At 46.0% G+C, this 72,089-nt stretch overlaps 1 protein-coding gene across 1 annotated transcript; it reads left to right on the top strand.

The window, feature by feature from the left end:
* The first annotated feature begins 61,261 nt into the window (after positions 1–61,261).
* On the top strand, positions 61,262–71,336 carry Mphosph6 (M-phase phosphoprotein 6). Its single transcript, XM_032887933.1, has 5 exons — positions 61,262–61,378; positions 65,578–65,690; positions 68,462–68,552; positions 70,191–70,288; positions 70,666–71,336. The coding sequence occupies exons 1-5, from the start codon at positions 61,328–61,330 to the stop codon at positions 70,796–70,798; spliced, it is 486 nt and encodes a 161-aa protein (XP_032743824.1). The 5' UTR covers positions 61,262–61,327; the 3' UTR covers positions 70,799–71,336.
* The last annotated feature ends 753 nt before the right edge of the window (positions 71,337–72,089 follow it).

Genomic DNA, 72,089 nt, shown 5'->3' with positions numbered 1-72,089 from the left:
CCTCTTCCTCCTGCTCCTCTTCCTCATCCTCTTCTTCCTCCTCTTCCTTTTCCTCTCCTCCTTCTCTTCCTCCTCCTTGTCTTCCTCCTCTTCCTTTTCCTCTTTTTTTCCTCCTCCTCATCTTCCTCCTCTTCCTTTTCCTCTCTTCTTCCTTCCCCTCTTCTTCCTCCTCCTCTTCCTTTTCCTCTTCCTCATCCTCTTTTTTCCTCCCCCTCTTTCTCTTCTTCCTCCTCCTCTTCTTCCTCCTCCTCTTCCTTTTCCTCTTCTCTTCCTCCTCCTCTTCTTCCTCCTCTTCCTTTTCCCCTCCTCCTCTTCCTCCTCCTCTTTCTCCTGTCTCCTCCTCTTCTTTCTCTTCCTCCTCCTCTTCTCTGCCTCCTTTTCCGTCTCTGTTCCCCCTCTCTCTCATTTTACTTATTATATTTTTGAGATAGGGTTTCTCTGTGTGCCCCCAGCTGTCTTAGAACTGAGACAGGGTTTCTCTGTGTACCCCTAGATGTCTTAGAACTAAGAGATCTGCTTGCCTCTGCCCCCCAGTGCTGGGACTAAAGGCATGCTCCGCCACCACAAGGTCCCTGGTGTTCTCCTTGACAGTTAGTTCTTTTAGGTACCTTCATCTCCACACGAGTATCTGTTCCCCAGGAAAGGAGTCTGCATGTTTTCTTCACCCCTAGTCTCCAGCGAGTGATTCACAGTAGATGCCCTTTAATATGTGTCAAATAAAGAATGAATTAGTTAGTAACTGATTCTTTACATTATGGATTTTGTGTCTTTTGTGTTCTACTTAATCTAGTTTAGCAACAATTTTGCATTCCATCCTGAGAGGATATGGAAACAGCCATGAGAGATTTATATTTTAACCAAAGTGTAATTTACAAAAATATAAACCACACACACACACACACACACACACACACACACACACACACACACACACAGAGGACTGTACTGTGTTTACTATTACTGTGATTGACAGAATACTTATGTTCTCCACTTCATTAGCTGGTCTTCTACTTGAGGGCAAAGACTCGGTCCAATAGAGTTCTAAGGAATTGGTCCCTTCTTTTAACAACACAGCCCCGGTGGCACAAACTCGTCCCCAAAATTGAACGGGACAAGTAATTGTTACACATTTGTGTTGCCGAGCGTATGCTGAGAGGTAACATTTCTCATATGTTGCAGTTAGGCATAACAGCATAAAGTATAATTGACTTCTGAATATATCTTAGAAACAAGCAGACTTCTGTGCTGCTAATAAGATTATACACTTATTCCCATAGCCCTGGCCTGCTCTCAACCCTACCCAAAGAAATTCCTTTACCCGGTGGGCATCAGTCAGTGGAGAAATGTGTACCCTGTCCGAATAAGTCTGAATAGTAAAAGAGTGAGGAGTGCTTGGCCCTATGTAGGATGCCTACATCAACCCTACCACTGCCAGGCTCAAGGAGAATTATGGGAAAGAAGGTGGAAGGAGTGTACAAGCCAGGGGAGGGACGGAGGTGTGAAAAGCTGTCTCCATATAAGGCAATCCTACTGCACCCATGAACCCACCCACGGCAACTGTGGTCACTTACACAAGACTAAGCCAGCCAAAATTCAAGCACACATGGAGTAGACAGCCTCCAGGTCCCATCCAAACTGAGGGCTACTGATAGCGGGTATTTGCTGTGGGGAAGGAGAATCTCTGTGGGGGATGTAGCCATCGCTGAATGCCCCACACTCCAGAGGAGAGACACACAGCTGTGTACATACAGGCAACAACCAACTGGATTTGGCAGGTCATCAAACAAGACATGAAGTGGGGAGGGCGTGTGTTAAAGGAAACGGTGAAGGGTGAAACGGAGGGTAGGTAAGAATTCGTTTCACTGTGTCCATCCATGAAATTCTCAGAAATCAAGAAAGTTTTAAAATTAAATGCATTAATGAGAAACAGGGGGTTGGGGTGGTATTTCACCATGACTCCGTTTCAGCATTGCCTTCAGGAGCCTTAGCAAATTACATGTTCTCTGATTCTTGACTGGAATGGCTCGCTGTCCTGCCCTCAGCCACCACCACTGCCTCCATCATCATCATCATCATCACCACTACCATCATCACCATCACCATCATCACCATCACATCACCACCACCACCACCACCATCATCATCACCATCACCACCACCACCACCACCACCATCATCATCACCATGATCACCACCATCACCACCATCATATCACCATCATTGTTGTCACCACCACCACCATCATCATCACCATCATCATATCATCACTATTGTCACCGCCACCATCATCACCATCACCATCATCACCATCATCACCATCACCATCATCACCACCATCACCATCATCATCATCACCATCACATCACCACCACCATCACCATCACCACTATCATCATCACCACCATCACCACCACCACTATCATCATCATCACCATCACCATCATCACCACCATCATCACCACCATCATCATCACCATCATCACCATCACCACCACCACCACCATCATCATCATCACCATCACCACCACCATCATCATCACCACTGTCACCACCCCGCCCTCATGGATCAGTAGTCCTGCAGCAGAAGAGCGCAGTTCACAGGAGTGAAGGTACAGATCCCTGTGCTCACCTGCGTCTCGCATCCTCCCTGTTAATAACCACTGCTGCCCCCTCTCCTTCCCAGTTAGCTGACAGGCTTGACTGGCTGTCCCCACCAGCCCTGGGGTCTCATCCTTCCTGACAGGGGTCTGCTTTCGTCTCTTTAATGTTGAGGTGGAACCCCTGCCCGCATAATGAGGGACCACAATCAAAAGCCAGGGTCAGGACCCATGAATCTAACAGTAACTTCCGCTCCGCAGTTGGTCGCTAGGGAAGGCACCTGGGGAGCTCAGAGCAGGAGAGTAGCTTTGCTAATTAAGCCAGATTGAGGCAGCCTGCAGTCTAGCATTAGCTGCTCTGGCTAAATGTCAAGGCTGAGGGGCTAGTTCCTCAAGTGACAACCTTCCTGTCACCTGACAGGCCAGGGAGGCAGTGGCTGGGCGGGCGTCTGAATGGCTTGACTATGTTACAACATCCGTGTGGGACACTAATGACCAGAGCCTGCACTGAGGAAAGCAGGTTCCTAGGAAAGTGGCCTTCCCTGACACCGCTTATTAGACATGATTAAAAGCAGTGACAGGAGTGGCAGTGTCTGAAAAGTGTTGTCACCAGCCCAGAGCGAGGACTTCAGCCAAGTGCCCTATTAGTCAAATAAGGTTGATCCAAAGACTCTGAAATTAGATGTTAATTATTATCTATATTACATTATTTATAGATATTAATTAATCATATTAATTACCAAAAGGGATCTGGTTCTGGATTGGAGAGACTTTATTTTAAAAGACTCTGCTTCGTTTTTCAATACAGCAAAACGTTTTGGTGCAGAACCTGTAAGGTGAGTGTTAACTCTGGCTTTGAGCGCATGGCTCCCTTTCTGTGTAAAGCCTGTAGGCTCTGTTCAAGAGAAGCATTTGCCTGTTTTTGTTAGGAAGGCATCTGATGTAGCCCAGTGACGCTCCAACCGAAACAGAGCAGAAGACGACCTTGAAAGTCTGATCCTCCTGCCTCTGGGATTAGACTTGCATCATCATGATACACTTTATGCGGTGCTGTGAGTCTAACTCAGGACTCCTGCACATTAGGCAAGCATTGTGCCCTTGGCTCTTTGACTGGTGTTGTTTGTTTTCTCTGGGGTTTTTCGATCTTCGAATTCTTACAGTAATCTCGAAAGTAGTAAGAAAAACATTGTTAATTATCACTGATTTGTTTTAAGGTTAAAAACCCTCAGATTCAGCCAGGCAAAGTGATAAACCGGTGAAGCAAGTGCTGGTGCCGAGGACCCTGTGTGCTGATGTGGGGGCTGCTGGGAGTTTGGGAAGCAAACCTCTGCCAGGGAGCCCAGCATCTGACCACCAACATGGCGGTGGCCTGCCCTCGCCCACCATTTCTTCCACCGGCTTCATTTTTGACCGGTGAGCCTGAACCTCTTCCTGCTTCTACACAATTTCCTCTGAGATGCTACAACTCATTATCTTAATGTTCCGCTACCAAAAGAAAATGACCTTTCTTCAGACCTGATGGTACTGGTAACCTTAGCTCGTACTGAAGTTTGATTTTTGCATCCTCGACAAAGTTTTTGTGGTTTACATCGAAAAACAACAATCCAGGTCTTAACTGAAGAGCCCCAGTGCTCCGAGTGCTTCTGTTTGTTATCACGTGGTCTTGAGCTTCTCTCCAAGCTCCATCCCACACCCACTCCTCCTTTTAGGGTGTAGCACTGACAAAGCTTGGCCAGCAACAGAAGGAAAATTCATGTAAATAACTCACTGAGAGAGGAGAGAAAAGGACCATTAGGAGCATTGAAGACAGTGGCTATGGCTCAATCCCCAAGTGTTCATTCCTTAATAATAGACCAGCTCCTCATTACTTGCTAACCATCAACCCAGAACCAGGGACGACTACCAGCCTGTGAACATCAATGGTCTCTCTTTATGAAACTCCCAGACTTAGGGACTCTGGCGATAAGGACTATGGTGCTTTGTTTCTCTGTCAGCTTAGCTGGGTTGAGGAGATGCCCAGTAGCTGCTAAAACATGTGTGGTAGCTGTGTCCATAAGGTGTTTAGAGAAGAGGTTAACGCCAAAGTCAATGCAATGAATGAAGCAGATCGCCTTCATCAGTGTGGGCAAACATCTCACCCATTGAAAGCTGGAGGAGAGCAAACCCATGAGGAAGGGGCACATCAGGTCTCGTGTCTTCTCCTGGCACTGAACAGTGGAGTTCCTTGGGGCCCTGGACATCAGGACTTAAGACCAGTACCTGGTCCACCCCTGGTCCTCGGGTCCTAAAAGAGTGTGTCACTGGCTTTCCTGGTTTTCCAGTTCCCATGCGGCAGATCATGAGGCTTCTCGGCCTCCATGGTCATGAACCAACTCCTGCGATAAGTCATCTCTCCTATGTCTGTGTGTCCTGCTGGGTTTGTGATTCCTGAGGACCCTGGCCTGTAAATGACCGTGGATGCTCACAACTTTTAAATGAGTTTCTTAGTCTATCAGAAAACTTTCAAAAGATATGCCGAGTCTTCTCTGAGATGGCGGCTACAGGTCACGGCCATGGTCACACACTCCAGAGAGCAACAAATGCGGAGACACACTTAGCCTGCTTTGTCATGTGACTGGGCACATGCTTAACCTGCTTTGTCACATGACTGGGTCCCATGCTGTGCTGGCTCACCAGGCTTTATTGAGTCTTTTGCTAAATTTCATTTTTTCACAAACAGTGCAAGAGTCATATCCAAGTAAACTTAGAGTTCAATGCTCAACTGAGTCCAAACACGTATTGAGGATAGAGAAAGGGCTCAGGGGTTAAGAGCACTGACTGTTCTTCCACAGGACTGGGGTTCAATCCTAAGCACCCCGTGTTAGCTCATAACTGTAACTCCAGGTTGGGGCAGGGGTGGAAATGATGCTGTCTTCTGGCTTCCATAGGCATCAGGCTTCCATAGGCACAGACATACATGCAGGAAGAACCCTCAGAGGCATAAATATTTTTTTTTAATTTTTAAATAAAAAATTCAGATGTTTATTGAAAAAATGGAGGACATTTTATTAAATGCAACACACCAATGGCATGCACATCATGCACTCACACCTCTTAGGAACATTACTCATGCACAGCACCACCGCCCACATATCACAAAGCCATATTCTTCACACCACCCATCCATGTGCACATGAACGCCACAAACACACTACTCATGTACTGCATACCCATAACCACACACACACACACACACACACACACACACACATACACACACGCGTGCCCACCATGTACATATGACACCGTCATAGAAATCATGTCCCACACATGAGCCATACATGTCAGGCATACTACACACCATGAACATAACATCCCACAGACACATGGATCTCACACATGCATACCAAACAACCACACATGGAAGGAACCATACAAGAGATGTCTCAGCCCCACACACCCAGCAGAACCTGATACCATGATAGCACCCTGATGACTCTTTCCCTTCAGGAACACAAAATGGCCACTGTAGAGCAGTCATTTGCAAATTGTTTACAAAGTACTACAAATGATTCTGCAAGTGGAAACATTTGCAAAAATCATTCCATGCTCAGAATTCTGCTGTAACTTTTTTTTAAACCATGCTTGTGTGACTAGGAGATGCCTAGTAGCTGTTAAAACGTGTGGTAGCTGTGCCCGTAAGGTGTTTAGAGAAGAGGTTAACACCAAAGTCAATGCAATGAATGAAGCAGATCGCCTTCATCAGTGTGGGCAAAAAGAAACCAACCCCTTAACCTGCATGGCCCCTCCCAGAACTTGGTTCTCTGCTCCAGCCCCTTGGGAATGGGTCCTATTATCCCAAAATTGTATCTTTGAAGAATAATTTGATGGTTCACAAAGAGAACACAGAGTTCATTATTTTAAGCTGTGTATACACATACGAATACTTGGTTCTCTGCTCCAGCCCCTTGGGAATGGGTCCTATTATCCCAAAATTGTATCTTTGAAGAATAATTTGATGGTTCACAAAGAGAACACAGAGTTCATTATTTTAAGCTGGGGTTCACACCTGCGTATACACATATGCATATCAGTGTGTGCGCACGACTCATCCCAGCATAGGGAAGTTGTGTCGACAACTCTCCCAGCCATTGGTTCACAAAAGGAGAAATCTGAGGTTTGGCTGAGAGCTCTCACATCCCTGGAGCAAACCATATTGTGCTCCTGGATGAGCTGTCACACAGCCTGAGAACACTGTTTAAAACTCACAGTTGGGCATATGTCTTCCTTTAATCAGAGGAACGGCAAGGCCCGCTCTGACTAGTGATAGCTACTTATCTGCTGTTTCCTTCTTGCTCGACTATGTTTCTGAAACACCAGGGCGACAGGAAAACGCTCTGAGTAGCACACCATCTGCCTTGGGGCAAGCACTGCCTGTGGTCAGAGTGCACAGGGAGGGAGAGGCCCTCTGCTCTGTTGAGTAGCTGCTTGCCTAACTTGCCTGGCAGAAGATGTGGCTACAGAGAGCTGAGCTCCCTCAAGGCAGCCCAGTCTACATGGCAGAATGGGTCAGGATCAAGCAATGCCTTCTATCCATAGGGACGTACTCAGGTACCTCCTTCTTTCGAAACCCTTCATTTTAAATAGAGCAAATTCTTAACAGTAAGAGAATATTTGTATTTGAGTCTTACTTGTTTTGAGCCAGGGTCTCACTACGTAAAGCCCTGACTGACTCCAAACTCGTGATCCTCCTGCCTCAGCCTCCTGAGTGTTAGAATAACAAGCTATCGCCCTCAGGACTGGCTTGCTTTTGTTTTAATAGTTTTTAAAATGTTGTCCCTTGTTTATTTCAATGAGTATCACATAAATAGGAGGACATAGATATATTCATGTTCTATAAGGTTCAAACATCCAAACATACACAATATTTAAAGCACAGTGAGTTCATTTGTGCAATGGCCCTACTGAGTCCAGAAAACAATGTCCCCTGTAGTCACCCACCACCAGAAGTTCTTACAATGTTTCCATTCCCTCTTCTGTGGTGATCCTGAGCATGGGGAGGATACAAATTCGGGGCTGAGGACTGACAGTCTTCTATTCTCTGCACCCGGACCATGACGGGACAAGCTCAAGTCTGACCAAAGCCCAGCATGAGAGGGGAGGTGGGCAGAGAGCCCCATCCACAGCTGAGGAGGGATGGCCAACTGATCGCTCTTAGGAGGGGAGCCATTTTCCTTTACTGGTCACATGGTAGCTCAACCACCTTCCAGGGGAAGGCCGCACATCCTGGGCTGGATGATTGTAAAGTAAATACGTAGGATACAAAGTTGCGTGGGTAGGGAAGGGAAGGGCTGAGGAAGAGGTAGGGGAGGGATAAATAGGATCAAATACATCGCACAGAACTCTTGATGAGTTAAAGACTTACAATACAATTAAAACACAAAGGATCCCTTTCTCCTTTCCCTGGGTGGGCACCCTATATATCATTTTGCCTCCCTTTATTCACAAATATAATTTTTAAAAGCAGAGAGGACCAGACAGTCCTATCAACTGGGGCTGGGCTTGAACTCCTGACTCGAGAGGTGCTGTGAGTCTAGGCCTGCCATTACACCAGCCATCCCCTCTCAGTGCCCTGGCTTCCCTTCTGTTCTTTAGTCACTCACCTTGAGCTCTCGCACTGCAACAAGACAGGCAAATCCATACACCTTCCCTGTGTGTGATATTATCCAGTTTTTCCCTCTTTAGTGCTAGGGATTGAACGAAAGGCCTTGTGCATATGAGGCGAGAGCCCTACCACTAAGCTACGCCCATAGCCCCAAGTTTATTGATTTTTTTACATTCTAATAGACGAATACTGTTACTTTATTTTCGTTTTTATTTTTCTAAATACAACCTTGCCTAGGTTCATTTCCCCCAAGTGCTTTGAACATAATTTTTCCTCCTTTTCTAAACTGTCCGGCCTTTCCTTTCCTGCATACTTTTGTTGTTTGCCAATTTATACTTCTGACTTATAGGCACTCGTTACTAGATATGATTAATGCACTTCCTGTTGTGTATGCTGAAAATATTTATCACAGTCTGTCCAGAGCGAGTAACCCCGAAGCTCAACATATGTTCTGTTAATTTGTTTTTTACATAATCTGTGAGGTAGGAGTGTGAGTGTGGCAGGGGAAGGGGGGTGTTCACTGTGGGTGGTCAAACTTCCATTCCTTGGTGTTAAACAAGTGTTACTAACTTCGGGAGGTCTTTGCAACTTTTATATAAGTCAAAAGCCATGAGTACAGGTGCCTGCCTTTAACATCTTGGGCAGGGATTCACTGATGGGGGATGATAAAATGTAACTTTGTTTCCTGTTTCTAGGTTCTCACGGTCGTGGCACCTTCTCACGTAGTTTATTAACATCTTGAGTGTGTTTTTCTGCATAGGACATGATGCTCCAACTATGATGCCAAGAATTCTATCTAGATTCTCTGCCAAAGGAAGACCCCTTGACCCCAGGATCACCTTTAACATGCCTGGTATTATTGCCCTGACTAAAACCCTTTGCTTTCCCATTAACTGAACCCCCAAGTTTAACTAATCTACTTTTGAATTCTGTCTGGGACATGCCTCCAATTTAGCGCACTGCACTTGGTTATAGTAAAAGGAATGGAGTAGGTAGAAAGTTAATCTTCCAGATACATCTCAGACCTCTGTAGCCCATAAGAGGAAGGAGTTAGTTGCCAAAGCTACTAATCATCCCCCAGCCTCCGCTTGATGACAAATTCTACCACTGAATGCTGCCACCTACAAGGCCACTCTCAGAGCCCAGGGATGACTCAGATGCTCTGCTTCTGGGACTGAAGGATCTCAAAGGCTGATCCTCCATTGTCAAAATCTCTACCTGCGAGCCTTTGGCTATCGCCCTCCATCAATGTAAGTGCCTCTGTGCTTTTAAAACACGGCAGTTCATACTCATCCGTTACTAACGGGTTTATAAATTTAACCCATACCGTAGTTCCTCCACCTTTTGAAGAACCATTTTGATCTTTATAGAATCCTGCCGCTCTGGCCTTTGTCCACCTCTATAGAGTCATGCTGGAAATCATTAATGGCTACTCAGAAATGCTACATTCTTATTCTCCATTTAGTATACCTTAAACATTTTCCCATCTCATCTTCATAGTTACTGCTCTGGCGGCTGCATCACAGGACATTAAGGTGATCTGGTATCATTTGCCTAATTACTTCTCAATTTTTCACTATTAGTGTTAAGTGGGAATGAGGACTTTCGAGCATTCGCCTCCTCTTTGAATGGACTGTGTCCTTGGGAAGTAAGGGATAGGGTTGCAGTGAGGATTCGGGGGCCATTTAAACCTCCAGAGCCATTGTGTCGTGTCGCATTTCTAAAGGATTCTACAGGATAATTTTTCAGCATTATCATGACAGCTTCATTAATAAGTATAAAACGTTACCTTGACTTAACAACGGTTTGGTTTGAGTTCATTTAACAAATAGAGAGACGGAACATTTTCTTCACTATTTGCTTTCCCTGTTAAATATCTCAGACTCAAAGAAGGCATGAATTTTAGTTCTGTACGTGAATGAGTTTCTTAATATTGTGTAGATATTCATTAAAATACGTGAACAGAGGCCAATATCTTCCCCAATCTTCCCGGTGTCCCTTTTGGTGATAATTCTAGCTTTCTTTTTACCACCCAGAAGGTTTTATTTTATAGTGCTAAATCTTGGTTTGGTTTTTTTTTTTCCCTTTGTGGTTTCTTCTTCAAAACTGAGAAAACTATTTATCCAAATTCTCCTAGTAAATATTTTAACTGTTAAAATAATAATGACTCGATTTTAGATGTCATTTGGTAACGAACAAATGTTCTTTTTCCCCTGCTGCAGACACTCTAGGAATTCATGCCTTCAAAACAAATGAAACTTAAGCGGTGTCGTGGGGGTGGAGATTACATGCTATCAAAAACTGTCACCACCAGCTACATGTGACTATGACACCGGAAACATGAACAGTATACACTGAGATGGGCTTTAAAAAAAAAAAACCTTACATCTGATTTCCGAAAACAGGTGCTAGGGAAGAATGTAAAATACCCCATTGGTGATCTTATGTTGGGTTAAACAAAACAGTAAAATTGGTCAAACCACTGCCCCTTTTCATTTGGTACATGTGTTCTGAAATACCAGAAATGAGTTCTGTGGTTGACGCTGTGTCCGTCGGACAGTGCTGTTCCCACAGGTGGCCTTTTCTGTCTCAGCTTCTGATATAGAGCAGCTCTGAGCCAGGAGATGCTGGGAGGGGCTCAGCTCTCTTAACAAGGAGAAAACTTACTTGATCAAGTTTAGTGATATCAAGAGCAGAGGGAAACTTCCTCATTACCCCACTGGCCCCGCTGGGTGCTCTTACTGAAGAGCTGACCACCCCTTCCTTACCTTAGAACACAATATTTTGATGGATTTTGAATTCACAGGCAAACGTTTTGGAAAGAGGGCAAGACTTGAAACTCCCTGAGAAATGTCTGTCGGTGGATCTAACCAAGCTCAGTTTGATTCCATAGCAACATGACACTGACGGCTGGAGTCTCTGTGCTTATTTTTGAGCAAGTCCCCTGTAACGCTTACTGCTGTCAACTTGACAGAGTCTAAATTCACAACAGAGATAAGCCTCTGGATATATCTATGAGGATTTGTCTACCCTGGGGTAACAGATGAGGCAAGGTATATAGTGAGTTTGAAGGTCTACCCAGGGGTAACAGAAGAGGCAAGGCACACATAGTGAATTTGAAGGTCTACCCTTGGGTAACAGAAGAGGCAAGGCACACATAGTGAATTTGAAGGTCTATCCTGGGGTAACAGAAGAGGCAAGGCACATACTAAATTTGAGGGTCTACCCTGGGGTAACAGAAGAGGCAAGGCATATAGTAAATTTGAAGGTCTAGCCTGGGGTAATAGAGAAGGCAAGGCACAACTGAATTTGAGCTGCAGCATTTCCTTGGCTCACAGCCTGGACTGAATAAAGAGAAGAAAGTAAATGGAGCCTCATCTCCTCATCTCCTCATCTCCTCATCTCCTCAGCTCCTCAGCTCCTCAGCTCCTCAGCTCCTCAGCTCCTCAGCTCCTCAGCTCCTCAGCTCCTCAGCTCCTACTGCCATTGCACCCCACCATGATGGACCGCACCTGGAAACCGTGAGTCAAAACTAAACCCTCCCTTCCTGAAACTGATACTGCCAGACGTTTGATCAAGGAAAAGGAACTAGGGCAGTCCCAGCCAGAGTCACTGTTGACAACTCCTAGAAGTCCAAGAAGGGCCAGATATACCCCTCAGACCAAGTCAACAATTTTTAGTACATTCAGAGTATATGGACACATGTATGGGGGCACAGGACTGCCACAGCATGTATGTGGAGGTCAGAGACATTCCTGGGGAGTCGGATCTTTCCTTCCATCACATAGAATCTGAGGATCCAAGTCAGGTAGTCAGGCTTCGGTGGTAAGAGCTTTACCTACAGACCCAGTTTGCTGGTCCCACACCTTCTTTTACAACCTTACCCTGCTAGCCCAATCCTTGACCTGCTTGATGGAACATTAACAGGCCCCGAGTCCATTCCTGCCCCCACCCTGCCAGCCTCCTGTAGGACCAAGCATCTACAATACAAGTTGACAACTACAGTCTTTTCTGACATTTTTCAGCTAAGATCAGACTCCACATGGGCCATTTTTATTCCTGTTCTATGCCCATGATTACTTTTTCTGATAGATAGGTATATTATATGTAGCTGATCATGCTCATTTTTTCCTTGGCTTAAATTATCTAAAATTTTAATGTAGGGTGATATTAACTTTGCATTCTAGCATTCTCTAAGAGCGTGTTTTTTTTTTTTCTCCCCAGTCTAACGATCTCTTTTAAGCCCAAACAGGATCCAAATTCGACTCACCAATTTCATACCTGGGTCTCATAATGAGTAATAATCTAAGGACAAAGAGAAGCATTCCAAGTCCTCCATCCTGCAAAGCTCGCACCGTAAGGCACACCGGCTCTACCACAGAGCCGTCTGGAACAAACCCTCCCCTCATAGAATTTGCTAGGCCGCTATCTGCAATTCACACCATTGGTAACTTCCCGCTGGTTTGCAAGGGACCACGTATTTATATGACAGGGATAGTGATTAAATAACAACGCGGACCTTGTAGCAGATGAGTTACTGCCTTGCTGCCGTTATGTCTGATTCCCCATAGATTATCTGGGCTGAAGGCTCCTTGGGATCATAAGTAGCCAAGATCATTTCTCATCTCATCATCCCATTATCTGTAATGAGAAAATACTTCTCAATGTGAAGATTACTCCTTCCAAACATCCCTGGTGAACACCCCCTGTCAACGTTAGCGCAATTTATTAACTGTCCTTTCCGTAGCTGTGGAAGGGAAGTGAGGTTAGGGGCACCCACATAACACCGCAGGCAACCTCTGGGAGTCAAGCTCTCTCCGGACCCTTCCATGGTCCTATAGGAGGCTCGTACTAAGAGGGTAACTCATCACCTCACCCCCCTTACTTTACAGTGCATACATGGGGGGCAAAAACTGACCTACTATGACCTACTGGGGTTGGGAGATGGCTCAGTTTGTAGAGGGCATGCTGCACAGGTCCGAGGACCTTGCTTAGATTCTGAGTTTGTATGCTCAGCACCCACGGGGGTGGGGGGTGGGGGGGACAGATATACACCTGTAATCTCAGTGCTGGAGAAGCAGAGACAGGGGTGTAGAGAAAATGTCTTATGTCTGTATGGATATGGCACCTGTCAGTAATAGATTTAGCAGCCTATAGCTTAGGCAGGAAATAGGAGGTGGGACATCCTATAGGCAGAAAGGATTCTGGGATATGCTAGGCAGGAGATTGGCCCCGGAAAATGTGACAGTGCTGACTTTTGGGACTTGAACACAGGTAACCAGCCACATGGCAGAAGGGAGATTAGAATAAACAGGTTGTTTTAAGTTATGATCTAGTCAAGGAAGAGGTCTAGCTATATGGCCAAGGTATTTGTGAATATATTTTTGAGTCTGAGTCTTATTTCTGGGAGCATGGGGCTGGGAAGAAGAACCCGGTCTAACTTCTACACCGGCACACTTGGGACTCACTGATTGGCTGGATGAGTAAGATCAGGGTTTAGTTAGAGCCCTTGTCCCAATACCTGAGGTGGAACCTGAAGGACAGAGATATCGGAGGTCAACTTCTGGCCTCTGTGAGCCCACACACACACACACACACACACACACACACACACACACACACACACACACACACACACACACACCCATACATACATACATACATACATACATACATACATACATACATACGTGCATGCAGCAAGGAACATACAAAAGTACCTTAGGAGGGCCAGCGGGTCTAACCACACCCAGTGTTGTTTCCACAGCTAAAACCTCTCCCCTGTGTGCTTTACATCTGGAGAGGAGTCTCCACATACATCATCCTGTTCCACTCACATACATTCTGAATCCGCCTGATTTGCCCTTCTCAGATGGGGAAGGCATGGCTCAGTGACAAACCTGTAACCAAGGCCATAGGCACAGCTGACCTCAGAGCCCAGGTCTGCTAAATTCAGATACCAGGGTTAGAGAAACTCAAGACAAAGCACAGAGGAGCATAATCCCAGAATCCACTAATAACCTAATGTTGTATTAAGTCGCTTCTCCAAAATGAGTATGTGGGCCACATACTACTATTCCATCCTACCAGAATATTCTATAGCACTGCTGGTACAACTCTCCACCATTTCTCCTTCCCAGGACCTTGCTGCTTCTGCTCCATGTTCTTCTTATGGAAGCAGGACCTCAGAACCCCCACTTGCCCTGACACTGGGAAGGAACAGGGACTCAGACCCTTTCCTTTGCTGGGGAAGCCCATGATCCCATGGTAAAGAGGCAAACTTTATCTCCTCTTATGAGGAAAATTGTATTTGAAACAGATTCGAAGTACTTCACAATTTTTTATGTATTATTTTGCATCTGTGTGATGTGTGTGTTTGGCACACGAGTGTGTGACAGAACTTGCACTTGGGGGTCAGAAGACAAATTCATGGAGCTGGGTCTCTCCTAGCTCAGTAGAGAGGAAGCATTTTACCTGTAGCCATCTCGCCAGCCTTAAAGTCCTTCCTGTCATGATGTCTACCTTATACATCTTACAAGTAACAGAGCTCTTAAGAAATACCTGGGGGTAGGGGGTTCGTGTCCTCTTGTGGAAAATGATCTCAGGTTCTCAATAGTCAGTCCTCCATCAGGCGATGCAGGCCCAGCACCTGAGTACACTTGCTTATGTTGACAAATGAACACTCAGGTCAAGACAGATGTCTGCCCTTGGTTCATGTGAACGTGACAAATTTATTTTTTATAGAGTTACACGTATCTTTTTTCTTGAATTGTCTCCACTAAACTCTAACCCATAATTCATGGAATTGTTTGGCCACAAAGAGAGACACTAAAGATAGAAAACTGTAGGTGGGAGATAAAAAAGCAATCCCCCCTCTTTCTTCCTTTCCTTCCCTTTTCTCTCCTTCTCTCTTTCCTTCTCTGCTACCGAGCAAGTTCAGTGACCTTATTTATTTCCCGTCTTTTCTTCAGAAGATCTGAGGGGTGAGCAGAAACTCAAATAGGCTCAAGGTTCAGAATCGGGTTCAGGCCTCATCCCATGCACTGAATCCCAGGCATGAATAATCTTCACTGCACACACAGAAATGAGCATGATTCCAAATTTGAAGGGGAAAAAATAAAAAAAGGTCATTTTTTAGCACCATGTGCCTTCAGGAAGAGTGAGATTCAAATTCATCTAATCCCGAAAGAACTAAGTATGCATGATGTCTTGCCATTGCTGTCAACGTCACTGCTTCCAAAATCAACCAAAACCCAAGGTGCTGGGTACGCCCAAGAGGGATTTTCCTAATCAGATTAGTTGAAACAGGAAGACCCACCATAAATCTTGGCCACGCCTCCTGGTGGCAGCCCTCACAGAAAAGGACATGGAAGAAGGAGACTTTGCTCCTGGTTGCTTGCCCTCAGTCCTGCTGACAAGTTTGTCTACCCCGGTTGTCTTAGTTAGGGTTTTACTGCTGTGAACAGACACCATGATCAATGCAAGTTTTATAAAGGACAACATTTAATTGGGGCTGGCTTACATGCTCAGAGGTTCAGTTCATCATCATCAAGGCAGGAACATGGCAGCATCCAGGCAGGCATGGTGCAGGAGGAGCTGAGTTCTTTGGGTGAGTCTTCACCCAAAAGGAAGCCAGGAACAGACTGGGCATCCTCAGGCAGCTAGGAGGAGGGTCTCTAAACCCACCCTCATAGTGACACACTTCCTCCAACTAGTGTCACTCCCTGGGCCAAGCATATGCAAACCCTCACACCAGTGCTGTTTTTTTTTTTTTTTTGTTTTGTTTTTTTTTTTTTTGTTTTTTTTTTTGAGCTGGGGACCGAACCCAGGGCCTTTCGCTTCCTAGGTAAGCGCTCTACCACTGAGCTAAATCCCCAGCCCCACCAGTGCTGGTTTTAAATCCACTTTCCTCAGGATTCCAATGGCAAACTGAATACCAGCAGCTCTCCAGGACCCCAGCTGCACTGGGATGGCTGAGAGCCAGCCTTGTGACCTGAACAGCTATGACACCCTTGGCCTCTCTGTTATCAGCCATTGTCGGGCTACACAAATCACACCCTGTGTAACAGCTTCATAAAGACACGATCCACAGATCACATGAAGCTCAAGAAGGAAGACCAAAGTGTGGATACTTCAGTCCTTCTTAGAAGTGGGAGGAAATACAGAAGACAAAGTGTGGAGCAGAGACTGAAGGAAAGGCCATCCAGAGACTGCCCCGCCTGGGGACCCCTCCCATATACAGTCACCAAACCCAGACACTATTGTGGATGCCAAGAAGTGTGTGCTGACAGGAGCTTGATATAGCTGTCTCCTGAGAGGCTCCACCAGAGTCTGACAAACATAGATGCCGATGTTAGCAGCGAACCATCAGACTGAGCATGAGTTCTCCAATGGTAGAGTTAGAGAAAGGGCTGAGGTAGCTGAGGGGGGTTTGCAACCCCATAGGAAGAACAATATCAACCAACCAGGCACCCCAGAGCTCCCAGAGACTAAACCACCAACCAAAGAGTATACCTGGGCAGACCTATGGCTCCAGCCACATATGTAGCAGAGGATGGCCTTGTTGGGCATAAATGGGAGGGGAAGCCCTGTGAAGGCTTGATGCCCCAGTGTAGGGGAATGCCAGGGCGGGGAGGCAGGAGGGAGAGGGTGGGCAGGTGGGTGGGTGGGAAAGCACCCTCATGGAAGCAGGTATAGGGAGGATGGAATAAGGGGTTTCTGGAGGGAAAACCAGGAAAGGGGATAACATTTGAAATGTAAATAAAGAAAATCTCCAATAAAAGGAAAAATCAATCAATCAATCTCCATTTGATAAATATATTCATTCTATCAGCCTTGCTTCTTTAAAGAGCCCTGACTAGTGCAGTATGCCTCACATTCCTAGGCATGACATTGACGCTCCAAGGTGTACTGCGGTATCTACATGAACAGAGCACCGTGGTATACGTGGTAGACCTGAATCTCAAGGTGGTTCCAGGCCTGATATGGCAGTGTTTACGGACCAGCTGTTGTGTCTTTGGGAAAATTATCTCATTCCCATGAGCCCCATCTTCATCATTCATAGAAGAAACGAGAAAGAAGATCTCACGGTGGAGGTGAACATGAACCATCGATGGCCAATAACATCTACATCACGACTTACTAAAAGAGAAGGAACCTGACTCTCATAAAGCCTGAAGACCTAACTATCAACTCACAGAAAGCTCAGGGAACAGAGGCCCAGATAAACCACGCCACAGGCACCAAAATACCAAGGTCAAACTGTGGGGAACTCTCATAGAGACAACCCTCATGGTTCTGACAACAATAAAAGGGGCGGGGGACGGGGAATGGGTGGGGGAGGCAAAGAGGGAGAAGCCAAAGCAAAGGTCTCAGGTCGTCTCAGCATTCGGTCAAACCTGACTCGGATTCTGACTCAACCATGGGAAAAACAATTATGGAGCCTGTAGTTTCCACTCAGATACAGCGCCGAACAGAGCATTACTCTCTCTCATATACCAACAGTAAAACAGTAAGGCTGTACACTGCAAGTACATTGGAGAACTGACATCTGAGGAAAATGACTGGTTGGACCAAAACACAAGGAGGAAGAAATATTAATGTGGAGAGGAGAGGAGAGGAGGACAGGGGAGGGAAGGGGAAGGGAGGGGAGAGGAAGGGATGGGAAGAGAGAGGGAGGGAGGAGAAGGAAGGGGAAGAGAGGGGAAGAGAGACCAGTAGCCTGGGGTAGACAAAACTGGATAGACACCTGCAAGAAGAGTTTATCTAACATTTGAAAAGAATAATTCTGGAGCTGAAAAAATGTCTCAGCACTTAAGAGCACTGGACCAGGGTTCGATCTCATGTGGTTGTTCACAACAGTCAGTAAGTCCAGTCCCAGGGGAATCTAACGATTTCTTCAGGCTTCCACTGGCCAGGTACTCATGTGATGCACAGACATACATTTAGGCAAAACACCCACGCACATAAAATTTTAAAAATATTTAAGAATAATTCCTCACAACCACGTGGGATCTGTGTTGGGAACGCCAGCTTAACGCATGAAGATTCGCCAACACGGCACAACTTACAATGTGATTGGAGGAAGAAGAAGCACCAGTATATGGACTGGGCAAAAATCTCAGTGTTATCTCATCAAACATAAGCTACAGACGTTCTTCCACGATTTCTATTCAGCGCTGTGCAACTAATTAAATAGCCACATTGAACACATTCTAGCCCTTGGAATGAAGTAAGAAATATAAATCAAGCCTGACAAATCAAAAAGGAAGAAATAAAAAGGTCCCCAATTAATAGATAACATGATTGTCTAGATCAAAATTCCTAAGATATCAATGGAAATGGTTTCTTAGAACTAGCATGTTATTTTGTTAAGTTGGCAGAATACAAAGTCAACTTGTCTACATGCTAGAAATAAAAAAAAGTTTAAATATTGAAAATAACTTTTCTTTATAATAACAACCCCAAATTACACTTTTAGGTGTATATCTAACAGAATATGTATAAAAATATAGTAAAAATTAACAAAATTACAATAATGTTCATCAAGAGGTGGAGAGACATCTCGTGTCGTATGACTTGCTGGAGACAAGAGTTCAGTTCACAGTACCCATGCTGGGCTTTAACTGCAGCTCCAAGGAGCCCACCGCCCTCTTCTGGACTCTGTGGGTACTGCACTCATAGGTGCATAACCCCACACACAGACATACAATTAAAAACAAATCTTAAAAATCACATTAAGATATCAACCCTTTCCATGTGAATCACATACTCAACACATAACAACATTTTGTGTTACTTCTGAAATTCTTCTGTGGGTCTAAAGTTATCTGAAAATAACATTTTCCTAAATCATTAACTGAGACAAAGCCCTTTGGTTTTAAATGGAATGAAGGTATTTGGTTGATGCTTTTAAGTCTTTGTCTCTTAGAGACATATTTAAATTATTTAAATACTTATGAAATCACTAAACTATACCTGCTATAACATTATTTCACTTAGGCGAGAATTGTGGCTACTAGATAAAAGTATCGTGAAGACGCCAGCTCCCTGTCACAAATGACCCCTCTGTCATATACTTAGTAAACACTAAGAGAATGAGGTGACTTCACCGAGCATGGCTTGACCAGATGGGCTCAGAGACAGGTATGGTGGTAACCCCTATGTATTTTTCAAAAACTACATTACTTGACTCTTTTTTTTTTTAAAGATTTATTTATTTAGCATATACAAGTACACCGTAGCTGTCCCCAGACACACCAGAAGAGGGCATCAGTTCCTATTACAGATGGTTATGAGCCGCCACGTTGTTACTGGGATTGGAACTCAGGTCCTCTGGAAGAGCAGTCAATGCTCTTAACCACTGAGCCATCTCTCCAGCCCCATTACCTGAATCTTAATGACACCAAAGCATTACACAAACCCAGACTGGGTGACGGGTGACGTCCTATTAAATGACCCTGTGCTCTTCAAAACAAACATGGGAACTCATGAAAGACAAAGGCAGGCTGCAAAGAGACTAAAAGGAGGAAGAGACTTACAAACCGTAAGATGTAAATGCCACATGCAAACCTGGACCATAAAAAAAAAAATCTCGTTGCTGTTAAACAAACAGCAGAGTGCTTTGAAAATTTAAAACTTGCTGATTTTGATCATTGTATCAGAGGTATGTAGGAAAATGGTTTCTGTCTTCAGGGACACAAAGAAGAGTTTGAATACAAGACACATCACACCTGAGGTTTACTCTCAGACCGTTCAGAGAGCATAAATCATCCGCACACATGAATATGCATGTATGCATATGTGTGTGTATGGAGACAGGGTGATAGAATATTCATCCCATCCACATAGCTTTTGTGTGTAGCATGTGCTAGCTTTACAGACTATATTTATCTGGAGAGAGAAAAACGCTGAGGCAAATGTGTTAAAATGTTAACAGTAAGGGGGCCCGATGTGAGGGCACATGCGTATCCTTTAAAACATTGTTTCTTTTTTGGCAACTTTTCTAGACGTCTGAAACTGTCCCCCCGAACCAAAACACATATCCACCTAGTTTCTGTCTGTTGCAAAAGAAAAGTCCTCAAGGAGCCATCACTCACTGGACCGTCTTGAGCACTGTTTCATTCCTGTTGCTGCTGTACCGGATCACAATAAACTGGGTGTGTTAAAAAATAAATAAATAAATGGATCGTCCTGCAGATTTGATGATCCAGAGTCCAAAATGGGTCTTCTCTAGCTAAAATTAAGGTCTTGACACGGTGGCGGTATGCTCTGTGCAGACTCTGGGGTTTGGAGTTCTCACCTTTGCCAGCTGCAAGCCAGAAGCAGAGAACCTTCAAGTCTCTCTCGGACTCGGTCTCGTTCAATTCCTGTTTCCACTCTGAAGCCTGACTGGACTGGGTCCTCTAACATAAGCCAGGGTGATCCCCCTTGTAAGATCTGTAAATAAGCAAAATCAGTTCCTCCTTCAGCCTGTGTCCTTCCTTTCTGTGTAGCAGAAGACACAATTTCCTGGGTCTGTGATGTCAACCTCCTTGGGGACCACTGTTCTGCCCATCACAGGTATCCTTACCAGGTATTCTAGCAAGTGTGGCCTATAACGAAATCCTTCCAGATAATCAGGTCCCTAAATTAGCTCTTCTGTAAACACCTCTCTAGTTAGTTGCAAACCCTGTGATCAAAACAGATGTGGCTCCCCAGGTTATCCCGATAATCCCTCTGGCTGAATTTATTTCAGGTTCCTGTTTGTTTGTTTCAGGAACAGCCTTTCTTCCTCTGACTGTTGGCTATCATTGTCTAACCGGGCCTATAAATTGGAAGGCTGCTGCAGACAAATAAATTTTACTGATAAGAAAACTCTTCCTAATGTTTACCTTAAATTGCCTTTGTTGAAATGTTATCATATTTCTTCCTGTCATCCGTGTGACCGTAACAGAAAACAACTAGTCAATATCTACTTTATAAAACCCTTTTTTTAGATTTAGAGTCTGTCGTTCTACTCCTCCAGAAGCTAGATAATATGTCAGCTAACCAGCCAATCCAGGACAAACACAAGTCAAGTTGGATTTTTCAGTGATGAAGTGATAGAGTAGAATCCTAAGATAAATAATGCTGGGTGTGGGCTCCGGACCTGTGGGCTTCCTAGCCCTTCCCAGCTTCTAGGGACCCTTCTTCCATCTTCAAAGCCGCAAGCACCCCCTTCATGGCTCCCTCTGATTCTGACTGTCTCTAAAGGATGAGTAAACCCTGTTGAAGGAATCAGAGAAAGAACTGGAAGAGCTTGAAGGGGCTCGAGACCCCATATGTACAACAATCCCAACCAACCAGAGCTTCCAGGGACTAAGCCACTACCCAAGGACTATACATGGACTGACCCTGGGCTCCAACCTCATAGGTAGCAATGAATAGCCTAGTAAGAGCACCAGTGGAAGAGGAAGCCCTTGGTCCTGCCAAGACTGAACCCCGAGTGAATGGGATTGTTGGGGGAGGGTGGTAATGGGAGGAGGATGGGGAGGGGAACACCCATAGAGAAGGGGAGAGGGAGGGTTAGGGGGATGTTGGCCCGGAAACCGGGAAAGGGAATAACAGTCGAAATGTAAATAAGAAATACCCAAGTTAATAAAGATGGAGAAAAAAAAAATAAAGAATGAGTAGACAGGGTCTTCTGGTGTAATCTGGGATGATCATCTCAAAATTGACCTGTGTGGCTCCTGTTAGTCAACATAGCACCTTTCCAGCCTGTCACCTGAAAATTCTCATTGTTTAAATTACCCTCCCTTATATCTGGCATAAAGCACCCCTGAGTAGGCTGTAAGCTCAACCCAGACCCAACCCCTTTTCCTCTACTCATTTTTAAAACCTTCCTCATTTTTAAGGCTGGGGGGGCGGGTCCACATTTGTATGTGTATGTGCATGCATGTGTGCATGCATGCATTCGTGTGTGCAGGTAAGCATTCATGCACAAGTATATGAAGGGCAAAGGACAGCATAAGCTATTCTTCCTCAGAAGCCATGCACTCATTTTGTTTTGGTCTTATTGAGACAGAGATCTCAGCGTCTTGGAATTATTCAATGAGGTGAAGGTTGGTTAGCCAGCCAGCCTCATAGACCCCCTGACTCTGTTTCCTCAGCATTTGGATTAGAAGCTGCAGCAGTTGAGATAGACATGGCCCTCAGAGACTCATGTGTTTGAATGCTTGGCCATAGAGAGTAGCACTATTGGGAGGTATGGCCTTGATAGAGAAAGTGTGTCACTGTGGAGGCGGGTTTTAAGGTCTCCTATGCTCAAGCCACACCCAGTGTGGCACACAGTCTCCTGCTGACTTGGGATCAAGATGCAGAACTCTCAGCCAGTTCTCCAGCACCACATTTTCCTGCACACTGCCATGCTTCCCACCATGATGATAATAGACTAAACCTCTGAAACTGTAAGCCAGCCCCAATCAAATGTTTTCTTCTATAAGAGTTGCTTTGGTCATGGTATCTCTTCACAGCAGTAAACCCTAGCTAAGACAGGGGACCACGGCACCATGCCCAGATTTTATTACATAGGTGCTGGGGCTATCAAACCCCAATCCTTTGCCCCATGAACCGTGTCTCTAGCTCTCAAGTCTTAGTGACTCTTTGTTCTTCCCCAGGAGCAATTATTCACTGTCTTCTCTATGCCCTTCAGGAAATACTAAAAGTTCATCTCTCTCACAGACAATTATCTGTGGCATTAAACTTGTCTACACTGCCACTATTTTTATTTTTATTTAGCTCAAATGGGGTCATCAGACAGTGCTGGTAAGGCAGAAAAGGGTGGATCCCTAGGAATCACTAGCCAACGGGTCTAGCCTACTCCAAGAGCACTAGGCCAGTGAGAAATAGTCTCACACACGAGAAAGGGAGGCAGCTCTTGAGGAATGACAACCTGGGGTTGATCTCAGGCCTCAATAGGTACCAGAAGGAGGGGATTGTTTCTGGAGGAATATCGTTAACTTTTTCTCAACTGTAATCTACTTCTTAAAGCTGCAGTCATGAGACTTTTAGAGCAAATAGAGGTAGGACAGATAGATACCATCTCTCTTTCTTAAGATGTGTAAATGGGAACTAGATCCGCCCCCCCCTCCAAAACAAAAAATAAGAAGACTATGACAAAAAATAAATAAATAAAATTCATCAGCACAGTGAAGAAAATCCCACTGAGCTCTGAGAAGGAGCCGCCCCTCTCCAAAACAAAGGCTCACAGGTATTGACCACAGGAAGAGTAAGATTCATGCATGAAAACAAACTCCTCAGAAACACTCGGAGCCCTCCCTTCTAGCCAGAACCATCAATTATGATGACTAAGTGCCCGCTCCACTGTGGTGCGGTGGAAGAGGCAGGGAGGCACGGTAGCTAGGCAACGGGCTGGAAACTCAAAGGGTAGGAGTTGTGGTTCTGGCTCCTCCGTAAAAGTGATAAGTGGCCTTGGGTGAACTCCCCTGCCTTCATCGGGATGTTTTCTTCATCGGGAAAGGAGAGTCACCGGTCTGCACCTAGGGAGGAAAAGCCGGGGAAAAAAAATGTACAGTGCAATTGCAGAAAAGTGAGCTCACAGCCTTCGGGATGTGAGAGGCTCATGGGGGCCGAACCTTCCAATCACATCCTGGCTCGTTAATGGTTTGAGGCTGGGTACTGTGCTGATGGATAGGCCTGAAGATGCAAATGTAAAAGTGTGGTGTTTGATTCTAGGGAGGCTAAGGGAAACCTCAAGCTATGAAGCCCCTACCCTAAGTACCCTGGGGATGTCCCCCAAGACCCTTGACCACCTGCTTTGTCCCAGCTCCAAACCCACTTGGACTATTGGAGACTGTGAAAAATCCCAAGAGCTGAAATAGAGACAGAAACTGGTAAAGAGGGGGAACCCATGATGCTCCGGGGGACGGAGGGGTGGGAGGAGTGATCTGAGGCTTATATATACCCTGAGGCAGGACAGAAGCAGGTACTAGTGTGTAACCGAGTGAGCCCAGAACCCAGTTCTTCTGCCTCGTCTCCCATAAAGGATAAGGAACTTTCTTTGGGCTAAACTAAGTTAGTGGTGACGAGTGGTCACCAAAGCACAGTTCCCGATCACTGGAAAGGAGAAAGAGCCTAGGTATCTATGCCTCCACCAGGGAGTGAGCAAATAAGATGTCGTCTCTTGGAATCATGCATTATTTAGCCATGAGAAGGGCAATACAGGTTAGATGCATGCTAGCTTATAGGAAGCTCAGAGGCGCCATGCTAAGTGAAGGAATTGAGTCAACGGAGGTTATAGGACAGAAGAGTCCACTGGTCTGAAATATCCAAAACATATAAATCTGTAGACAGGAATCAGACAATCGGTTGACATAGGCTAGGGTGGGTGGGGAAGAACTGCATGATGGACATGGAGATTCCTCCTGAGTGGCAATGTCTGAGAACTAGAGACAGGGTTACTATCCACATTGGGAACGCCCCTCAATTGTAGACTGCAAAATGGTGTTTTATGTAAATGTTGCCCCAGTGGGATGCACGGTCACCTTGATGGAAGCCATGGTAAGCGTGTTGGGAAGACAGGAACTGCAGTTTAGACAAAGCAGGGGCCTCTCCAGCTCGAGAGGGGCAGGGTTCCATGGATACTTCCCTTCCGGATCCTCCACCCCTGAGATAGCTCCTTCCCTTTCACAAATGCAGACGCCAGGAGGGCAGAGATGGACAGGCCTGTGTCCTGCACGATGTACAGTGTCCCAAGCAACAGAACCCCAGCTGTGGCTCGTGGTCTCTGTTGTTGTAAAAATATAAAAATAAATAAAGTACGGTTGTCTTTTACCCACTAGGTCCAGCACCGCGGTGTCCCAAGACATCTGCTAGGTATCTTGGCGGAAACACATCCCAACTCCTCGGCGGCCCAGAGTCTCCTGCTACCACACACTTTCCTACACTCAAACCCTCACATAAAAGAACACACAACACAATAATCTTTGACCCAATTGGTAAGATATAACTGCCCACTTAAACATACAAAGCCCAGTACCATCCATCTCTTAGGAACATTAATAACAACCTGTAAATACACAGAGCAGAATCTTAACATCACCTGCCATGGCTTTTCCCCCTCTCCTCTCTCCTCCTGTCTCCTCCTTTCTCCTAGTCTCCTCCTCTTCCTTCAAACTTCTCTCCCGCCCATCCTTCCTTCTCCTCCAATGACAGGCCTCCTTCTATCCTGTACCTGCCCCTCACCTGTATTTTACAAATTCAATGGGGAGAAATTTCTGGTGAAGTCACCTGATACCTGAGTACTACTAGGCAGCTGTCCTTGGGGCAGTGGAATTAGCATCAAAATACAGATAACTTCAGGGCAAATCACAACAGTCTCTTCTCATCTCTTCAAAGATTGGTCCCCTCCTCAACATCCACCCTGAGTAGCTTCCCATCTCTCTCCTTCCCTGAACTCCAGGCTTCTTACAGCCTGTCTCCTCACTTCTCGCCCACAACTTTCCCCTCAGATTCAGGCCTGTGGCCTTCTCTTTGGTCCTATTGCCTTAGCACATGCAATTTCCCACCTGCATCTCTGTGACAGACAGCCCCCATCTACCTCCCTTTCATTTCATTCCTGTGTACCTTCCCAGCTACTGGCATCTCCATGCCTACCTGGGCTGGGCGTGGCCCAGCTGAGCAACAAGGATGTGCTGCTGACTTTCCAACCCGTCTCCTGAGAGACACCGCCATTTTTCTCCCCACCAGCTCCATGTGGAACCTCAAAGGATCATCTATAGAAGCCAAGGGCTGAGGCTGACACAGCTTCCCGCCAACCTTCAGCTGCTCACCTCCCGACCGTCATGTGGGAAAGCTGGACTGAGGCTGCTGGACTTTAGTACAGTTGTCAAAGGAGCTCAGCTTGTATCCTGGCCACTCTATATCCGATCTTAACTGAATCCTATCAAAGGCTTTCCCCATCCGGCGTGACCAGTCCGAACACTCCTATTTGATGCATTCTCCCCCCACCGACACCTTATGAGTTTATAAAATGTATATATGTGTGAGAGGGGGAAACAATTGTAATCCCTCAGCCTCTTCAGAGATCCTCCAGACAGCAGAGATCACGAGTCTTAACACGCCACGCAAATCCCAGCATACGGCACACCATTGGTACTCAGTAACGTTACCATGCAAATGTACGAATTATTTTCATAACGTCGTCTTCGTAAATGAGATAAAGTTGACACATGAAGTATAACTGTTCTTAAAGAGAAATAAAAAGCAAACAAAAACCCATGTGACCTTTGGGGAAAGTAGCCCAGATCTATGCTCTGTCTCGACAAGTCCGTACAAGGTCAAGAAGAGCGAAGCTTTGATTGATTCTCTTTCATTATTTTTACTATTATTTAAAATGGTTCCAAATAACACAGTTATGGTCCGGCAGCCCATTCCTCCTTCCAAATATAACTGTCATTATTGTAGAGTAAGTTTCAGAAATGTTTATATATTATCAAAATTAAGTTTCAAAATGAGCTACAATATCTGGGAAGGGAGGATAATAATATTTCACAGAAACTAATTGGAAACTTGTTTTGAAATAAAGTAGTTATTATTTCCATCACGGAAAGATGAAAGCGCTGAGGTTTTCTTTTATCTCGCCCGGCCTAGTATCTTACATTATTTATTCAAACTGAAATTAAAACCTGGCCAAATCCTACCCAGGCGCTGCCTATCAGTTAGAGATTATTCTTCTGGAAATGAACTTTTGTTCACAAATTTCATTATGCAGTTACAAATGACTATTATTAAAATGTAACATAGAAAACTAAACTATTTCCCCTCTCCCCCCTCCTCCCTCAGGCTACCGTGCAGGGTTCCCTTTCCTTTCTAGCCTTATTCTCTCTCTAGGGCTTGGAACGCCATGTTGCCCCCCAAACATCTAGAAGACTCTCCCACACTCCTCCCCTGTCCCACTCACCTCCTTATGAGGATGCGCCATGGGCTTCCTCCTAGAGTCCCTGGGGACCTTCAATAACTATTTTTTTAATTGCCTCAGTCTTCTCAGTCTTAAAAACAAGTCGCTCAGGAAAGTTCCCCAGTCTAGTGACATCACCAAGGTCTTTTCTTCTTCTTCTTTTTTTTTTTTTTAAAGATTTATATCTTTAAAGTTCTCTTCAGACACTTCAGAAGAGAGCATCCCATTACAGATGGTTGTGAGCCACCATGTGGTTGCTGGGAATTGAACTCAGGACCTCTGGAAGAGCAGTCAGTGCTCTTAACCACTGAGCCATCTCTCCAGCCCACCAAGGCCTTTTCTTTTCCTTTCAATTTTATTTTCGTTCTTGAAACAGGGTCTTTCTAGAAGCCCAGGCTCTCCTCAAACTCACAATCTGTCTGCCTCTGCCTCCCAGCTGTTGGGATTATAGGCAGTTAACAACCGATTCCTTTTTTCACGACAGACTGGGAGTTATTTTTGTGGATGAGGTGCTGGCCACCTGTAAGTTTCTGACTCGCAGTCTAAGCCCTTTCCTCTGCCCTGTTCCCCGCATCTGGACCCCTGTTTCCTATGTCCCAGCTGTTCCTCCTCCTTTCTTTCTTTCTTTCCTTCTTTCTTTCTTTCTTTTTTTTTTAAATATTTTATTTATGTATTATATATGAGTACATTGTAGCTGTCTTCAGACACACCAGAAGAGGGCATCAGATCCCATTACGGATGGTTGTGAGCCACCATGTGGTTGCTGGGATTTGAACTCAGGACCTCTGGAAGAGCAGTCAGTGCTCTTAACCACTGAGCCATCTCTCCAGCCCCCTCCTCCTTCTTTCTTAAGCGACCACCTGCAGCTTGCACTTCAACTTCCAGCTGAGACATAACTTCTTCCATGAGATTTCCCAACCTTCCTCTCGGTCAGGTACAGCGGGCACCACCACATCATCCCTTATTGCTTAACGCTGTATCTTTCTCTTTTTCCCTTTCCTCCGTCTCCTGTGGGGCCCAGGGCATCTCCAGTAGCAATACAGCGGCAGCACAGAGCAACTGACCAATAAATGTCTCATTTGTCTAGGATTGAGATTTCATTATGGTGTCTGGCCTCTGGAAATACCAGTCTCCCACCGGAATCCTAAAGAATGCTCCACACTCGGGCTTCCTGGTATTAACTTTGCAGCTCACCAGAACTCTCTGTGGTTCCTCTTTTTTGGGCCATTTTATTCTAGTTTTTAAATATTGTCATTTGGGAGGTTCTTCACATCCAAACTCCACCTTCTATGTGACTGTCTTTCATATTCAACTCTACAGAATGCCCTCCAGCTCCCTGCCTCTCAGCAAGCATTGATCTGGTGTGCACAAGTGAGTGGAGAGAAGAAATCGCTGGCCCAGGATGGGTAGCTGTACTAAATTAAGACTAGAGCATTAGCAACCTTAACTTCTGTGCTCTTGACCTAGATCCTTGTCCCTTCCCCCCAGAGCAGCACCATGCCTGTACTTTCTACACTTAAAAAGCCTCACACCAGGAGAGGAAAGAAGACCGGGCAATCAAGAGCTCATAGTGCTCTTGCAGAGGATCAGAGGTTGGTTTCTAGCGCCTCACATCAGGCCTGCAATTCCAGCTCCAGGAGTCCAAAGACCTCTGGACTCTGGAGACCTCTGCGTTCATACACACACACACACACACACAAACACACACACACACACACACTCACCACACACACACACTCACCACACACATACTCACCACACACTCACACACTCACCACACACACACACCACATACACACACTCACACCACATACCACACATACACACACACATATATACCACACATACACATAAACACCACACACACCACACATGCATACACACACATACATACCACACATACATACATATACACACTATACATGCACATACACACATACACACCATACACACACCATAATATATACACACATACATACCATACACACCACATATACACATACACACTATACACATACCACACACACATACCACATATACACACACATACACATACATACCACACATACATACACACATACATACCACACATACACACACATACACACACACCACACATAAACACACACCACACCACATACACACACACCACACATACACACACCACACATACCACACACACACACACACACACACACCTACACACACCACACACACACACACATACACACACCACACACCCACACACACACCAACACACCCACACACATATACACACACACCACACACACAGAACACACAGACACACACACACACACACTCACACATACCACACACACACATACCATACACACACATACACACATATACATACCATACACACATATACATACCACACACACATACACACACACACCACACACACACCACCATACACACACACACACACACACACACACACACACACCACACATACACACACACCACCACATACACACACATACACACCATATATACACACACACACACACACACACATACACACACACACACACACACACACACACACACACACACACACACTTAAAAATAAAACTCTTAAAGACAAAAACAATGTTTTGAGAGCCTTCTGCACCAGTCCGTGAGAGCTGTTTTCCAGTCAGCTCACCTCATCTTGTCTCTGCCTGGCGCTGCCAACAGTTCCTTTTTCATCACAGGCGTCTAGATTTATGTCTTGCCTGGTTGTTTGTCTTTCTGTCTGTTTAACTGTGATGAAAGGTAGAAGAGTAAGCGGATTTTCCCTGGGAGTAAAGTCAACTAGATTATTCCTCTGTTTTCCTAATCAGGATGCTACTTACAGGTAAAGGAAAGAGCTGATCGCTATTTCTGACCTTGGCCCACTCATACCGACCGAAATACATGAGGCGGGAGAGCATCAATAAAAATATACCCCACTTCCCGTCTTAAGCTAAGAGCTACTGAGGAGACCGAGATTAAAACATCAGCTTTGTGATTAGAACCAATAAGGCTGATTAGAGAACTTGACTAGGGAATTAGGTTCAAACCCACTTTCCAACAGTCTTTCCCCATCGGGCAGATTGGCCCGCCAGCCTCAGGCATCATTAGGATAATGTGGGACCCTTCTCACCAAGCAGTGACACTTTTCCAGCATGTCAATATCCTGACAATGAAGAAGGGAGGGCCGTTTGATTCCTTCTCCAATCAGAGAAGCCCAGCTCTGTGATGAATTTCACATCAAAAGAAATCTATCCTGGGCCTCTCCACACAAGTCTGCCAAAGGCTACACCAACCGCCGTACCATGTCTGAGAGGCTGAGAGGCTCATGTCACTCTGTGATTCCACATTCACGTTTCCTTGCTGTGACAGATGAATATTTTACCATGTGCATGACGTGTGACAGATTTGTTTGGCCTTGTCTATGGACCAAGGTAAATTTCTCGCTGACCATTCAACCCAAGCTAGAGAAGAGTGGGATTTTAAAACAAGTGCCCTGATTCTGTGGATTCCTGGTCCTTTTCTACATCTGTTTCCAACCATACTGAGACAAGTGGGACACCCTCATTCAATGCTGCCACGAATGCACTGTCTGTTATTCTGCCTTTGAGAGTCTCATTTCGCTGTCTTTCAAATTAGTTTCTACGTTTGTTACTGGGAGTGTGGAGACAGAAGATACGAAGAATGGGGCTCATGTACCCTAACTATAAGACACACTATGGCTGACCAGGAAGCTCTCAGATGAGCCCAGACTTTTAAAAGATGTGAAAGATGTGAAAGATGACCGGATTGCATTAAAAAGGGATGGTGGGCAGCGGTGGCGGGCAGTGGTGGCAGTGAGCAAAGTGTGAATGTGCCACACACCCAGCCCTTTGTGTGCCCTGAATCACTTACTCTCGAGTCATCGGACTTCCTATCTTACAGGCATAGAGCTCAGGCTGTGAGATGCTAAGTAATTGGCCTGTGGTCTTGCTGATGCAGGAAGTGGGATGGCTACCACCGACCCAGGATGGTTTCTGAGCCCTCCCTCAAGATGGATGCTGAGTTAAATTGAACACACGTGATGGGAAAGATTCCCCCCCCCATAAATTGATATAAAATGAGCTTAAATGTTCATCTAAGGGCTCAGAAGCACATGACACTCATTATCAGCTACAATCAACGTAAAACGATGAATCAAAAGTACACAGATTCAGTGCCTGGGGCAGATGACAAGACATTAGCAATCAACAAAGAGAAAGTCATGCATCTCAACTCCTGTTGTATTTCTGTCTTCTTTATCAAGGAGAGAAATCTTTAAACTCGGGAGGGCTAAATAAATGTGGTTTAGAAGAAATTGAAGTCTAAGATAGGTAAGGCGATAGCGTGAGACCGTCTTGCTGTTTTAAATGAGTTCAAGTCTCCGGGCCTAAACAAATTATATCCCAGAGTACCAGAGAGTTCACAGATTTAATCGAGGCATCGCTGTCAGGAATCTTTGAGGAATCGCGGAGAACGGGAAAAGAGTGCTGGGGAAACGGATCTAGAAACATAGCATTCCGATTTTTATACGTGAGGAGAGAAAGCGTAGCCATGATCGATGACTTACGGGATCGATTTTGAAGCCTGAAAACATTCTAAAATGAATGTTTCAGATATGAGAGTATTTAGGAAAGAGGATCACAACCACTGGGAGCCCAGGTGAGAGCACTGATGAAGCCAGCATGCAAAACTCACAAAGACCCTACACATCTCTTCCTGAGGGTACACTTGGGCTGGTGAGAGCCAAGGTGTCTTGTATTATCATGAGGGATGTGACAGAGACCTCGTGAGTTTCTGTTAATAACAGTGCTGGATAATAAATAGGGCCCCCTTTGTCCTTTAAGCTCCATGAAGCTAAGCATTTCCTCAGAAAAAGGGCATTTTAGGGATGAGGTCAAACAACTCTCACATCTTCCCAGTCTCCCAGACAAGGTCAGATCCATGTGCGACTTTTCTCCGTGAGAGCAAGTGTGACAGCTCATCTTCATTGTCGGCCTAACGGGATTTGGAATCACAGAGCAGACACACCTGATGTCGTGTCTATGTGAGCTTTTGGGGACAGGTTTAAGTAGAGTAAGGAAGACCTGTTCTAAATACAGATAGCATCGTGACATGGACTGGGCTCGTTACCTCAATGAAGTAGGGGAGGCCTAATGAGCACCGGCGCTCACAGCCCTCCACCTGCTTCCAGTCTACCAATACAATGTGACCAGTTTGACCTGCCATGCCTTTGCACCACAGTGTACTGCATCCCCTCTTAAGTCATGAAGTGAAAGAAATCCTTCTGGCCTTAAGCTGGGTCTGCCGGGGTTTGCACAGACATAAGAGTCCTCCAGAGAAGTGGTGCTAAGGAGGTCGGCTGTCAGGCAAAGCCAGACCATGTGCTCCTAGGCTGTGGGAGAAATAATGAAGATTTTGGCACTGTGGTCTATGGGGGCCCTAGAACACTGGAAGGAGAGCCTGAAAGGCCCTTCTGTGGGAGTGCGAAAAGCCAACATGCTGATGGATGAAGATGGTGAAGACTGGGCTCATGTTGGGAAGGGGGAGCGTCCAAGTCCAGAGAGTAACAGGATTCTAGGAGCGAGTGAGAACGGACTGGAAAATAATGAGCTAAGTTGTCTGGTGGAAGAAAGTTCCAGACAGTACAAACATGCAGGATCCAGCCTGGTCACCAAACATACTATGCCATTTACTCAGACACAAGGTGGAAGAAAGCAGAAAATGGAGGGGAATGATGTGGAAATCGGGCAGTTTGACAGGAAAGGAACATGAGCCCAGTTCAAGGTGCAAATAGAAATATACAGTTCAGCTAGGGAAGGGACTTAAGTCTGGTTAAAGGCAAGCTCAGACAAGATGGCTGTGACCGGACCTTGTACCAGCCCTGTCACCAGAAGACCTACAGAGTGTAACAACGTAAATTCATTTGAGAGTGTCTGAAAAGGACAGGGCTTTAGGGTTCTCTGCAAGAAACCAGATGCTCAGGGACTTCCAAACATGGGGCCTTATATAGCTCTGGTTCAAAGAAGCCAGGCTACACCTAGAGCTGGCAGCAGAACTTGGTGCTGTCCACCCGGTCTTCATGTTGTAAACATGAAAACCACAAGATTGGAGGGACCATGAAGGTGTGTGCCAATGTTTCAGAAAGCCATCGCAGCCAGGAAACGTGTATGCAGCGGGTTCGCCATCTCTGCATGGAGCTTGTGTGCGGACTGTGTATGAACCGGAAGGGAAAGCCTAAGGTTCAGTGGAGACTGGAGATACTAAAACACCAGAAGGTAACATGTTATCCAAGGGGAGGCTGTAGACAATGACTCATGCTGGCCTGAAAGAGATCATGTTGCAGGTCAAAGAGCTGGAGGGGCAGGACCACCCAAGCCCTCGGAAGCCCAGGTGATGCTATCACAAACACGAGATGCCGGACATGGAGATGCAGGGGTTACTGTTTGTCCTACTGCCTTCCAGACTGGTCCACTCCCTCCTTTCTATGCTCCATCCCTCCCTTTTAGACTAGGAGTGTTCCCTCTATACCACTGTAATGTCGGAAGTATGTGACATTTTTAGTTTTTCCGGAGATTCAAAATTAACAGATAACTTTGAGTCTTAAACTTGAAATTGGGGGGTGGGGGTGGCTCTGAGAGATAAACTAAAAATACTTTGTGTTATGCCGTCATCGTGAGACTTTGGGGACAGGGTGGAATTGCTAGGATTTACACTGAAGAACGTGTTTGGGGTCAGGTTGAGAAGGGGTGAACTCGTCAGCCTGACTGGGTTTAAAATTACCTTGGAGAAATGCTTTTGAGTGTATCTGTGAGGATCCCATCAGAGAGCCATAGCTAAAAGGGAAAGACCCACGCTACAGGTAAGTGACACCATCCTCCAGCTAGAGTCCCTAAATGAATGAAATGGACATCTCCTTTCGGTCCTCTCCTCCCCTCCCCTCCTCTTCCTCTCACCCTCTTCCTTCCTCCCTCCCTGCTTGCTCACTGCAGACAACCTAACCGGCGGCCACAATGTATCATGCCTGCTATGAGGAGCTACATGTACTCAAGTAAGTGAGCTAAAATATATCCTTGTCCCCTTAAAGTTCTCCTGTGGGGTGTTTTTCACAACAAAAGTAACTAATATAATGAGGCTTTCCAAGTCTCTAAATATTCTTATGGAGATCGGTAGTGAGATACAAGTGTCTGGCTGACGATTCGTAGCAACAACCCTTTGCATTAGATTTGGATGTCCTTCTAACTCGAGCCTTCTCCTTCAGGGATCTGCATCACCTATGCAGACCTTCCATCAGGACCCTGTCCAGTGTCATCTCCTTACAGGGGTCTTTAACCATAGAAGAAAGTATTTTCTTCCTTAAGGATATGTATGGCCCCTGGGAGGTCAGTCACACTCCTATGGTTGGACCCACACTCTTGAGCATCTGAGCGGCACATACTGTGGCTCGCTTAAAGTAAGCAGGTGACACAAAGGTGAAAGGAGGTGTGAGTGGATCTGGGGGGAATTAGAGAAAGGAATAAGGGTGAATATGATCAAAATACATTTTATTAAATTCTCCAAAAATAAAAACACTGTCCTAGTTAGGTGTATAGTCCTGGGACCTAGCACCATGACCAAAAGCAAGTTGGGGAGGAAAGGGTTTATTTGGCTTACACTTCCACATCACTGTTCATCAAAGGAGTCAGGACAGGAACTCAAACAGGGCAGGAACCCGGAGGCAGGAGTTGATGCAGAAGCCATGGAGGAATGCTGCTTACTGGCTTGCTCTTCATGACTAGTTCAGCCTTCCTTCCACCAGTCCAGAAATGGGACCACCCATAATGGGCTGCACCCTCCCCAGTAATCACTAATTAAGAATATGCCCCCACAGGGGCTGGGGATTTAGCTCAGTGGTAGAGCGCTTACCTAGGAAGCACAAGGCCCTGGGTTCGGTCCCCAGCTCCGAAAAAAAAAAGAACCAAAAAAAAAAAAAAAAAAAGAATATGCCCCACAGACAGAGCTTATGAAAACATTTTCTCAATTGAGGTTCCCTCTTGTCAGATAATTCTAGCTTATGTCAAGTTGACATAAAACTAGCCAGCACAAATTCTATACTAAAGAGAATATAACCTCTGCCCTTACCATACTCTTGAAGTTCCTTTATTTTCCTGCATAGCTCCCGTCTATGGTCTATATTTTATCTCTTATCCCTAGCTGTCATTATGATATACAAAATTGATACATTAATATGTGTGTCTATGTAGCTATCACACAAACATCCACACACATGCACACATGGACAAGTGGACACACAGAAACACACACGCACACACACACACACACACACACACACACACACACACACACACACACACAGGCTGCTGCCTTCTTCCTGGAGATGTGACTGGTATTTTCCTTGTATCTTTGCCTTTCAGAACATCAGTGCCATAGGATAAATGCTTGCTTGCTTGCTTTTCTCTCTTCCTCCCTTCCTTCCTTTCTTCCCACTATCCTCCTCATCAATACAACAGTAGAGAACACTGGCTCACCACATGTTTGTTATACCGTAACATGTGTCTAATGGGATGGAGGTCGACCGGAAGAATGTTCTCTAACGGACCAGCTACTTGGTTCTGTCACTGATTAACTCAGATCCAGGTAAGAAGAAAAATAACAAGACCAAGTCCTTGCTGAAGAAAAGTGCCATGGCTGGTGTTTTCACCAGCCCAGCATGTGAACAGCACTGAGGCAGACTCATCTTGCTGCAGATGCTTACAACACGCCCACAGGGAAGACGGTCCTTCCCATTGCCAGATGAGCAGACGGGGCTCCGGGAATTTAAACAGCCTGTCCACTTTCGCACAACAGGCACGAAACAAAGCTAGGATTAAAATCCAAGATATGTCACGCTGCAAAGAATACTCTATCCTTTACAATACTATGATAACACGGAAACATGGGAGTCTTATTTAATTTGCACCTGGCAAGAAAACTGGAACACAGATGAAAAGTCAAGATTTTGTAAGGCTGTGACAGATTTGAATGGCAGGCCAGAAATTTAAAAAATATATATGCAAGTTAGGTATAAAGATAAGATCTAATACAGCAATTTAAAGTCAAATACATGAGTGCACAGTGGATGGGAAATAGTCATTTATTTAACATAGACTAAGAGGCCTCAGTCGACCACGAGCTCGTAATGAGCTAACACTGAAAAATGGCTAACAAATGAACTAAAACAATTTTAACTGTATTGTCAGCGGCTTCGACAAGGCAACAAGTTTCTAGTTGGGTTCTATAGTTGTTAGACCAGGAAATCCAAAGGTAAAATAGAGTATCAGGCTATTGAATGGTAATTCAGTGTGTGTGTGTGTGTGTGTGTGTGTGTGTGTGTGTGTGTGTGTGCGTGTGTGTGCGTGTGTGTGTGTGTGTGTGTGTATGCGAATACATACATATGTGAGTAACTGAAGAGTTAGTTGAACTTTGGTCTAAGAAAGAAGACAAAGAGGTAAGAGACTTACCTTCACCCGGAAGGGCTGTTGAGACAAGAGGACCAAAAGGAATATAAGGGAACAGCTCAGGACACAAAACCCATTGATAACCGGAGCCTTCCAAGGCAAAAGGCATGAGTTTATCTAGGAGACAACCATTCAGAGGCTACATGACCTAGAGATTGAGTCCATCCTAAGATCTAAGCAATTAGGTTGACTCCGTTAAATGTTTCATTCCAAGCTCCATCTATACCTAGAGACCTTATTTTCTGAACTGTAAGCCAACACCTACAAGCCTGTAACAGATTGTTGTGTGGCTCCTGGGTTTAAAAGAAAGTTTAATGGATAAAGCCACCAAAACCTCAGTTTCCAGGAGATATCAATCATCGAGATGTTGGGGGGTGGGGTGTATATGAAATTGGGAAGATGTGAAAACACTGGGATCCCTCTTCTTTCCCCCACATCACCTCATGTTTCGATTAAAGGAGTCGCATAAGATTTCATCCATTTTTCTTAGAGAGTAAGTTTCTGTGAATTTCTCTCTTCAATATATAATTATTAATCTCAATCTATGTGGGTTTAGAAAATCAAGACGCGCCCTGAAGAAGGAAAAAGACTTCCTGGGAAATGATGAAATGGCGACTCTTCTCTCAGGAGCTATGTTCACCTTCATTTTGACATCACTTGCAGCTCTGGACACACTGGAGAATTCCTCCCTAGATCCCAAAATAACATACTCCTCCCACCTGGGCAGGAGTGTCTCCCGAACCCCTCCTCATCCTAGGGTTCCCCAACAGAGGTAGGTGGAGCAAAGACTGCCTTGTGGGCAGATCTGGGCTCACCTCTGTTTCTACCAGAAGCAATCGGACTGATTAAGACGCTGTAATTCCAGATATCATGCATGGGGTTGGTATCAGCTGTTCCCTATTAGACACAATGTTCTGTTCAATAGACTACTTTGTTTCACACTGACAGTCATTTTTCACCCTGCGTGGCAGAATTTCAAAGCCAAGAATCATGTAATACCCAGTAAACAAACAAAATTAGACTCAAAATTGACTTCTTTGATTTTGATATATTAATCAACTCTTTGGGAACGCTTCTAAACATTTTCAATTACATCAAAAACAGGCTGGCAACATTTCCCAACTTCAAAAAAAAAATCAGGCTTAGTTAAAGGTTTGTTTTCTAGTCCACAGAAATTCCCCATTACATAGTTGCGACTGTTTCTCTGTTAGAACAGATTGATTGATAGTATCATTTCTAAAATCTCAGCATGTCCACAGGGGGCTGGAAAGAGTATTTCCATCTGGGATATTCATTAGCCAAGGCAGAACTATTCATCTCTATGCCTGATTCTAGGTTTGGCTGCAGCCTTAGATCTGTGCATATCCCCAAGAGTAAAGGCCCCTTGGTTGCCATTCAGTGATCTCCAAGAGCAGCTATCACTCTAGAGAAAGAGGCCAAAGAGTTGATCCAAGGAGCCAAGAAGCAAGAAGAGAAAGAGGGATCTTGATACCTCAAGGACCTAATCCTAGCCCCTCTGTTTCACATCTTTCTCCAATGAGCTGAAAATCTGAGCATTTAAACTGTTAACTAGAATAGGGGCAGAAAAGAAAACAGGAGGTCGCATGTGATCTAAAAATAAGTAGAAAAGAGCGTGCGCGGACCATTTTATAGATTAAGTCGTGCTGCATGTGGACAGTTCGGCAGCCCAGATGATGACTAACGCTGTGTTGCTTACATTATATCTGTGGTTGGCTTTTATCGAGGGAAAATCATGGGCAGAATTCAACCAAGCCAATGTCCTCCCCTAACAATGCTCTCGAAGGGCTTAGGACTTTCCCTGCTGGTAACTGCTCCTTTTCAAGAACCGTCTTAGAGACTAGTTAAAGCTGGATTGTTGTGAGGGTTTACAGAACCCTTTGGCCTGCACTGAGTGCCAGCTATAAGAACAATAGAGTCAGGATACACGGGAAGACTCTCTCCAGGCCCCACCCCTTCCTTAGAAGCTATTGGCGGATGCCACAGCTGACAGTGTGGCCACAAACCTGTGGTGCGTTCATGTCCCAGTGGATGGCATCAGACCCAAGCCACGAGGGGCATCACTAATTGGAATTAGTGCCTTAATGGTACGGGGCACATGCCTTTAATCTCAGCATCCAAGAAGGGGTGGGGGATGGAGCGCTGTGAATTCAAGGCCAACCTGGTCTACATAGCGAATTCCAGGCCATCCAGGGCTACAGCGTATGATCCTGTGTCAAAAAGAAAAGGTTTGCGAAGGACGGAAGTGGAAGTGTTCAGAGGGACACAGAGGAAGCTGGCAGGGAGAAGCAGGGTTGGGCATAATCGTATTTCATTGTAGACATGTGCGAAAGAACAAAAAAGGATTAGAATGTAGGTGTGTTTGTGAGCAGAGGTTATGTTCACGTACATGCATGCGGCACATGTAAAATGCACTCTTGTATATGTCACCACACTGGAATTTCACACACACACACACACACACACACACACACACACACACACACACTTATTAAAACTGAAAAGAAACGGGATTGTCTCCGACACCTGAAGGAGCTCTCTGAAGAGATAAAGGATGCTGAGGCCTGAAAATGGCTTAAATGTGTCCTAATGATGCATTTGTGGCAACTTGGTCCTCAGGGAGGACGGAGAGAGGTCAGCTGTTTAAGAAGTATGACCTAGTTCTTTAGGTCACTGGGAAGCTGCCCTCCAAAGGACGCAGGGACAGGTCACTGTCATGAGGTCCTGCTCCTGCACTGTGAACTCCTGGTTGGGAGTGTGGCTCTTTCTCTCATTTCCACCACTGTGCCATCTACCATGAGGTTCTCATCAGATGTTGGTGCCAGGCCCTTAGTCAACCGAACTGTGAGCTAAGTGAACCTCTTCGATTACACACGTAGCCTGTGTCTGGTATTTTATTATAGCAATGGAAAATAGACCAATGCAGAGTTGCTGACCAATTAACTACACAGACACACAGAGAGAGAGAGAGAGAGAGAGAGAGAGAGAGAGAGAGAGAGAGAGAGAGAGAGAGAGAGAGAGACTGCCTTTACGCCGTGGAAGACTCATGGGAGCAGATAAGCCAATTTTTTTAGACCAGGTTTCTCTGTACAGCCCTGGCTGTCCTACAACTCACTCTGTAGACCAGGCTCAACTCAAACTCAGAGATCCACTTACCTCCACTTTGAGAGCACTAGAATTAAAGGTGTTTGCCTCCACTGCCTGGCATATCAGCTAGAAGAGACCAAAATAATCACTACATAAACGTCTTGCCTCTCCAAATATCCACATTCTTCTCCACCAAAGGTGTTACTGATTCAAGATAGACAGGCTGTGAGCACCATGAGTGTAGTTAAAGACAGAATTGTAAGGCCTGTTCTAGCACTCTCAGAAATATCTCTCTTCTCCGGCATTAACTCTGAATCACAATGAGTAAATTCCTGGATGCTGGGAGACAGAGGCTCATGAAAGAATTCATATGCTTAGCCTCTATCGAATGTAACGCCAAATGCCATCTCAGTATTACATATTTTCTAGTGCCTTGCCTAGGGTGGGGCTTTAAATGATTCAAGGCTGGTGTTGTTCATGAGGGAGGGAAGCAGAGCTGAGTGGAGTTTCACCCTCCAGGCAGATCCCTATGGAGACTGAGCTGGAGAAGGGCTTCCCAGTAAGCAGACCAAAAGTCCTGAGGAAGGTTTTGCGTTTCTGTAGGCAGAAAGCAAAAACCCATGCTGACATGAGTCACCCCCTTGTCCTGCCTTATCATACGGATTAATGATGTCTCTCCACAGTCCTTCCTCAGAGGCACACCATAAGAAGGGCCAGCAGGCAGGGGGAGCTCAGAATGAGCAGACTTTATAAAGGCCTAGCTTAAGTTTTATGTAAGGCATTTCCTGTTCTCTTCCTCAGTATCAGCATACAAGTGTGTCTACCAGAAGGGGGCACAGGCATTCTGTTGTTGGGCTAAAAAGGATGATCACAGTCTAATTAGTGTATTTGTTACAGGGGAAGAAGAAGTCACTGGGAGCCAATGCCAAGGAGTGAGGCCCCTCTGAGGGATGTTCCTGAGAGAGAGAGAGAGAGAGAGAGAGAGAGAGAGAGAGAGAGGAGAGAGGAAGAAGGAGGAGGAGGAGGAGAGGGAGGGATGGACGGAGGGAGGGAGAGAGAGACAGAAGAGGGAGGGAGAAAGAGAGAGACAGAGAGAGAGAGACACAGAGAGAGAGAGAGGAGGAGGAGGAGGAAGAGGAGGAAGAGGAGGAGAGGGAGAAGGAGAGGGAGGAAGGGAGGGAGGGAGAGGGAGGGAGGGAGAGAGAGAGAAAGGAGGAGGAAGAGGAGGAAGAGGAGGAGAGGGAGAGAGGGAGGAGGAGAGGGAGGGAGGGAGGGAGAGAGAGAGAGAGAAAGAGAGAGAGAGAGAGTCCTGCTGCTCAGCTCACCTCCGGTCTGTTTTGCCTAGATGACTGATAGAAATCCAGAATTGCATGGTGTTGCTCTGAAGGGGAACCTTAGCCCCTACTCCCGTTTCAGGCCCTAGTGAGTCCATTGATTAATCTCTTCATAAAACCCCAATATTCAAAGCAGATACAGAGTAAAGGGGGTGCAAGCTCTGATGCCAAAAGAGGAGAGGGGCATGGGGAGGCAGAAGGTTGAAGGAATTAAGACATATTATGATATTCATTCTGGGAGAAGGTTACTACCTAGACTGACAGGCAGACATATACCAGCAGGCACCCAGATACATGCTGGCATGCAAGTATGCATGCATGAACGTGTGCACATGCACACACACACACACACACACACACACACACACACACACACTCACACACACACAAAGAGATGTATATGTATACAAGTACATATGTGCAGCATGTGTGTGTGTGTGTGTGTGTGTGTGTGTGTGTGTGTGTGTGTAGCAGGTTGCATCATTACTAACTCTGGGATTTCTAGGGATTCCATGTCAGCCACTTCGCACTAGTTCAAACCTCTGAGATGTCCAGCATTACCTATCTTGGCCCACTGGCTATGCACATCAGCACCATGTTGTCTGAACATAAACTGACCTATAGAGAGCCTTCTATCCCCAACAACTAATATCAGGAACTATACCTATGTGGACCTTCAGAGCGATGGCAGCCGCAGAACAATAGCTGAGTCGAGAGAGAGAAAAAAACTGGGGAAGAGGTTCTGAAGGCACTCAAACCTCCCTCTAGACCCGATAATTAACCGTTTGCATTTACTTTAAAAGGTTCTTATAAACTATAACCCTGGTGATTCACATGAATCAGTTAACAGCTATGTCTGGTAATTATCTAGCAGAAAATTGAATATATGTTAAATATATGGCAAATTAATTTCAGTTCCATTTAACACAACAGTGATCTCAATTCACATATGTTCAGTCTTCTTCATCTACAGCTGCCACGGTGTGATTCTGTGCCCAAGACGGTAGAGAAGCAGAAAGTTAATTTTCAGATGTCTAAATTAAGTGTCTGTTAGGAAGACATCGGCTCTAAGGAGAAGGCTATGCTAATGTAACAAAAGCTTGGTGTCGTTGTTCCACTGACTGAGGTAATCCTCTGTTCAGACCGATGTGCTTCAGTACACTATGCCCCCAAATGACGATACCCAAAGAGCTCCAGATACTGCAACAGAAAGAAAGAGTTCCCATGTGCTTAATAACCGTTTTATAATTTAATGTCCGCAGGCTAGAACAGAAAACTAACTCAGGAGTAAGGAAATTACAGTTGGAGGTAGTGGTACACGCCTGCAATCCACTCCCAAGGCTGGAGGATCACGAGTTTGAGATATCCTGGGATTCGGGGAAGGACCCTATCTTAAAAGAAAGGAAATGAGAAGAGAGAGGAGAGAGGGCAGAAGAGGGGAGGGGAGGGAAGAGGGGAGGAGGAGAGAAAGGGAGATGGAAGGAGGGGGGAGAGAGGGGGCAGAAAGAGAAACAAAAGGGAGAGAAGAAAGGAAGGGAAGGAGGAGGGAAAATGGAGGAAGAAATGACACAAACACAGACAGTGTCCCTTGGTACCTGAAACCAGGCAAAAACAGGCTCTGGCTGGTTCTACTGATCCAGCTTATTGGAAACTAGGATCAATGAATCCTAGGAGAAATTGGGATAAAATGATTGCACATGCTATTAGTTAGCTTTTTATTTTCTGTTAACAACTCAAGACCATCAAGGCCAGCTTACACAAGGACTCTTACTGTGTCACAAAGCAGTAAGTCCCACCGCCCCCTCATGTGGTAATTCACCAGCAACAACCAGTACCCAGTCCCCTCCTCCTTCCATTCTGCTAACATAAGCACAGTATTTTCCTCTGAGACTGGCTCTCCCCAGGCTGTCAGACACACACACACACCCTCACCGCGCGCGCGCGCGCGCGCCCTCAAGCAAGCCCCGCCTTCCCCAACTCTGGGAGTCCAATGAAGGGGATCAAAGTGACAGGGGTGTCTCTAAGTGCAAATTTTACATGGGGAACTACCTTTATTTCCATCCCCCACCAAGAACCCTCCCTCGGGTCCCCTTAGCCAAACTCTGACTCTTGTGTTAATCAGTACCTGAAAAGGTAGCCATTGGAGTGTCTAGCTTTGAGCTCTCAAGATTCGCCACCTCTGGAAGCTGAAGAAAACCCCAGCACCCCCTAAACACATAAGGACAATGTTTGAGGAAATCAGAGGTCTACTAAGGAAGTAGCTTGGGGGAATGAGTAGACAGCCTGAGGCCTCTGCCCCACACAGAGAAAGCTTAACTCACTGTACTCTGTCTCTGTGCACAGGGCTGACGCTGTTTATCTGTCGGGTGTACCGTATGCCTGGGAATAGCCATGGTGGGTATGACAATATGTCTTCAGAGAGACCTGGCAATCTGTGGGCCTCTCTCTAAGAGGCACTAAGTGATTGTAATTGAGGCACAAATCATCGTTAAATCCTTTCGTCTACATGGTCTCAGAATAGACATTTCCTATTCGATTGAAAAATTAAGGATTTCCTTTACTGGAAGTGCGAGTTCCATTGAATTTCCAGTAACAGTGTGGCATTCCAGATGTGCATTCTTAATAAGTTTATATTGGTTAATTGGACCAAATTTATCTAATGAGTTACTAAAATGGTCCACTCTTCATGCAAATCAGTAACTGAATCATAGCTGTATTAAAAAGAACATATTTTCTGACATCACCTGACTCTACTCAGACATGCATTGTTTCATTTTTTATTCGATTCTAAATTCCTCATTTATTACATCTCCCTCGTTTAAAACATTGGCTAACATAATACATCGTAAAGTGTGTTCTAAAATATTCAATCAGCTCTAATGAGAAATGGAAGTAATAAGATATATCACTATGTCAGGAAAGATGGGGTACAACTGTACAGCGACCAAGTAAGAGACAAGGAGGCCAACAGCACTGACCGGTGTGTCAGGGATTGTGAGGTTCTTTTGCCCTTCTTTTGTCTCAGCCCGATGGTAAACCTTCAACTTAGTGTCATGCTTAGTTTTCAGACCTGGGAGCAGAAGTACAGAGAGGCTCTCTAACTTGCTTAAGGTCACACAGCTGACAGGCAAGTTTGAAACTATGTGAGTTCAAACCCAAACCACATCACTGCTCCAGTAACTGTTTAGCCCCCGGAATTGCCACTGGTTGCTCAGAACCGTTGGACCTTCCGTTTCCTAATGAGCTCGACTAGGAGAGACAGAAGAGGTATTTAAGAATAGTTCTGGGGTTGGGGATTTAGCTCAGTGGTAGAGCGCTTGCCTAGGAAGTGCAAGGCCCTGGGTTCGGTCCCCAGCTCCAAAAAAAAGAACCAAAGGAAAAAAAAAAAAAAAGAATAGTTCTAACCTTAGTTCTTAAAACGTCATAGAACTTGTAACCCTTATAGACGGTCTTCTCGACCAACTGGTTTGCAGGACGCTTATGATACAACCAAAACCCATATCTGGACTCTCTAGAAACTTCTTCAAGGTGACTCAGAAGATTAAAACAAGAAAGCCAACAATAGACCTAAATCCTAAATCAGCTAGGCCCTGGACACTGGAGACCTATACAGGAGGCAGACTACAGGACTGGGTTCCCTGTCACCTAGCTCCTGGCCTAAGGTCTTTTTGAGAAAGCTGCAATGTCTCATTGAACTGCCCCTCTCAAGGAAATCTCTGCCCTAAAGGAGACAGGATTGTATTTTTTAAACTAATCCAATGAGCATAGTTACAAGACTCTCAAAATACCCTCCTCGAAGTATCCAAACACAGAGACACGAAGCAGACTGATACATGCATTTGCAGAAGAATTAATATTAAACACTTTTCTCTGAACATTGCGAACTGCCCACCCACCAGCATAGCCTACCACTGTACTTGGCTGAGGGGAGGAATTTTAAACCTGAAGGACTGAAGTCTCCAATCTTATTTGAAGGCAAACAGCCTCACATGGCAGTACGATGTCTTCCTGGGATCGGTGGGGCCGTTCATCCTGGTTATGCCTGTTCATTGTGTGCAAAGAGGGGTCTAAGCTCTGGAAATCCTACACTGTCAGGGGCATTTCCTCCAGCCAGCTGCCCACCACCAAAGAAACAGCCGAAGCAACATCTTGTAAGGGGCAGCCACCTCTTCAGGCAGGACTAGGATGTCTGCAGTGCACCTCATTATCTCGGTGATCTCCCCAAGATAAGAAAAGCCAGTGTTGCAAATGCAAAAATAATAACTCCTGGGTAACAGCGAGACGGAGGAGTATGTTGTTTTATAGATTAATTTGATTTCCAAATCTCATTCTTCTTCTACTAGATAATAAAGTTAATTTGTTATTCCTGAAAAAAAAAAAATGTGACCTGAGAAGGCCAAAGCAATACGGATAGAGAGCCATGGTGTTAAAAAGGAACAACCTGCAAGAGCTAATCCATAACTGTTTAAAGATACAGCCACGTGTTTGCATCTCCAATTAGGAAGAAATGTCAAATCAAAGTGCTGGCGCTTCTAATTTTCCTGTTGTTGCAATTTCTTTTCTTTTTTCTTGTTTTCATAGACAGATAGATTGAGAAGAGCCTTATCATAGTCTCTGTGAAGGAAAGGTTAGGCAGCTGGAGAACAATGCAGAGAGCCACCAACGACAAACACCATCTGCCTGGCGTTTAAATGCTTCCTAAAACAGAAGAGACATGAAGCTTGTCCCAGTTTGCTGCTCCATCCCCGTGATAGAACGTTTGAGCCAAAAGCCAGGTGGGGTAAAAAAGGATCTACTCAGTATAGGCTCTGTGTTACAGTTCACCATGAAGGAAGCCAGGGCTGGAGGAGCTCAAGCAGAAACCTGGAGATAAGAATGGAAACAGAGGCCATGGAGGAACACTGCTCACTAGCTTGCTTATACAGCCTTATCTCCCCTGCCTAAGGATTGCACCGCCCACAGTGGGCTGGACTCTTCTATATCAATTAGCAATCAAGAAAATGCCCCCAACCACTCTGGAAATCAATCTGGCAGTTCCTCGGAAAATTGGAAATAGTTCTACCTAAAGACCCAGTTATACCATTCCTGGGCATATACCCTAAAGGTGCTCCACCAAACCACAAGAACATGTTCTCCACCATGTTCATATCAGCTCTATTTGTAATAGCCAGAAGCTGGGAATAACACAGATGTCCCTCAACTGAAGAATGGATACAGAAAATGTGGTTCACTTACACAGTGGAATACTATTCAGCTATTAAGAATGAGGCTATCATGAATTTTGCAGGCAAATGGATGGATCTAGGAAAATATCATCCTGAATGAGGTAACCCAGACCCAAAAGGGCATGCATGGTAGGTACTCACTGATAAGTGGGTATTAGCTATAAAATACAGAATACCCAGGATACAACCCATAGGCCATAAGAAGTGTACCAAGCAGAAAGACTCAAGTGAGGATGCTCCAATCCCACTTAGAAGAGGAAACAAAAGAATCACAGGAGGCAGAGGGGTGGAGGAATCTGGGTGGGAGAGGGTAGAGGGAGGGGGAAAGGGGAACAGGATCAGGTATGGGGGGGACAGGAAAGAAACCCAGAGGGACAGGAGAACGAATGAAAATATGCAGCCTCTGGGGGTAGGAGGTGGGGGGCTCTCTAGAAAGTACCGGAAACCTGGGAGGTGAGAGACTCTCAGGACTCGATGGGGGTGACCTTAGCCAAAACGCCCAACAGTGGGGAGAGGGAACTGGAAGAGACCATCTCCAGTAGAAAGACAGCATCAAGTGGAGGGATGGGGTTACCAACCCATAGTCAAAAGTTCTGACCCAGAATTGTTCCTGTTTATAAGAACTGCAGGGACAAAAATGGAGAAGAAGCTAAAGGAAAAGCAGTTCAGTGACAGGCCCAAGTGGGATCCATCTCATTCCTCCCACCAGGGCCTGACATTATTCCTGTTGCTATGATGTGCCTACAGACAGGAGCCTACCATGGCTGTCCTCTTAGAGGCCCTATCAGCATCTGACAGACACAGATACCTATACCCAACCATTGAACTGAAGTCGGGGACCCGTATGGTTGAATTCAGGGAAGGATTGAAGAAGCTGAAGGGGAGGGCGACCCCATAGGAAGACCAGCCGTCTCAACTAACCCAGACCCCTGGGAGCTCCCAGAGACTGAGCCACCAACCAGGCAGCATGCATGGGCTGACCCAAGGTCCCCAGCACATATATAGCAGAGGACTTCCTGGTCTGGCCCCAGTGGGAGAAGATGCACCTAATCCTCAAGAGACTTGAGGCCCCAGGGAAGGGGGCTGCCTGGTGTGGGGAACACCCTCTTGGAGGCAAGTGGGAGGAGAAATGGGATGAGGAACTGTGGGAGGGGGGACTTGGAGGGGGCAACGTCTGGAACATAAATAAATAAAATAATTTTAAGAAAAGAAAGAAGATGCCTCCCCCCATGGACATAGCCACAGGCTAATCTGATGGAGGTGTTCCTTAGCTGAGGCTTCTTCTTCCCAGGTGACTCTAGTTTGCTACAGGTTAACAAAGACATAAGGACCTGCTATAATGTCTATGATGGAGATAAAAAAAAACATGAGGACCTGCTCTAATGTCTATGATGGAGATAAAAAACCATGAGGACCTGCTATAATGTCTATGATGGTTCACATATGCTCGGCCCAGGGAGTGGCACTATTAGGAGGTGTGGCCCTGTTGGAGTAGGTGTGTCACTGTGGGCGTGGGCTTAAGACCCTCATTCTAGCTACCTGGGAAGCCAGTCTTCCATTAGCAGCCTTCAGATGAAGATGTAGAACTCTCAGCTCCGTTTGCACCTGCCTTGATGATACTGGACTGAACCTCTGAACCTGTAAAGCCAGCCCCAATTAAATGTTGTCCTTTATTAGACTTGCTTTGGTCATGGTGTCTGTTCACAGCAGTAAAACCCTCACTAAGGCAAGGTCTTAACTGGACAAAGAGAGGCAGTTATGATCTTACCTTAATCCTGCACCAGTGAGCTCTTCCGAGGGGGCTGAGATCACGGAGAGCAGTTCCCTCAAGCTCAGAACCCAGCCACACTCAGCTTCCTCCAAACCACTGATTTCTTTGGATAATTTCCTAATCTGAATAATCTGAACAACAACGCCTGCCCGGGAGGGATACATTGAGCATTAAATCATCAGAGGGAAAGCACCTGGCACTCAGCAGCCCTCCATGTTAGCTGCTGCCCTGTCTCTCCCAGGAAGAGAGGGCCAGCCAATTGAGGGGCAGCAATTGGTCATGATATTCTGACCTGAGAAGTCTCCCATCTCACATTCTAATAGCTGACTCAAGTTCTTCCTTTCCTGAATCCCTTTGAAAATTTAGTTCCAACAATTTTTTTTAAGATTAAAAAACACTCAATAGGTTAAACGGGAGAGGCTTACCCTCACCTCCAATATCAAATGCACTCATTCCGACTTCTGAAAAGTGTGTGTGTGTGTGTGTGTGTGTGTGTGTGTGTGTGTGTGTGTGTGTGTGTGTGTGTATCCATTCCGTGATATACGTGTGGTCATGTTCGAGAACAACTTGGTAGAGTCATTCATTCTCTTCACGGTTATATGGTTTCATGGGGTTGGAACTCAGGTAACCAGGACTTTATAGCAACCACCTTCACCTGCTTGGCCACCCCTCCTACCCATAGCCTCGGTTCTTAGCCAGAAGAATTATGCCTCTAACCTGTTCACATTTAAACACGGGTGTAGCTTTTCTGGTGGAGCTGGGAGAGATAGAGTCTGGCTATCCCAGGCTGGCCTTGAACTCACTATGTTGTTAAGGCTGGCTTCAAATTTGAAACTTAAACTTGTGGTAATCCTCCTGCCTCAGCCTTTCAAGCACTTGGACTATAAACACAGCCACTACCCTTGGCTTTGGTCATCTTAAAACATTACACTATGAATTGCTTTTTTTTTTTCTTGCCAGCACACCCCGGATATCTGTAGGATACGTGAGCACGGCACGCATACATCGAATCTGCTGATGGGAATACGGCACTAAACCTAAGCAAGTCCTTAAGCAAAGATAAGGAAGCTGTTACACGTCCATCACTGTTTAACGTCGGAGTATGGTAACAGCATCGTCAGTGTGCTTTTGGTTCTGATCTTCGAAGGCTATGCCCTGAAATGTTTACATGCAAATTCTGAATCACCTCTTGAAAAATTAAGTTCCAACAGTAATGATTTTGGATTGATTAACACAACTCTTTTCTCATCTCTAGCTTTGGCTGTTATTGAAATTGTTAGCTGAGCCTGGGTGTGTACACATTTAAAATTCCAGCACTCAGGAGACTGGGCAAGGGGGATCATGAGTTTGAGGGGAGGGGGGGAGGGAGGGGAGGGAGGGGGGGAGGGGAGGGAGGAGGAGGAAGGGGAAGATGAAAGAGAAGGGAAGAGAGGGAATTTTCTATAATAAAAAATTTTAAACATTTTCTCTCATCATTTACCTGCTAAATGCCAAGCCTCCATACCTTTAAATCACAGTCATTAATTCCCGACTGATTCAATGATAATTTAATGACGATGAATCATTCCTAATGCCCGTCCCCTAAAGCAAACAAGCAAACGAAAGGCAGCACAGCTCCCCTGGTTTAGACGATGCTCTAAAATTCCCACCCCAATAGCTAGCACGGAGAAGCGACGCTCGGTAATGTTATGGGAGCCATTTATTGATGTGTGTAAATAATACACTATTATAATTACTGCTTGGAGAACTACCAAAGAAGTACTTCCCTTTTTCTCTCATATTAGGATGTCAAGGGATGAGAAAGGGAAAAGGGCTCCTTAGTCTGTATACAACCAGGACTTAATAAAGGAACTCCTGAGTTTTCTCCTCACCAGGATAGGCGCACATAAACTGGAGTGTGCTCGGCAAAATTCTGTCATACTAAAACTGAGCATGTGCGATGCTAGTGGGGTCCGTATTTTAATCTAGGTGTTGCTCTGTGAGCAGCTCCAGTAAAGTTGTCACTTTTTATACTACCTGCGGGAGCAGGGAAGGAGGCTGTGCTGACTGGCTTTTGTCAACTTGACACAAACTAGACACCTGAGAGGAAGGAACCTTCATTGAGGAATTTCCTCTTTTGGACTGCCCTGTGAATATCTGTGGGGGTCATTTTCTTGATTGAAGATCAACGAGGGAGGTCCCGGCCAACTGTGGAATGTGCCACACTTGGTCCTGGGTTTTACAGGAGAGTAAGATGAGCAAGCCATGGGGAGCAAGCTAGGCAGCAGAATTCCTCCACGGTTTCCGCTACAGTTCCTGGTTTGCCTCCCCTGGATCACCGACTGCAAACTGTAAGCTGAGACAAAGTCTTTTCTTCCCCCAGGTCTTGTGATTTTGTTTTTGGTTTTGTTTTGACACATTGTTATTTTTGAGATTGTAATTTAATTACATTTTCTCCCTTCGTAAGTAGCCTCCCGTGGAGAATTCTACCCCGTTCTCCTTCAAACTCAGGGCCCCTCTTTAATCGTTGATTCTGAGTGAGTGCCTGCTTGCCTGCCTGCCTGCCTGCGTGGGTGGGTGCCTGTTTCCTATTGAATCCACAAGTTACCTGTAGGTATGGTTTCAAGGATGACCATTTGATGTGGTCTTCTGGGGACGGGGGGTGGGGGGGACCAGCTCTCCTGCTCCCAGCTTTACTCAGTCACATGCAGTTCATTGTGTTAATGAAATCATGGTCATTGGAGGAGAACCTACAGGTACTAACTTTCTAAACCACACAATCCCTAAGACAGTCTATAAATACGTGTCCTTATACCCACAGATAAGTGTAGTCCTCTCCCCTCACTAAGGAAACCTCTCTTTGCAACAGGGGGAGACCACCCCCAGAAAACCACAACCCATCACATCTACAAAACACACCCACACCTAAGACTCAGGAAACATCGCAGAAGACAGACTAGAAGATTGTAAGAGCCAGAGAGGATCATGGAGTTTCCCATGAAACTGTGTCTCCTAATGACATCAGACATCCTAATGCCTGTAAAGTCTCACCAGTGTGACTGCCCAAACATTAGATGTACAAGGGGGACAGATGCAAATGTCATTGTGGGTGTGGAAAGCCCAGGTCTGTTTTGGTCACAATGTTTAATCATAGCGATAGAAATCCAACAAGGACAGACAGAGCCCTGTGTGTGGCAAAAAGAGAAAACTGCCTATCTTTTATAGTTCTGACTATTTTTTTAAACCTATACTCATTGAAAAGGGTGGTGCTCGTAGCCCAGAGGCAGATGGGAGAGAGCATTGCTTACTAGACAGCAAGAGGGAATGGGATCCCCCCTGCCTGATACCAAGAAGAGCTCAACCTTCAGAAGGTCCAATGATACAAGACAAGGAGGTGTTTTGGAGATGGTACTCCAGAAATACTGAGTGCTGGTGCCTCCCTGAATCCAAACATGGACTAGAAGCAAGCCCAAAAGGACACCATGGATAGATGTTGTCATCCCAGTGACCAGCGATCACACGCACCTCACCTACACCCGGGAAGACCGTCACCGCTGTACCATGTTTGAAGCAGGAAAGTACTAACAAGTATTTACACTTAATTCCTGCCAACCCAGCAGAAAAATAAGATCTTGGATCTGAGTTTAAGTAGATTTAAGGAGAATGAAGATCTATACCGGGTTTGACACCTCTGCGTGTACGGTAGTTAGGTCATACATACTCGGTATGAATAGTTCAAAGGATGCCACTTAAAATCAACCGTATCAACGAAAGGGGTCATAAAGCAACCAACCCCCTTCCGCACCATAATAGCTGTGTACTTCTGCACAGCTGTGTACTTCCTGTGACGCAGTTCTGTGTCTCCTGCTTCACATGATCTTCGCAGAGGGAAGAGGATTCATTGGCTGTCAAGTGGCTCAGGAAATGGGCAAGGAGTGCGACTGCTTAACGGGGAAGAGGACTGTCCCTCAAACAGCTTGCTACTTGGCAGTTCCACCCCGACCCCCGCCCACCACCACCACCACACACAAAGACCCTTTGAAACATCTGTGCAAAGCTGTAATTTTTCAGACGGATTGTGCCCAGCCTGTTATTAAGCATGAATTCACTTCTTCCATGATCCCATCTAGGTTGCCACCCAATGGTCAATCGAAGTCACAGCCAAACTTTATACCACACAGAAAAGCAGCATTTACAGGCACATGTGAGGGGATAAAGTCACAACACTTTCCGAAGCCTCATGAGCCACACCTGTCTCTCTTAAATCGAGTCACCGGAGTATGCTCTCAATATAAACTTTGAAAATTGAGGGGCTTAATAAAAGCTGCCCTTGAGGAATAGGACTTGAAGCAGAAAGGGAGCAAGTCTCCGGTGTTCTTTCCGTTGTTCGTTTCTGGATGGGTTACACGTGTTAACTTTCCATACCCCGGTGCCTATTTAACATATCATAGTGGACCTGGCCACCAGGTTCTCCCAGCATCCCTCAGTCCCTACCTGTTACAGGGTATGGCTGGCATACCTCTCCTTCTATCCTGAACTCTCCATCCAGCCCAGGGCCTGGACTGCCTTTCCCCTCAGAGACTCTTCCCTATACAATCCAGCTTTGGTTACCAGACCCTCTGTACCTTTGGCCTCCTGGCTGCTGCCCCTGGTTCTTCTCCCTACCCCCCCACACACATGGCCCAGCTCAGTCTGGTCCTGCCCACTCTGGACTCTCTCAGATGCCTCTGCCTCTGGCCGTACTCTTCCACCCATCTACAATAAACTTTCTCCTCCACTATGTCTAAGAGCGGTCATGTCCTTTCCTTTCCTTTTTATTTTTTTCACTCAACAAAGAAATATATAACTTTTGAAACGTTATTTAGAAAACATACCCTTTCTTAATCAGAGGAAACTAATACCTAATTAATCTTTCCCTCTTTGTCAAAAATACCCACCTGCTGCTAGCTAACAAAATAGTTAACTGCCTTTTAATTTTCCAATGGATTCATTCAAGGAGAGAACTGCTAATTTTTTTTTAACTCTTGTTAGAAAGTCAAAGATTGCCTGTGCCACCGTGGCCAGGAATATCTACCTACCGTAAGATCATCAGTGAGAGGAACTAGGTGGAGGGAGATTCAGAACCAGCATCAGAATTAAACGTTCTCTTTCCATCAACCTCCACCATGTGGTGAGCATGGGGTGGTGTTGGGCACAGGAAAATCAAGACCTCAGGCATAAATGCTCTCAACATACAGGTAGCAATCAAGGAAAGTGCAGTGTGGTTTTTTTCTTTCTTTCTTTCCTTCCTTCCTCCTCCTCCTCCTCCTCCTCCTCCTCCTCTTCTTCTTCTTCTTCTTCTTTTTTCTTCTTTTTTCTTCTTCTTCTTTTCTTCTTCTTCTTCTTCTTCTTCTTCTTCTTCTTCTTCTTCTTCTTCTTCTTCTTCTTCTTCTTCTTCTTCTTCTTCTTCTTCTTCTTCTTCTTCTTCTTCTTCTTCTCCTCCTCCTCCTCCCCCTCCTCCTCCCCCTCCTCTTTCTCCTCCTCCTCTTCTCTTTCTCCTCCTCCTCCTCCTTTTCCTCTTTTCTCCTCTTTCTCCTCGTCCTCCTCTTCCACCTCCTCCTCCTCCTTCTCCTCCTCTTCCTTCTCCTCCTTCTCCTCTTTCTCCTCCTCCTTTTTTTAAAGTTACAACAGGGAAAAAACATAAAGCACAAGAGTATCTCAAATAAAACTTAATATATATATAAAAATCATAAGACCGCTACAAACATAAATATCCTTGAACGAGAAATATGGGCTGTATTCACTGTGTATGTGCTTTCACAGTGGTGGAATTCTTATTCTTTGAATGGCAAGATAACACAATGAGCCGAAGGCCACTGTACCCAGCAAGGTTTCATCACAAAAGCCCCCTCGTTGTCCACTGGCTTTGACTCTTTTATTCTGGTCTCGTTTTCTGAGCATAAGACTTGGAGGTAAAGAACGCCTGTTCTTTCTGGAACTCCAATTTAAGACATTTCTTTTGTTCCTTGTTAACAAACACACAAATTACCCTCTAGGGGAAATTAAACACCCATCTCAGCTGGGAACTGAGTTCTATAATCATCATGTGCTCCCAGAGCTGGGGGTGGAGTCCAACAGATAAGCACTTGCTGTGCACAGATGAGGACCTGAGCCTGGTTTCTCAGCAGCACCTAAAAGGGTGGGCACATACTTGTGATCCCGGGGCTGGGGAGTCAGGGGAAGAATCCCTGAGGTTTGCTGACAAGCCAGCCTAGTGGAACTGTGAACCCTACATCCCAGTGAGAGACCCCATTTCAAATTAGCAAGGTTGACAGCAACTTAAAAGCAATACCTATGATTGACCTCTGGCCTCTACACACACACACACACACACACACACACACACACACAAGCACGCACGAACATGTGCACACATATGCACATGCACACATATGCACACACACATTCACACACACACACCCCCATATGCACATGCACACATATACACATGCACACATTGCACACAATATGCACACACACATATACACAAGCACACGCATGCCCTTAGACCCCACACTTGCATTCACCTACAACCACATAATAAAAAATCATGTTCCCCCAACGGTATGCCCACATTCTCGTTCATTCTTAGACAACCACCCCCATCTCCCACGACGACTGTACTGCAGATTTAGGCCTGTGGTTGAATAAATTGGTGATTGTTTTTTAAAGAAAATAATTTCTCTTCATAATCCTTTGAGCAACTAGCTTCTTCAGAAACTCCCTGAACAGCTCTAAAGATACCATTTTAACTGAACTGAGCGTTCTGATAAAATTATTATGGGGGTTGGGGGGAGTAGCTGGTTTCATTTCACCCTTGATCTTTCTCCTCTTTTGTAAGATAAAATAAAAACCTGAAAACTCAGCTGGGCAGAATTTGCCGGAGCATTCTCTCGGCTTGTGGGTGAGAGTAGAGGATGTGTAGAATTCTAAAAGATGCTGCCTCGCCCATTTTAAAGAGCAGCTCTGTGCTTACTCAGTGTGTATTAAGTAGATGAAGAACGGCGCTTCAAGCTCTGAAAGACGCAGCTACATAGAAAACTGAGGAACTGTGCTTGCTGTCGGGGGCTACACAATTGGGCCCTGAAACTGTAACTCGGCCTGACCATTTTCCTCTAATGCAAGGGAAAGATGAAATATGACCGAACACTGACAGGTAGGTAGGGTCTGCGAGGTAACGGACGGGAAACATTGCTCTGGGCGTTCCTTCAGCTCCTGAGTACCCATCTACATAGAATCTGGAGTGTCTTTGAGCTACCAAGGAGAAAATGGAGATATATAGGAGAGAGCTAAGAAGACGGGAGATGAAGCTACAAGCTACAAGTATAGACTTGACCACCAAATCCTGACCCGGGTTTGAATTTTATCTCACGGGTGAGAGGAGACTCATGTAAAGTGGGAAACCAGTCTAAAAGTGATGGAGAAAGACTGACGTAAAACAATCTTGAAGACGGCGGACCACCTGAACACCTCTCTGCTTAATCGTGCCTTCCCTTCCTCCACGGCCCTCCTCTGCTCTCAGCCAGCACGGTGGTCTTACACATGGCAGTTTTGTGTCACTTCAAAGGGACTCACTCTCTGGCTTGTAATAGTTCAACGCTTCACAGAGACTTGAGGTAAAAATCCTACCAACGCGCGGCCTTTGGGCTCCAGGCCTAGCTTGCTCTTCAGACTTGTCAGCCACCCAACGGCACCATTCAGACCCTTTCTAGTAGTCCAAAAGACTCCTTCCTTCCCGTTTCCTGCCCTGCTAACTCCTCCTAGGGTCTCAAACAAGTCTCTCAAAGCTCCTCAAATCCAAATCAGGTTTCCCAACAACTTATTAACAATTCTAAGGCCCAAGGGCTTATCTGGTACGCCTCGTACGTATCTAGCCCATACTCTTGGAACTGGAAATGTCTTAGATCCCAAAAGGGATTTGTTAAAGTGAAAAGAAGGCAGAGAAAAAAGATGAAGATATGGCAGCCAGTCATTAAAAAAAATATATCATTGAGGCAATACTTCAAGAAAAGGCGAAAGAATGACAGAGAACAGGGTACAGAGAGAGCTAAATAAAATATGAATGAATCTAATTCCAATTGGCTACACAGTGAGATGGTTAGAGTAAGAATGTCCCCCAGAGGTTCACGTGTTTCAACACTTGGTCCCCAGTGGCTGGCAGCTTGAGAAGTTTAGGAGGGATGGCCTTGTTACAGGAAACATACCATTTAGGGGGTAGGCTTTGAGAGCTTAGGGTCCTGCCCTTCACGCCTCCGAATGGTGATGACAACGACGGATTCTTACCGCGCTGCAACAGTAAAGCCCAAATAAATCCTCCCGCCTATAAACTATCTTGCTCATAGTGTTTCATGACAGCCACAGAAAAGTAACGAAGACAGTATAAGTCTACATATATTCTAAATATAAAATATAAGTGTATTTTATGTAATTATGAAGTTAGAGATTCCATCTAGCTTAGCAGTTTCCTAATCCTAACTGCTCCTTAGATCCACCCCAGCAGGGGCTGGAGAAATCAGTCAGTGAAGTTCCGGTCCTACCTCAAGGTCCTGAGCTCAAGCACAAGGCCTGGGAAGATGGCTTGGCGGTGGATGCTTGCTAAGCACACATGAGGACCTGAGTTCAAATCGGCAGTACCAAACAAAAGGCCCACGGTGTTGCATGGCACCAGGGCTGTAAGAAGGCAGCAACAGGAAGACCTGTGAGGCTCTCTAGTCACTGGCTCAGCTCCAGGTTTGGTCAGACACCCTGCCTCAAAGGAGTAAGATTAGGGTGATAGCATACAGTGCCAGATGTCATCGAACACCCTTCATGTAAACACACACACGCACCACACATATCACATACACTATCCGTGACCAGCAGCCCTTTCCTAGTGCATAGGAAGAAGAGGCAGGAGGATTACTGGCTTGATGTTTAGCTAGTCCATCTGACATAGTGAGCCTCAGGTTTACTGAGAAACCATTTAAAAATGAGACAAAGAGTGATAGACACCTGACCTTAACCTCCAACCTCCACACAGTAGTAGTGTGAGTGTGTGTGCGCATGGGTGTGCATGTGTTGTCCTGTGTGGAGGTTGGGTGAGATAACTGTCCTAGTTTAGTTTATGTCTTGTGGTTTTAAAACTATATAAAACATTCTGATGAAAAGCAAGCTGGGGATGGGAGTGTTTCTTTGGCTACAAGTTTACAGTCTAGCCATTGGGAGAAACCAAGACAAGAAACAGGAGGCAGGAACCAAGGCAGAGGCCATGGGACGAATGTTGCTTACTGATTCTGCTCAGCTAGCCTCCTTCCACAACCCAGGACTACCAGCCAAGGGGTGACGCTGCCCACATCCATCAATTAGCAATCAAGAAAATGCCCCGGAGGCAATGCCACAGACCCTATCCTGAAGACAGAGGTTCTCTCTTCCCAAGTGTGTCAAAAGAACCATGAAAGAAAACATATTTTTTTTTCCTTTTTAATGTGCTTTGGTTTCCTCGGACTATTCCTGTCATTTTATTTCCAGGGTCAAGACATGTTTAGAAAGTACTTATCCATACAACCTGTGAAGCCATGTCTAGATAAGTAGCTGATAGAACTTAATGAGTAATCTATCACAAGAGCAGAAGGGGTGCACTGCAATGCATCAGTTTTGAGGCTGGTTGCCCCGGACTCGCAATTTACATGTTCCTGGCAGCCAGCCTGTAAGTACCTGTTTAGCAAACAAATCAAGGAAGCAGGAAGAGGGAGCAGAATTTATGAGAAAAGACAGACTTCATATTGGATATTATGGGTTTCCCAATCATCACTTCAATTCCTTGTTTGCTGGGACTGTCTCCACAGCTCCTTCCCCTTCTCTGCTTTATTTGGTGTCTGTCCTTGCCACTGCCATTCGGGCTAACATAACGACTGTCTCTTGTTGGAGGAACAGTGGGATTTCTCCTTGAAGCATTACTCTCCCCACTATGTAGTCTCGTCTCGCTGGGATTATGAATCAAGTCCTCCCCTAAACCGGGACAGACGGAGACTCTCCGTGACTTTGAAATTGTGAGCAGAGAGTCTTCAGAGCTGAGAAATCTGCTGGTGTTCATGTTCACTCAGTGACAGTTTACCTTTATCCCTGCTTCCAAGATCCCTTGGTGGTCCTGGCTTCTGCCCTTTTCCCTTTGTTTCTTCAGCCTCCTCATCAGTTCTATGAACTACTGGGCATCCTAATCGATCTGTTTTGTATACATCCCTTCATACCTGGTACTTGCAAGCGCGTGAACAAAAATAGTGTGTGGTGCTTAATATACCAGCTGCTTTGAGTCACTGCGTGAGAGCATCCACTGCTGGCCCCAGACTCGCCCACTCTAGCTCCTGCACTGGGGAGGGTGTGCTGTCACAGCAGCTCTGAAATCAGTGCTGAAGAAATGAAGAGAGGGAAGAGGTAGGGGGAGTCAATGTGGACAGAGGAGTCCTCTTCTGGATGGATCTAATAGTTGGCTTTGACAAATCCAACGAACTTCATCGCAACATGACTCAGAAGTATGTGAAGACCCACTCAAGATACTTCTGACCACAAAACAATGATCCCTTTATTGTATATAATCACAACAGGTTATTGAGTTCAGCATCTATCCTGTGTTCTATAATTTAATACCATCGAAAGGCGTCATCTTCCCTGTGGGGAGTAACTCAAAGCCACAATTACACTCTTAGTCCTAAATCACTACTCACGTAGGACCTTTCGATGCTCGTTTTAAGTATTTGCAACGTCAAATAAAAATACAGAATTTTTTTTGAGTGGACTGGTTGGAAACTTTGGCCTTCATCCCTCAAACGAGAGCTGAAGAACTGAGACAAGAGCATCGGTGTTTCAGGGAAACAAATCAACACCCGGCGCTCAAGGAGACAAGAAATCATGGAGATCCCAATGAAGCTACGGAGGTTGTGTCAGCCTTTACTGGTTGTACAGATGCTATTCTATCCACGAAGGAGGACTTTTTCTTCTTCTTAACCCCAAAGGACTCATCCTTCAAGAGTTAATTCAACACCCCCGCCCCCAGCTTCCTGGAGACAGATGGGGAGACCAAGACTCTGTTCTCAGGCACTTCTTTAAAAACCCTGCACAGGAGTCAAAAGTCAGAATTCTAGGAAGTACACTAGTGGGTATGACCGCTTGGTACTTACTGTTTGCTTGGTAGAGTTTGAGGTTTGCAAGATGGGGAGTAGGTAACCTGCAGCAAAGGAATACACTACCCAGCCCTGAGAATGACTGGGAGGACTTTCCTTGGGCTAACTTGTGGGACGTAAAACCAGGCCAGGAATCTGGGAGGGAGCTGTGAGTCACCTAAGTCTCAGACGTGTGCCCACCGAGTCTCCAGGTTTCAACCTGCTCTACCTTACCTTTGCCAGGCCAGAGAGGCTTGGGGAACCCTTGCCATCCCATCTCTCATCAGTAGGCTCTTGTCACAACTGTAATCTACAGTTATGTGAATGCTTCATTTTTCTATGACCACCATAATGAAATTCTTCAGGGGTGGGGGGAGTGTCAGGTGTCAGCTACTTGTATTTCTTACAGTTATGACCAAGGTAGTCGTAGTTTGGGCTTCTCTAGGGCTTATTTCCTTGGCATGCAGACTTCTCCGGTGAGCTCACAAGTTTTCTACCTCCGAGGCTTCATATGATATTTTCGTGACTTTGAAGCCTTCGCTCTTTGATCTGAAGAGGGCCATGCTGGACTACGTTTAAAGTGACCCTAAAAGCCACTCACTGCAGCTGCTCTCTTCCTTCTGTGGTATTTACTACTTTCTAACATACAGAACGCCAGCTCCAGGAAAGGGTGGGAATGTGTTTTTAGCCCCTCGGTGCTCACCAACGTCTCACTCACAGTTATGAGTAAATGTGTTTCTGTAACCACTTAACACATTATGTCTTTATTTACTCCACTGAGAAAACCTGCAGGGCTTTTAATATCCGGAATGCTTTATGAATCTTGGCTTTGCCACTTTTCCGGCGGGTTACATGACAGTGATGGTGTCCTTCAGTGTTCTTAAGTGGTACAGGACACAGTTCAAAAAAAACCCCGACAACCATTGCATGCATATAGCTGAAGTGGTATTAGGTGTGTCTTCTAAAGTGTGGAACCTGAGAATGGGGGGTTGGGGGGGAGAGTCTTTAGAAGGTACGGTAAGCACTAAACAGAAAGTACCAAAGATACTATGTTTACCATTATAATTATTCGGCTTATTAAAACAAGGTGTCGGGTGTTTTTTTTTTTCAATTCTTAATAATTTGCATTTATTTATTGTGAGATAAGGCATGTGTGGAAGTGTCAAGAGAACAACTTGCAGAAGTCCATTCCGCCCTTCCATCATGGGGGTCCTGGGGATCAAACTCACACCCTCGGGCTTGTTAGCAAGTGTTTTCAGCCACTAAACCACCCCCGGCCCCTTGACAGGTTGTCGCTGTTCCTTGCATTCAGCTCTTGGTAGTTCCTGCCATTCTTCCTGTTTCAGAAGGAAATCCTTGAGGCCCAAAGATGCACAGCGAACAGGTGTATGCATATTTTATCAGTCTTCAGCGCGCTTTTTTGTGCAGCCGTGCAGCTGCTGTGCAGCCTGGGTTTGTGGTCCCCTTCACAATGTGACTGAGCTTGCATACCGACGCCAGCGGCTACTGAGAGTGTTAGAAAACAAGCTACACGGGGAGCTCACCATTCGTGGTTTTAAAACTTTTGAAACTCCAGCAGCAACTTCACTGGCCTCGGCTGAAACTCACAAGGAACCTCCAAAATAGTTAGGGAGTCCTCGGGTGTCATAGAGGCCCCAACCACAGCTCCAGCATCCTCCCCTTCATCGTCTTTCCTGAGGTAAGCCCTGGAACCCTAGATTGCAGTCGCCCCGCGGCGGCCAGAGTTCTTACCACAGCTCGTTGAGGAGAGAGGTGCGCTCTGAGAGCCGCAGAAGCCAGAAGCAGCGCCGAGCACTAGGCACGTGGGCGGGGCAAGACCGGGTGCTGGGGCGGGGCAACACGGTGGGTGTGGTTAATCGTGGGCGTGACAAACGTGTGGAGGCGGAGCTATAATCTGCGACTCCCGGAGGCGACGTGGCGGGGGCGGGGCACGTTTAATGCGACGTCTCGCTCCGCTCTTGACCGTGCGCAAGCGCGGTGCGGCGGGAAGCCTCTGAAAGTGTGTCCAACATGGCGTCCGAGCGGAAGACTAAGTTATCCAAGAACTTGCTGCGCATGAAGGTTCTGGGGTCCGGGAATGCTGGGGAGTCTGGCGGGGAGGCTGAGCTCCGAGAAGTCCCCTAGTGGGACTCGGGCGGAAGCGACGGGCAGACTGGCTCTGAATGGCCGCGGCCAGAGCAGCACCCCATTCATTCGCTCAGCCTGAGGGCCATTGGGCGTCAGGGGTGAGATTTTGATTAGCCTGCTGTGGGGAGGGAGCTTGCACAACGTAAATAAGAACCTACAGTGTTGAGTGGGGTGGTGGCTGGGCCGCCTGAGAACTTAAGACGTCTCGCGAGAAGTGGTCCTTAAGTAGGAACAACGTGAGGGCTGTCAGCTAGTGTCCTAAACTGAGGGGAAATGAGTCCAGAAGCCTAAGGAGGGGAAAGAAGAGAAAATCTGGGACATTTCTAAGAACGAAAGGCAGCTCAGACGTCTGAAAGACATGGAGCAGTAAAACGAGTCTGAAAACTTAGTGGTCACAACATCCAATAAGTTGTAAGCCAGACTGAAGTTTCGTTCCTATGTCTCATAAGCACTAGGGAACTGTCTTCTGAGTTGTTGCTTTTAAAGGCTACTTTAACTGTACTGTGGATGATAGTTAATCAGAAAGGCCCACCCTACAACACGTAAGCTTACAGTCAAAGGGACCAGCTAAAAGTTCTGTGTTTGAGTGAATGTTGTCTTAGTGGTGGGAATGGAGAAAGTTTCAGCAATGGGGGCGGGGGGATGATTCTCCACTAACTTTTAAACAAAATAAGTTTTTAAAGGGGGTTATGCTATTTTTTCTTTGTGTGTACATGTGTGTCTGCACATACACCATGTGTGTTCAGGTGCCTGCAAAGGTCAGAAGAGAGTGTTGGGGCCCCCGAAACTGGATTTTTAAGCCAGCAAGCAGGTGTGAGTACTGGGTCTTTCGCAAGAGCCAAGGGTGCTCTTAACCACTGAGCCAACCTTCTTGTCCCATGATTTTCAAATTTGAAACCGAACCAATTTGAACTAGCTGAAGTGGCTTTGAGGCACACATTTGTCATCCCAGCACTTGGGAGGTGGAGGCAGGAGCTTAGCAAATTTGTGGCCAGCTTGGGCTAGATAGGTAGGAGACCCTATCTCAGATGTCAAAAAGACAACAATAAAAATGGAATCAGTAAAAATTGTTTTAAATGGAATCAATTTAATTACAATTTAAAAGGAGAGCAAGGTTAAGGGCAGACGAACACCGGAGTTAAAAATAGGGAAAAGCTAAATCTCGAAGCTTAATACTCGTAGAACATATTTACAGTCCTTCCTATATTTAGACATTGTTCTCAGTGTATTGTATATAATGGACCACTTAATTCACATAATAACAGTCTTCATCTCTGATGACAGCTGAGGTCTGAAACAGAAGTAACAGCTGGAAAGACTGGTCATCAGGCCCAGAGCCTTTGCTGGTGATGATTAGTGTCTAGCACCTGTCCCTAAACACGCGGGGGCCGCTTGATTACAAAGCCTGGCTCTACAGTGTCATAAAAATGTGTTGAACACAGCTGTCCTACCTATGGAATGGTATACTTCAGTACACAGTACACTGTAGAGTTTCAGGAGCTTACCCCCAGAATGATGTAGCTGTCTGGGAGCCGTGGCCCCCTGCTCCCCAGCACCCCAGTAGAGTCTCCTCTTAACATACTGCTAGCCCAGGAAATGATCGGAATTCCGAGTACTGTTCTGACGGGTGGTGTCAGATCTCCACCATCTTAAAGGTGATTCATTAAGCCACGCTGTGAGAAGTTGTGGGCTGTCGGTGCTTATGGTGAAAACTGTCTTAGAGAACGCGTCTCCAAGAAAAGGAAGGCATGAGTGGGTGCTGTGTCCAGGGTCGGGGAGTGAGCAGGATGGGGAAGGAGGGTGGGCAGTTGCCCCTAAGTTAGTCAGGGAAGTACTTCTTTCTGCGTGTGAGCAAAATCAGAGTCCTGAGCAGTCGGTGCAATTTGTAGTCCGTGATGTCAGAGAAATGAAGTGGGTCTGGGAAGCACCAAGTGCTCTTAGCTCTGGGCAGAAGCCAGATAAGCTGGGAAGTCAGGGTGGACGCTCAAGATCTGGCCCTGGCCCTGGCCCTGAAGACAACTAAAGCCGTTCTCTTCCTCACCCAAGTGGACAACATCTAAGAGGACAAGCGTGTGAGAGAGAGCATTGCCTGGGTTGTGTTTGCCTCGGCCGCTGGATTGACAGAGCCCTTGCTGGTGGGATGGAGGGCGGTGAGCACATGTAGAACCAGGATGCCCTAGGAGAAGGCAGCGGGTGTGGGAGCCATCACAGCTCAGGTGGCTGTTCAGCTGGAGCCGATGTGGCAAGAGGGAGAGCACTCAGTCCTCCCTCACCTGTTTTCAGGGCGTTTTGGGTTTGTTTGTTCGACTGTTTTAGTTAAAACGTTTTCCCCACATGTGTATCTGCACCATGTGAGCGCCTGGTGCCCAAGGAGGCCAGAATAGGATGTCAGGTTCCCTTGAACTAGAGTCGCAGGGATTTGTGGACCCCAAGGTGGAGCCTAGGAGTCGAACCTAGGCCCCCAGGACTTAACCACCTCTTTAGACTCCTCCGACTTCTCCTCTTTAATGCATTTATTTCTTGTGTGTGTGTGTGTGTGTGTATGGCTCACACAGAGGTCAGAGGACAACCTACAGGAGTTGTCTCTCCTACCAAATGGGTCCTGAGGATCTAACTCAGGTTGTCAGCTTTGGCAACAGGGGCCTCTAACCACAGAGCCATCTTGCCCAGTGTATCAGCATCTTTGAATTCCTCTGGCTGGGGCAGATAGCAAGGATGGGGGCACTTCTGGTGGGAGAGAAGGATGTGGGCAGAAGGTTTGGTTAGAGACAGTATTGGTTTGTGGTCTTGACTCTTTCTGGACCTTACAGGGCTTGGTGCACTTTGTAAAGGGCAAGACAGTAAGTGCTGTAGGCTTGTAGGCCAGTGAGGGCCCACTGCCCTCCTCAGCTGACTACAGTTAGCTCAGAACTGAGTCAACATGACTGTGCTCTGTAGAGATAATCTCTTATGCTCTGTGTAAAAGCATTCACCTATCAATAAAAAGTGTTGTTGGCCTATTAGTTTAGTCAGGAGGTGGGAGGTCTGGTAGGAAGAAAGGATTCTGGGATAGAGAGAAGCACAGGGGACTTGACCCCAGACACACAGGAAGATGGTCGCATGTAACTGGGTCCCAGTAACCAGCCATGTGGTAGAACTTAGAATAAAATAATGAGATTATTAAGTTATGAGAGAGTCAGGGAACGTAGCTAGCTATCTGGCCTAGGTATTGGTAACTATATTTGAGTCTCAGGGTCATTATTTGTGGGACCGGAGGAAAAACATATGTGTCTTAGTTAGGGTTTTACTGCTGTGAACAGACACCATGACCAAGGCAAGTCTTATAAAGAACAGCATTTAACTGGGGCTGCCTTCCAGCTTCAGAGGTTCCGTCCATTATCATCAAGGTGGGAGCAGGCATAGTGGGAGGCAGGCACGGTGCAGGAGGGCATGAGAGTTCTCCATCTTCATCTGAAGGCTGCTAGTGGAAGACTCACGCCCAGGCAGCCAGGTGAGGTTCTTAAACCCACCCCCACAGTGACACACCCACTCCAACAAGGCCACACCTCCTAATAATGCCACTCCCTGGCCCAAGCAAATACAAACCATCACAGTGCTTCATTAATCCCATCACTGAGAAGCCTCTGAGGCAAGTGGATCTCTTGAGTTCCAGGACAGCCAGGGCTACACTGAGAAATTCTGTCTGGGAAACCTTAGAAGGAAAACCTAGACAGTTACTGATCCAGCTTGAGAACTGTAGTTTCCCAGAGTCTGCTCTGAGACCCCAGTTTTGAGGGAGGTGAAATTGTCAGTTTTAGAGTTTGACCTGGGGTGTTCCTAACCCTAGACATGCTTGGTTCACAGCCATGTTCTGTCCTCTCTGTCCAGTGTAGATGTGTGTGACTGTGTGCCTTCATGTATCTGCTGAGGTAAAAGTTGAAGAGAGGGGCGGTTACTCAGGTCTGCAGGTTTTGCCACCAAGAATGTCAGGGGCAGCATGAGAACCTGTGCTTGAACCACTGGGGAGTCTGGGAAGCTAACACACATCCAGGATCATTGATGCTCAGAGAACCGTTACTGAGTTCCTTGTCTGCCTGGTGCTCCGGGCACCCATGAGCCAGCGCACTGACACTGGCTTGCTCCTGTTTTAACAGTTCATGCAGAGGGGCCTGGACTCGGAAACCAAGAAGCAGCTAGAAGAGGAGGAACGGAAGATGATCAGCGATGAGCACTGGTACCTGGATTTGCCGGAGCTGAAGGAGAAAGAGTAGGTGCCTGGGGTTCGAGTGTCGGGAAGCCCTGGGATGCCTGCCAAGTCGTCCTGTAGTGCCATGTTCTCTGTTGTAAAAATTGCCACCCTGAGTATGTTCCACGGGGATACCAAGTCCCAAGGGTGGGTTAATGCTTAGGCCTGACCAGCTCTGTTCTGTAAGTCCTTTGTCAGCCTGGGGGATGTTTGTCTGTCTGTTTTAATCATTACTACATCTAATCCCATTCATGTCACAAACACTACCGCATTGGTAGTCTGCCCTAGGCTAAGCGTTCCTTATCCCTTAGTTCATACTCAAGGAAACCCAGGAGTACTCAGCACCATGGTGCCCGTTTTGCTGTTGAGGAACTGGCACTGGGGGTAGGGGTGGGGGGTTGTTTGCTCTGAGTCACCTGCGCAGGGGACTGAGGCTGTCACACCAGAGGTGGGTTTTCTTCTACTTCCAATCCTAGGGACGGTGTGAACAAGAGTGGGAGGGAGGAGTGTGTGTGTGTGTGTGTGTGTGTGTGTGTGTGTGTGTGTGTGTGTGTGTGTGGGGCTGACTCTCTGAGTTTAGTTGTTTTCCTTAATAAAGTGTTGAGTTTTGTCCCATTAGACAATTGCTTAACATGCCGGTGTTTCTGATACACTGAATTTTCTCATCTTTGCTTCTGGCTAAATTAGCCATACTCCTAGTTAGGGCCTTTCTGCTACATATCACAGGGATCCGGCTTGATCTCTTCTCTTTGGCTGGACAGAACTCAAGTATCTCCCTGTTCTGTGCACGTTTGTTACAGTATTTGTCCAGTGTACATGGCAGGATTCACTTTATTTCCCAGATGGAGTAGGCTAGAAAAATGCCTCTGCCCCAAATAATAAATACCCAGGACTTCAACTCTTGAATACATACATACCCTTAGCAGAAATGACAAACTACTGTGATGAAGTCAAGGATCTTCCAGAGATTATCCTGGATTATCTAGGTGGGCTCTAAATGTTGTTTTCTGGCATGCAAGTCTGGGTTTCATTGCTCTAATGAAGGGCCTGAGGTGGGTGAAGAAGGAGAGATTTGGAGAATTCTGGGGAGGATCAAGGACATGACACTGGTATCTGCTCAGCTCTTTAGAGAGCCCAGTGTACAGAGAGCGTCTTGAGGCAGGAAGCGGGAGACTGGGGTCAGGTTCTGGCTTCCATAATGCTCACTGTTGTGAACTCTAGAAAGTGTTTCTTTTTCTAAATACAGTGTCCCTGGTGTCTTCCCACCAGGCCTTACTCTCCCATGGCCTCACTGGAGACCAAACCTCCCCAACATGGGCCTTTGGAGTACCAAGCACAGCACCTTTTTTTTTTTTTCCTTTTCTTTTTTTCGGAGCTGGGGACCGAACTCAGGGCCCTGCGCATGCTAGGCAAGCGCTCTACCACTGAGCTAAATCCCCAACCCCAGCACAGCACCTTTTAACAGAGGCCACAGAAAAAGAACCACTAACAGCACAGGACCGTGACAACTGTGAGGAAATGCCAAGGACGCAAACTCTCCTTTGGGAGCAGGGAGCTCCCAAGGACAGAGCCCTGGTGTGGCAGCATAGTTACCTCGGGGTTGACAGCATCCCGCTGTTACTCTAGGCTCTGTCCTTGGGAGCATCTGTCCTCCCAGGAGCGTGCAATTTAAAATTCCACCAGAGAGTCACAGGGACCTCGCAGCAAGTCCCTTTCTGTCTTCCTGACCATGTATCAGCCCCTTCCGTGGTCTTGCGTTTGCCTCCCTGGTTCAGCAAGGCCAGTCTCTGCTCCGCTTCCTGCTCCCAAAGGAGAGTTTGCTTCCTTGGCATTTCCTCACTGTTGTCACGGTCCTGTGCTGTCAGTGGTTCATTGTGGAAACACTTGTGTTTGGCTTTGTCCTGTTGGCTATGGTGGGGGTGCTGACTGAGTGCAGTCCCTCCCTCTGTGGCCTGGAACGGGATGGCTTGTGTTGTTGCCCTGTGTGATAGAAGTGTCTTTTTTGGCATCATGTCTGGACCAGATTGTCCATTCTTTCCTTCCTGGCTGCTCCTCCCCAGGCCCTGGACTCACCTGTGTGTTTTTGGCAGAGGGAATAGTTTTCAATGAGAAGCAGAGCAGGACTCCATAAAGGGAGTCTGAGGCCTGGCCCTTGCTGGCCTGCTGACCTGGGACTTGGTCAACCAAAGGCTGAAAAGTCGCTCTTAGAGTCAGACATACCGTGGTCTGTTCCCGAGAGGAGAGCATTTGTGCCCACGATGTCTGTGCTTTCCCTGATAAGTCCTCTCAGCCGCTGCAGCTTGTTCTGAAGCATGTTTCCAGGCCTGCTAGTCGCTTCCAAAATCACAAGCTCATGCTGAAACAGGAGCCGTTGAAGCCAGTCTTCAGTCTTTGGTGTTTATAGCCAATCAGGCCTTCTGTGAGAGCCGCCCAGACCTGATGTTGGTTCCCTGCCATGTGCTTTAATTGCTCTTCTGCTCTCCTGAATATTTAATGATTACGTGGGGTCACAGAGTCTGATGTTTTGCTTCAGCTATGAAAAGTTCAAGTTTATCAAGAATTCCGGGGTTTTTGTGTGACACGGGAGGAAGCCTGCCCGAGGCCATGGCTCTATCTCCCCGTGCCTTTGGCCAGATGGAGCAGCCTTTCCCGGGTAGAGATCTCACTGTGCTCTTGCTTGTTCCTCCTTTCCAAGACCCAGAAGATGGATTTCCACCCAGGCTTGACCTCCTTCCCCTTCTGTGCCTGGTTGTGAGCAAATGCACTGTTAACGTGGTTTGTTTCCCGCGCAGGAGCTTCATCATAGAAGAGCAGAGCTTCTCCCTGTGTGAAGATCTTCTCTACGGAAGGATGTCATTCAGGGGGTTTAATCCTGAAGTTGAGGTATTAAATATAATTGCTTCAAATTTAAAATTTTTTTCCAATTGAATTTCTTCCTGCCAATAATTTGAGCTTCAGTCTCTCCCCACCAGGTACCATTTCTCCTCATTATATAAAAAATAACAAGTCTTGAAATATTGCCATAGCTATTTAAAGAAATTGCAGCGTGGCAGTCTGGTTTTATGGAAGAATTGAGTGGGTAATTTAATATAGCGGTGTGCGGTCCCTGACGCAGCCACTGTTAGAGTTTCAACTGGGTCTTTTACTGGGATGTCAGGACTGTTCATGCGATGCTATTATGAGAAGTTATTTTCCGGCATCTGTAAATGTCTCTCTCTTAATGGAAAAATGCTACTTAAGAGTGGTATTATTTGACTTTGTAATGGACAGGTTTTAATCCAAGCTGGTAAATAGATTGTTGGTTTTTTTGGGTTTTTTTATCCCAGTGAATCCCTTCAAAAGGCTGTTTGAAAAATAAATGTTCACTTGTAACTGGGCTGTCAGTTGACTTTCCTGACTTGAGTTCACAGAAAATCAGGCCTTTGTCATATTATAAGAACTCCAGTGCCTTTGTTGAGAGCCCTCCCGTGGCCTTGGTCTATGCAGATGTGTGGTGTGAACTTCAGTTTGTGCCAGCTTAGCCATGGTTCTTCAATCTGTGCAGTGACACTAGGGCTGTCCTATATTTTGGCTGTCCTGGACATTAAAGGATTGTCCGGGCTACCCCCAGGCCTCGGCCTCCACTCACTAAATGCCAGTGTCACACCTGCTTTCTTCAACTCAGAAGGGGTGACTAAAACTGTCTCTGGCTATTGTCATCTGCCCCCTGATGGGCAAAACCTTCCCAAATAACAGTCACTTTTCTGGATTCCTCTTGAAAAAGCTCCCACACCAAAGTTTATTTAAAGATGGAGAGTTGGTTTGGGAGGTAGAATTTGTAGTGGGGGACACAGGGTGTGCATGTAGTCAACGTGTTATATTTGCAGAGTCCACGATAGCCATGTTTGGTGTCCATTTTGTCTGCTCAGCCTCCTCCAAGCTTTAAATGGGCAGGAGACTGGGAGGCAAAAGGAAGCAAACACTGGGATTTATGAGTTTGTTGGCGGAAGATTGGGGTTTGTGTGGATAAGTTTCCCAAAGTGCTTCCTCGGTAGGAAGGTTTGGGCGTAACAGCTCAGAAAATGGCCCAGGTCGCTGGACATGGTGTCTCTCAGCAGAGATTTCAGTCAGTCCTGAAAGTGTTCATGAATGCCTCCCCTTGCTATAAAGAAACAACTGTTTAAAGTTTGTCAGAAAATCACGTGTGGTTAGCACAGTGTGAAGAGAGATGAAGTGCTCTAGCCCCACCCTACCCCCACGGATGGATCTACAGTTACTGCCTTGGGCCTGCCTTTTCCATTTGGCTCAGAGGTGCACTCAGAGGAAATGGAGACGGTTACTTCCTTTTGTCCTCTCATGGTGAGCTCTGTGCCCCTTATGAGTGACGCGTAGGGTTCATGTTGTAAATGATAGCTTTCCTGGCACTGATGTCACAGTTTGTCCATTGTCACAGGGGACTCTCTGACTAAACTCTGCCAGAAGACAGCCTTGACCCCAGCCCCTCTCCTGCCTCCCTGATGTGCGCTCTGCTGTGTCTTTCAGAAGTTAATGCTTCAGATGAATTCCAAGAACAGAGCGGAGGCAGCAGAAGAGGAGGAGACTATAGAGGTCGACGTGTCAGATGAAGAAATGGCAAGAAGGTAACAGCCAGGAGCCGTGGGGATGCTGGGTGTTACAGAGCTGTGACCCTAGGGCGCAGTGGGGAGGTGTGCCCACTCTGCCTGCTCCTAATGGCCTATTGGCTTCTTGCTGGGGCACGCTGGCCACGAGGGCCCTTTCCATCGCTGGCTCTGGTGACGGTAAACATATGTCTCGGTTTGTTTGGGGGATGCAGAAACAAAACCAGCAGAGAATTTAGTTGTCCTTAGCCAACTCTGTAGATTTTTAAGTCATGCAGTCTCTTTCCACTATAAATTTTGTTTTTCTTGTTACATTTGGCATGATGTTTTTGGCAAGTCTTGATTCCTTTTCTTTCTATTCTTTGAAATTAAATTTGTGCTGTGTATCTTCCTAACAGATATGAGACTTTGGTGGGAACAATTGGAAAAAAGTTTGCCAAGAAAAGGGACCGAGCAAATTACGAAGAAGATGAAAATGGAAATATAAAGGCCATTAAAACTAAGAAGATGTTCTTAAAGCCCCAAGACTGAAATGGAGGCCTCCGATCCAGTGGATGCTGTGAGCACAGCATGGTCTGAACTCACCCTCTCATCCTCTGTACTCGTTAAAACCCTGTCCCTTCTAAGAGACGCATAGGTTTGGAAGTGTGCTGTTCTGAAGACAGATGGATAATGGATGTTATACATCCTTTATACGGCATTCGGGGTGTTAAATATGTGGGCACAGGCCACTCCCCGGATGTTTGGCCTGATTCTGTGTGAATGCACACACATACACATGTTCTCAGTTGCTGTCCAGGAAGGACTGTTGTAGACTGATTACTGCCTTGGTGTAACTGCCCTCACAGTTATGTTTCACTTTGTGAATCATGTCAGCCAATCCATTCACATTGGATTTAAATATTTGAGAACTTTCAGAAGTGATTGGCCAGGAACAGACATGGCTCTCCAGCCTAGAGTCTTGTGTGCTCTTAGGCCTTTGTCATGTATAGAAGTGTGAGGTGGGTGTGTTTTAAACAGTCATCTGCATCATTTTTCTAATGTTCTGTAATAAACATGTTTCACATACTTTTCTGTTTCCTTATACTTTGAAATAACTTTAATCTTCCTCAGTAATAACTTATAAAGACTAGCTGTTAACTGAAAATATCCTAATATCTGAGGTTGAACCATAAAAGGTTTCCTTTTGTCAGTCATGTACAGTTACCAGCTTCATAGGCTACAGCCAGATAGAATTCAGCGCAGGCTAGACCCTGTTCTAAGTGCATCAGCACATGAAGTTATCTGTGCAGACATCCTGACAATTATTGACTTCATTTAGTTTGTTATCAGTGATGAGTGAAGGACATACCTTTCCATGGATCTCTGAAGACTACGGTCATGTGACCTCAGCTCTGTGGGTTGTATGTTACCCTTGCTGTTCAGTACTGCTCAGGTAGGCCTGTGACCAGAGCCTACCTAGAAACTTGTCCTATACCAGCTGGGAGTCTGCTTGCTGAGTAGAAAGATGAGTTTCTCATAGCAGTGGATTGGGTTATGTTTAGAAGCCGTGTGTGTGTGTGTGTGTGTGTGTGTGTGTGTGTGTGTGTGTGTGTGTGTGTGTGTGTGAGCTGAGTGGCTCAGATGAACTGTAGCAGACATTACCCTCTCTATATGGTCATATTTTGATAGGGAAAGGTTCTGTTTTAGGGATTCTGGAGGGTACCACGTCTGAGAATGTGGAAGCACCTAAGAGAATAGGGCAGACTGCGCCCCATCCCCAGGTTAAACACAGTGCTGCGTCCTCCACAGATGTGGACGTCATCCTCACGTTCACGCTGTG

Source organism: Rattus rattus, chromosome 17 (genome assembly GCF_011064425.1).
Source record: "Rattus rattus isolate New Zealand chromosome 17, Rrattus_CSIRO_v1, whole genome shotgun sequence".
NCBI classification, from domain to species: domain Eukaryota; kingdom Metazoa; phylum Chordata; class Mammalia; order Rodentia; family Muridae; genus Rattus; species Rattus rattus.
Note: the sequence above shows the minus strand (reverse complement) of the source record. Positions and strands in the feature narration are given on the sequence as shown.

Excerpts from the sequence above, each read along its gene's own strand:
- Mphosph6 (XM_032887933.1), top strand. The coding sequence starts at position 61,328 with ATGGCGTCCGAGCGGAAGACTAAGTTATCCAAGAACTTGCTGCGCATG. Across the intron at positions 61,379-65,577 it reads AGAACTTGCTGCGCATGAAG|TTCATGCAGAGGGGCCTGGA; the intron begins GTTCTGGGGTCC and ends CTGTTTTAACAG. Across the intron at positions 70,289-70,665 it reads GATGAAGAAATGGCAAGAAG|ATATGAGACTTTGGTGGGAA; the intron begins GTAACAGCCAGG and ends TCTTCCTAACAG.